This window comes from Megalops cyprinoides, chromosome 19 (assembly GCF_013368585.1).
Source record: "Megalops cyprinoides isolate fMegCyp1 chromosome 19, fMegCyp1.pri, whole genome shotgun sequence".
Taxonomy (NCBI): domain Eukaryota; kingdom Metazoa; phylum Chordata; class Actinopteri; order Elopiformes; family Megalopidae; genus Megalops; species Megalops cyprinoides.
Window position 1 is genome coordinate 4,971,440 of NC_050601.1, and position 55,000 is coordinate 5,026,439.

The following is a 55,000-nucleotide window of genomic DNA, read 5'->3' on the forward strand; positions in this document are numbered from 1 at the left end:
GTACACTATGTGTAAGTGTACACTATGTGCGAGTGTACACTATGTGTAAGTGTACACTATGTGGCGAGTGTGTGAGTGTACACTATGTGTAAGTGTACACTATGTGCGAGTGTGTGAGTGTACACTATGTGCGAGTGTGCGAGTGTACACTATGTGGTGAGTGTGTGAGTGTACACTATGTGCGAGTGTGTGAGTGTACACTATGTGCGAGTGTGTGAGTGTACACTATGTGCGAGTGTGTGAGTGTACACTATGTGTGAGTGTACACTATATGCGAGTGTGTGAGTGTACACTATGTGTGAGTGTACACTATGTGGCGGTGTGCGAGTGTACACTATGTGGCGGTGTGTGGCGGTGTGTGACTGTACACTATGTGGCGGTGTGTGACTGTACACTATGTGGCGGTGTGCGAGTGTACACTATGTGGCGGTGTGTGGCGGTGTGTGACTGTACACTATGTGGCGGTGTGTGAGTGTACACTATGTGGCGGTGTGTGAGTGTACACTATGTGGCGGTGTGTGAGTGTACACTATGTGGCGGTGTGTGAGTGTACACTATGTGGCGGTGTGTGAGTGTACACTATGTGGCGGTGTGCGAGTGTACACTATGTGGCGGTGTGTGAGTGTACACTATGTGGCGGTGTGTGGCGGTGTGTGAGTGTACACTATGTGGCGGTGTGTGAGTGTACACTATGTGGCGGTGTGTGAGTGTACTCACCGCGCCCCCGTTCAGGATCATGGTCATCTCAGTGGGCTGGTACACGTTGCTGCGGAAAGGGGCACTGGGACGAGGGCCTGTGCTGCTGTTCCCATTCCCCCCCGCCCGCAGCCCTGTGGACACAGAGGAGCACACACACACCAGCGGTTACAGGCAGCTCTCTCTCTCTCACACACACACACACACACACACACACGGAGCAGCCACACACACATGCACATGCACAGACACATACACATACACACACACACACACACATACACACAGAAACACACGCAACAACTTTTGCAGTCAGCTCTCTCTCTTTCTCACACACACACACACACACACACACATAGAGCACAGCTACATGCATGTACATGCACAGACGCATACATGTACACATACTTGCATACAAACACACACAAAACACACACACACAGTCACAGTAACATACAAGCTCACAGACACACTCACAAACACACATCACATCCACAAACATAGAGTACACACCAAAACACACTGGAGAAAGCTGATAATTTGGTGGAAAAGAATTCCCAGACAAAGGACTTGCGTTTATGGTACGGTACATAGTGCAGACTGGTTTTAAAAGAAGAGACAGGTGTAGGAACAAGTATCAGGTTATCGTTTGGAGTCCGAGTATGGGATCACACCTGGCCTTTAGGACGAGGTCGTTGACCCCCCCGTGGACGGCATAGAACAGGAGAGTGAAGAAGAGACAGATGAGGAGGAGGAGGAGGGATGCCAGAAACAGCTGATGGGAGAGGGTGCACGTACAGAATGTGGGGGTTCTGTATGAGCAGAGAGAAAGTTTTAGGGAGCTGGCCTTGGCTTGCCTCCTCTCCCCCCATTCTTCATTTCAAGGTCCATCTACCTTTGATATTCCAATAAGCCACCCCCCCCCCACTTTACATTAGAGTGGTACCTGCGCTCTGCTCGTCAAAGGCGAAGGCCTGGTTCTCCACGAACTGCCGGTGCGAGAGGGGGACGTCCTCGTCGAAGCTGGTCTCCCTCATGCGGGGCGGGGCCTGCGAGGTGTCGAAGTAGTCGGGGGCGGAGGGCTGGGGTGGGGGCTGCAGGCAGGAGTGGGCCTCGGGGATGGCGTGGAAGAGCAGCAGCAGCCAGCCCTGAGCCACCAGCGCCACCGCCAGCGCCGGCTCGTCCCAGTCCGGAGAGCGGCCCAGCACCTCGTTGCCGTAGAGATAGAAGCCCAGCCACGCGGCCCACAGCAGGACGGAGGCCAGGCAGGAGAGCAGCAGCCACACCCCGTTACAGCGCCACTGCCTCTCCTTCCCACAGAGCGCCAGGGCGGAGGCCGCCAGGGCCGCCAGCAGCAGCACCAGCACGTAGCTGCAGGCCAGGGCGAAGTCCAGCGGCTGGAACTGGCAGGCCGGCTGGCCCAGGCGCAGCACGGTCAGCAGCAGCCACTCGGCCGCCACGATGCCCTGCACCAGGGTGAGCGCCAGCCCCAGCCCCACCAGGGCGCACCCGCGGGGGCCCCGGCCCCGCCGCGCCAGCCCGCGCAGCCGCCAGCCCTGAGCCAGCAGGCAGGAGAAGCAGAGGGCGAACAGCACCCCCCAGAGGGCGCGGCGCACCACGCAAAGCCGCTCGTCCCGCTCCACCAGGTAGGCGAAGCTGAGGCCGAAGAGGCCGGCCACGCCCAGCAGCAGCAGCAGCAGCGGGCCCACGCCGCTGCGCTTCTCCGCCTCGGTGACGGAGCGCAGACGGCAGAGCAGTGTCAGGCCCAGCAGCAGGGCCGCCAGCACGCCACCGCCCGCAGCCGCCACCACCACCACGCCCCACACCGCCTCCAGGTCGCACAGCTTGGTGTAGGGCCGCTGCAGGCCCAAGGCGCCGCAGCCGAACGGCACCGCCTCCTCCGCCTCTTCCTCCGCCGCTGACACACCCGCCACCAGGGGGAGCAGCGAGATGAGCAAAGGGAACACTGCCATCACTGACTGGAGAGAGGGGGGCGGGGGGGGGGAAGAGAGAAGGAGCAGGAGGGACAGAAAGGAGATGAGGGGGAAAAGGGATGGGGTGGAGAGAGAGGGAGGGGAGAGCAGGAGGGACAGAAAGGAGACGGGGGAGAAGCAATGGGGGGGGGGGAGAGGGGAGAGGGGAGAGGGAAGAGGGGAGAGGGAGGGGGGATAAGGAAAAAGGAGGGCACGGGGAGGTGGGGGAAGGGGGGGAGAGAAATAGAGAAGGGGGGGTGAGAGAAAGTGAAAGGGGGAAGGCAGAGAGAGGGAGAGAAAGAAATGGAGAGGTTCAGTTCAGTTACAAAATGATCTCGTACAGAGAGTCATAGGCCACACTGACACATTGATCAGTTGGATGAGTGTGTGACAGTTTGTGTTTGTGTGTGTGTGTGTGTGTGTGTGTGTGTGTTGGTATGATTTACGGTATATCCCTGACAGCGTAGGGAGCTAGACAGCACATGTTTGTGCGTGCTCAGGCTCAGCGACACTGATATCCCCTCTGGCAGCAGGAACAGGATGGCTCACCCCTTCCATCCTCTGTAAGGTCAGAGGTCATTGGTTTCCCCTGTTCTCACCCCTTCCATCCTCTGTAAGGTCAGAGGTCATTGGTTTCCCCTGTTTTCACACATCGCAACGTCTGTGCGTCATGGAGACGGAACTGGAACAGCAAGATCAACCCCGGAAAACAAACTCAAGCGAGCTTCCGATGTGCAGAGGCAGGGGGAAAAAATCTGTTTTATTTCTTGGACAAATAAAGTCAGATTTTAGAGTTCCAGTTAGTTTTTATGGCGGAAACCCTGCAGCTCCATTCAAACACAGCGCACCCGTTATAGCTGCGCTGTGAGGCAGTAGCAGAGAGTTATGGCAGCCGTTAACTGTTTTTACAGTTTTACACTGTACCTAAAACAATCAACACCAGCACTATAGTCCCTCACTGCCACTACAACGTTACACTGTAGTCCCTCACTGCCACTACAACGTTACACTGTAGTCCCTCACTGCCACTACAACGTTACACTGTAGCCCCTCACTGCCACTACAACGTTACACTGTAGCCCCTCACTGCCACTACAACGTTACACTGTAGCCCCTCACTGCCACTACAACGTTACACTGTAGTCCCTCACTGCCACTACAACGTTACACTATAGCCCCTCACTGCCACTACAACGTTACACTGTAGCCCCTCACTGCCACTACAACGTTACACTGTAGCCCCTCACTGCCACTACAACGTTACACTGTAGCCCCTCACTGCCACTACAACGTTACACTGTAGCCCCTCACTGCCACTACAACGTTACACTGTAGCCCCTCACTGCCACTACAACGTTACACTGTAGCCCCTCACTGCCACTACAACGTTACACTGTAGTCCCTCACTGCCACTACAACGTTACACTGTAGCCCCTCACTGCCACTACAACGTTACACTGTAGCCCCTCACTGCCACTACAACGTTACACTATAGCCCCTCACTGCCACTACAACGTTACACTGTAGCCCCTCACTGGCACTACAACGTTACACTATAGCCCCTCACTGGCACTACAACGTTACACTGTAGCCCCTCACTGGCAGTCCAGCGTTCAGCACCCCGGTCTCTCACTGTCACCTCGGTTTCATTTGCAAATAAATGCCTTCAGGAATGAGGCAGCGTGCTCGTGACCCTGTACTTTACAGCCTGAAATGCAGGATGCTGATACAACATGCTGAGAGAGGGAAAAAGGAGGGCCTCACTGACAGTGCAACAACAAGGGACACAGGACTGCAACACAATAATAATAATAATAATAATAATAATAATAATAATAATAATAATAACTATTATTATTATTATTATTGCAGCATTGAAAGCAAATTTTCCCTTTCTGCTGAGGGACAGAATGCTGTCTGTGGGTAATTGTACAAATTGTTAAAACAGCTGGCGACCCATTTAAATTCACAGGATGCAGTGATGTGATCAGCGCCTTTTCACCCCCCCTCCTCGCCGTGTCTCTGGACTGCGTGTGACAGAGGGATGGAGCATAATGCCCCTGAGAGTGTGGGGGGGGGGGGGGGGGGGGTAGTCCGGCACGCACCCCTCTGCTCGACAACGCTGCAGACCGCTCCCCCTCCCACACCCCGACCCTCGTCTTTCTGCTGTTTGCGTGCAGGGTGCAGGGTGCAGGGTGCGGAATCCCCCCCCCCCCCACCCGGCCAGCCCCACCAGGATCACGGTGAGCCCTGACACACCTGCCTTCTGCTTTCAGCACCTCAGCACAAATCACCACACAGCACTCCACGGGAGAACACGCAAGGGTAGGGATATAGATAGGCGGCGCCACCAACTGCTGACCCTGGATCAGCTTCAGCTTTTCAAACAATACGGCTTGGCTTAGGATTTGGTTTTCGTTAGCTGAACCTGATTCAAATGTATTGTGAAGGCTCACAGGGCTCTGCAACATAAAAACAACCCCCCCCACCCCCCCACTACAGCACAAAGACACTGCAGGCTTAATCACTCTCAAGATTTCACTCAAGGTTTCATCCGCTCTCTCCCTCTCACTCTCACCCTCTCTCTTTTCCTCTCTCTCTCTCCCTCCCTCCCACAAAGCTTCTCTATTCATCCATTTCTCTCTCCTCGTCAGTTTAAATCTCTCATTCATTTTAGATTTAGCCTCAGCCTGTTTCTCTGACAAGATGTACCTCGCCCCCACCTCCCCCTTCCTCCTTCCAGCCTCCTCTCACTCACCCCTACACGGTCCCCCTCTCTCCCCCCCCCCCCCCCCCCCTCTCTCTCTCTCTCTCCCTCTCTCTCTCTGTATCACTCTCTCTTATGTAATAGAGAGATCCAGCTCTCACCAGTTCTGCAGCATCGCTGCTGCTAGGGAATCCTCTATGGAGCCCACTGCTTCTTTATACAGCCTCTCACAGCTACTACACACTGCTACACACTGCTACAGTACACAGCTATTCACAGCTATACAGCAATCAGCTATACACTGCTACAGTACACAACCGCACACCGCTATAACACACGAGTGAACAGTGCTACAGCAAACAGCTGCACACTGCTACTGCTGCAACAACACACAAGTACAGCAACAATACAACAACACATCGGTACAGTACACAACTGCACACTCCTACAGTTCACAAGTATACACTGCTACAATACAACAACACATCGGTACAGTACACAACTGCACACTCCTACAGTTCACAAGTATACACTGGTACAATACAACAACACATCGGTACAGTACACAACTGCACACTCCTACAGTTCACAAGTACACACTGCCACAACACACAGCTACATACTGCTACAGTACACAACCACACACTGCCTCAGCCCACAGCTACACACTGCTACAGTGTACAGCCACACCGTAACAAGACTTGGAGCATCCCTAAGTCTGAAAAATAGACAGCATACTTTTTTCTTGCATTAGTAATACCAGAGAAATGACAGGAGCTCATCAGTGAAGCAGTGGTAGCGTATGGAGTTATGGACCAGTGTCCATCCTGTATAACGGACAATTAATTTACATTCATACGAGTTTTCTTAGGAATGGAATTAAAGCACAGAAAATACCCGTAAGTTGTACTTGTAAGGGAGGTGGGTGTTCATGAGGGCCCTGAGAGTAACTTCCACTACAGTCATAAAAGAGAGACTGTTGACAATTGCTTACTTGCACACGTCTGCCTGCTACTTTATCCATTTATTGTCTTTGTTATTTTGTCTATTTATTGTCTTCTTGTATTTATTGTACCCACTGTTTTGTTATTTATTGTTTTAATGCTGTGCACCTTATGTTGTCTTTGTCCTCCACTGACTGAATGTAGCACCATGGGTCCCAGGGAAACGTTATTTCAACCCTACTGTGTACTTGTACATGGATGGACTGACAATAAAAGCTCTCTTGACTCGACTCTCTTGAGACTCTTCGACCTGAGAAGCGGTTGCTAAGAAAGCCATGTGATGCCCCTGAACACGCATTGAGGGTGTTTTTTTCTGAGCATGGGGCTAGGGTGATCATTAACACATGTTTAACTAATGTTTTTGAGCCCCTCATTACCATACATATGAGAATTCTCCACCAATCAGGGACATTGGACATTCATCCAATCAGGAAGAATGTACATTGTGATGTACAGCTGTCTGCTTTCTGTAGGTCATATCTTAACTCTTTTCCACAGATCCATCCTTCTCTCTGTCCTGTCTTTTGCATCCTTCTTTTCTTTCTTTCTGTGCTTTCCTGTTGTAGACTTACCTATTTGTTTTCATAGTGTGTCACATCACCAATAATTATGCTGGCAGATTAATACTTACCTAAATAAACAACCCTAAACTATATACCATGATATCACCCAATTCAAAGAAATACATTCAGCATAGTCTGAATTACATATTTATGTATTACTCTAACAGCTGGGCTTAGCTTGGATGCTGAATGCATATTTAATGCATTGAGACTACAATGAATTACAGCGTCTGTGACACCAACGTTGCAGGCATAGAGTACAAAGAGTGGCGAGCGCGTATTTGACCAAAGTCCCCGTGAGGGAATGTGACTTAAATCACTTTTATGAAAGTTCCAAAATAAACGTCAGATAATTCATGAGCTGAAATTCGCTGGCACCACGGTGGATCTCTGAGCTAAAAACGTAAATCTAATTGAAGCTTGCTCTCTTGCTGGAAGGAGCGGAAAACATGACAAAGAAGGAGGAAGACTGGGCCAGGGGTGTACTCTAAAATAAACTACTTGAAACGGGGTCTGATATTTTATAGGTTACCACTTCTGTGTATAGTGCAATTCTAGTATTGTTAACTAATTAAAAGTTCACAAATAGTTATTAATATCCCAGTCTGTCCTGGCTGCACAGTTGTTTTTCCCCCCCATTGCCACATGTTAGTAATAACACAGGGTTATCACAGCTATTTATCAGGGAGTTAAACCAGGCAATGACAGACTGCCCCTAAATAAATCTGTGACAAAAACACTACCTGTCTGACGTAACTGGTACCGTCTCAGAAGCTCTCTGTTATTGTTGCTCCTCCAAATATTTTCCCTTTGAAGAATTTAACATTCCTGTTTGTGACCATCTCTAACCATTTCCCACAACTTTAAGTGTATCCTGATCTACGCGTACACTGTAAGTCCAAAATGGTGTTCAATCACTTCCAGACACATTATCACATTTAAGAGGAAGGTAACTACTAGAGGTTTCTCAACTTAAGTGCTTTATGATACTGGGATTAGTCTGAAGGAGGTCATTCACTGGATGTAGTCTATCCCACCTTGCTCTCAAGCTGAATATGATTGCTTCTGGTAATGGAGATCAGTATAAAATAAAAACAGAGACAGAAAAGGTTTCTGTGTGTCTTAGGTTTTTTAGCTAATTGCATTCCTGTTAACTACAAAATGACGATGAATTCAAGTTTGTGGTGGTAGTTTGCTCATCCACCTTCCGGGTAATTAGCTTAATTTAGATTTAATTATGTAGCATGAGCTAACTAGCAAGCTTCACACTCATACTAAATTCACACTAAACTGGAAGATTAGTTGTTAAGTCAGGTGCACAGTTTTTGCTCATTATCTTTATTTTTTGGTGGATTTAATTTCAGATTCATTTTAAGCAGTTATGCAAAAAATATCTATTTACATGTTAAATTATGGTAATGATTGGCTAGCTAACATAACCATCTGAAAACATTTCATTTTATTAGAAACCCTTTCTAGTGTCCAGTGGAGTGCTTATTACAGTCTATGGGCTGTTCACTAGGTATTTTCTGAGAAAATGCTTTAAATATGTGTTGGACAAATAGCCTGCTTAGTCACGTAAGTGTCTTAACTTACAGTCCTTGACAGCTAGTGCATCATTGTATTTCAGCTGATAGCTTGCTTGTTCGGCTTAGTCATGTACTTTGAATTTTGACACCTTGGCAGGAACACTGACTGAGGGTCACAGCAGTCAAGATGACACCTATTTTCATCCAACTAGCCAGATACATGGGGTGGTCTGCTTCATTCATAACACTGCTTCATTAGAGGGACTCAATTGTTTTGTCAATCAGTGAAACGCAAGCTGATGTTGATGTCTGAAAATTGCCCTGTCTCTTGCTCTGCAAAACCAGACGCTAATACAAACTGCTATTGTGCACAAGTATACATCACCACTGCGCACAGCTAAACACTTCCAACACATCGCTACAAGCTGCTACACAAATGCACACAGGGAATGCTCACTCTGTGTTTGTTAGCTGTTTGATCAACCAATCACAAACAAATTCAGGGTCATGTGTGACCTGGGAGTGCCCCCCCCCCCCCCCCCAACCTCTCTGTCCAGATGTGGAAACAGGCAGCTGTCGAGAGTGATGCGTCAGTTTGATCCGCGACCACAGTACAGCATACTGCACCCCCCCCCCCCCAATCAACATCTGCACCAACATCTGTTTACTCTCGCCAACACTGCCACGCCCCCCCCAAACTTCCTGTTAATGCTCTCGGCTCTCTTGGATGAGGCAGGGGGGGCGGGGCAGGGGGATTGGGGGGGGGGGTCACTGCAGCTGGACAGGAAGTTGCCCCCCCCCACAATGTTTATTTGCCATATCCTGTAAGGCTGCAGTCATCTGTTTTTATAGAGTCTTTTCTTCTTCATCTCACAATGATAACATTTTCCCAATGAGGTCACGGTGAGGAGTGACGTAATCCGGACCCCTGTCGGCTCTGCTTGACCCCCGGCTGCCAGTCTGTGTTTTCACAGGCGGCCAGCTCTTACAGAAAAAAAAAAACCCGAGCCGCTTCTGCAGGTTCTGGGTCGACTATGCAGTTATTTCTCCCTATCCCCACGGCCACTCAAGACATGCTTACATCGGGTAATTAGGACTCATTAGCATGTGACTGGTCACTCAGCGTGACCATATGCTAATTGGCTTGGCAATTAACAGTCGGATCGTTTAATCTCCCCTCATCGCTGGACCTGGCTCGGAGGGGAGGAATTTCCCCGCCAGCATGTCCCTCCTGTTGATCTGTTTTTTTTTTTTCAGTTTGCCGTCATTGTTCACAGAGGATTACACAACAGATGCATATACGATCGACACAAAACACCAAAACCCTAATTATGCACATACATTCACACACACACACACACACCACCACACACACACACACGCACACAGAGTTCCCATATCATTTCACTGTGAGACTGTTTCAGACTCTCGTAGCTGGCACTGTTGAGTACAGTTGAGTCGGGCACTGACTGACCCCTTTTTGGGAAAAAAATGACACCCGTCGGCCAGTCTCCAGGGGAATCTCGACTACACACCCAGGGGAGACATCACATGACCCCTCCCTCTCATTTTAATAACGACTGATGCACACAGGTTCTGAGAAAAGTGAATCAGAATATATTGAATACTGTTACTGCTTTATGTGTGATTGAGCTATAAATGTGCATATATAACTCTCACCCCTTAATGCGCTCAGGGGCAGTCTGGACAGAGGCCAGATACTCAGACCTAAAATAACAGCTTTGATATCATCACCATCATCTGACCATAATAGCTTAGTCCTGAAACTAAATATACTATCAAGAAAATGAATTTTTTTTTTTTTCGTCTTTTAAGACAATGCTGACTACGGGAGTGCCAACAGGAGGAATTCAAAGCCCATTGTTTGTTCTGGGACATAAACCATCTCTATTGTCACAGAGGAAGGGGAATGATCTACACACCTAAATAAAGCCCATGGCTTCACCTCTGTTTGTGTGCATGTGTGTGGGGGGGGGGTGTGTGGCTTGGGGGGGGGGGGGGGGGGGGGCTCAGTGTCCAGTCTTTGCTATCTGTTGACCCACCAAATAAGGACATCAGACAAATTATCACCTTCCAAACATAGTGCAGGGTGAGAGAGATAACTCAACTGCAAAGAGGTCATAAAAGTCATACTGTATATAACATCACATTTACAATTCTGTCGACCCATGAATGGTGTGTGAGCGGTTACAAAATGCATGACCTGCACCTCAGTCCTGCTTATAATCACACCAAAGGGGTTACTTTCCGGGCTCTTTGTCAACGACCCCTAAGATCAGGGGTCACGTGCCATTTACTGACTGTAAACTTATGTTTGCCGCTGGAGGATCTCTACCACGTGACATTTCTGCTCCAAGAATACCAGAGTGGCTTACATATTTGGTGCAATTGCACCATGATTCAGTGATGACAGTCATTTGATACTTTTAACTTTAGTGGTGACACGGACACCAGAACATCCAATACAGTTTACTAACTGACACGGGCGGTGCGTCATATACTCAAGGTGGCTAGATGAACATGCAAACGCCTCTATCACACCGACAAACAACGCGTGCATTTCATTATCTCGCTGATCGATACAGGCGTAAAGATCGGAGAACCTACCTTGAGATGTAAACAAATCCTCGATTGCTGGACGCACGTGACACGTGTTTTGGAGAGAAAAATGTCACATTTCGGACTCAGCCCCAGGTGATGAGTTTGCAATTGCACTCTCCGCACACGGCTGGCGTTTACGCTGCACGGAGCCCCAGCCAAATTGGAGTTCAGGGTTCTACGGTACGCCCGAAGCAGGCAATACCCCTTCCTGGGTGAGCGCTCCAAAGAGCAAGAGAGGGGACTTATTTAGGACGGTAGAACAGGGGTTATTGTTCGCGTTGTCTTTCTCCCAAATCCTTTGTTCAATGCTGCATTTAACAAGGAACCCCGTTTTGTCATGAATAATAAAGAATTACTTAAACAAATAAAAGAAATGACGATGGTGTTGCGATCCAGATGTCCACAAAATTGCTTTATGTGTGCTCCGGTTGAAGCTATTATGTTGGGACGCCGAAGACGGAAAGACAGCCGGAATCGAGATTCACTGGCCCCCACTACCTATGTCCCGATGGACCGCATGTGTCAATTCGGTGCTCTGCATAACCCGCAATATGTTAATCCCTTTCCGAAGAGAGCGAAAACATGACAGAATTTAGGATGCAGCTAATGTCCACCCCTCTTTCTGCTCTTCTCTCTGACTGGCGTCTCCTTCTTCGTCCCCAAAAATAGATTCCCGGAGGCGGTTGTCACCCCCGCTCGTCTCCTCGGCTTTTGAGGAGCTCGCCTAGTAACTGGGCGCTCGGACAGCTGTATGCCCAGTCTATTGTCTAGGGGGGGTTCGGTCGCTTTGTTTCACGCTCACTGGTTTTGCACCCCCTGCGTAGATTATAATGAAAACAATAATCCGAGCAGCACTTAATGCCTTCGCAGTGGATCCGTTTACACCCCCACTCTCTCCGGACTGGCTTGCAGGAGCAATCCGAAGCGGTAGCGTTGCGCCGCGATGCTCCTGGTCTCTCCCTCCCGTCGAACGACCGAGTCCTCAGCTGTTCAACTCGATCAATTCACAGAGAGGCGTGCGGTGACTGACAGCTCCCGCCCCGCGCCAGCTCTCCACCGCCTGACGCGAATGTGAAGCGTATCTGAATGCGAGCTGTTGTTTGCTGTAACGATTTCCCGTCCGTCTCTTGTTGTTGTTGTTGTTTTGCCGCTGCAGCAGCAGTGTGCGTTTCGGACAGATTATGGAAGCCTTCTTCTCGGATACGTGCGGACGGGTCTGAATTGAAACGCTTACAAGGCAGCGCGGGTGACAACAGCGGTGACTGCCTCGTGCCTGTGCGACCGCAGTGGCCTAATCCCTACAACATTCTGTGTATTTCAACGGGCAATCAATGGAGACAAAAGTGCCCACGTTTATCCATGCAAAACACCCAGCTGCAACTCAAATGGCCATTCACAGCAGCCGGGGAGGTAGGCTATAATTATCTGGGCTTTGAGCTCTGACACATCCAGCTAAGCTCCCCTTTCCTGCGCAGCCCTCGTGATTTAGTGCTCGCTTGGAGCCACAATAGAGACTATAAGTCTATCTCCTTAAAATATGACAGCACGGTGACACACCTCTCTCTCTCCCTCATGGCTGGAAATTCCGTTATACGCAGATAGAGGCAACAGCGAGACGTTGCCGTTTACCCGAGAGACGGCGCGTTTCTGAGAACGGGGGCGCGGTCTGACAGGTGCAGACTTTTGGAGCGATGGGCGCGCGGATTAACGAGGTGAGCTCGCTCTCCTCTTTCTGTGGCGGTGCAGGGGTGGGGGGCATCACTCAGTTCTCTGTCATCAAACCTTTCTCTGCTTCTCCCGTTGTAACCCCCCCCCCCCCCCCCCCCATTACAGGCACAGCTGCAAGGAGTACTGAAGCATGAAGCACCATTAGCATCAAACCACACACGCACACACACACACACACACACACAAAAAGAAGTGATTACCAAGATGATGATTACCGTCATCATCCTGCAAATGATGCATTATATTTGTTTATTCTCACACCAGACTGCCTTGCTCTGGGCAGCGTGCATTGACAACAATTGTATTTAAAAAAATTCTGTGACCCATTCGAGCAGCTGAGATTTTAACCGGAGCGATGTGGACGAAGCTCCGTGCAGAAAGTGCGTAAAGAGCGCCTGAGCGCGCGGCGCAGTGCTTTTCACCGCCGGTTACAATCACATGCATGTAATCCCGCAGAGTTCAACATCTCCAACGCCTGCTTCCACATGCCATCAAGGGAAGACAAGTTTCTGAATTCCACAGGGAATTTAGAACTCTGGAGGCTGTTTGCAAGCCTTCATCTGCTGATATTCAGCCCTGGACTCCATCCACCACGACTCACTGAGCTGGTGGGGGGGGGGGGGGGTGATGGGGCGTGACCATCACCGAGAGAGTCGTGTAATTGGAGTGAGCAGTGCCTTAATGCCTAAGAGTGTAAACGGTGCTCATCCTTGGAGACTAATCTCCATATGGTGCCATGCATTAAGGGGTGAATTAGTGCATTCCGGTGCGTCAGCGCTGTAACCTCGGCAAGGGACCAATGCACTCCGGTGCTGTGTGGGTCAATCACCTCTGTGGTGGGACAGGACATATAGAAAAAGCTGCATTTGGACTGGCTCGTGGCGGCCATGTTTTTTTTTTTTTTTTTTTTTACAGTTGCAGAGACTGAGAAAAGCCTGGTGAAATCCAAACCTTGCGGCGTTTACTGTCCCCTGTCATCGTCACCGGTGTGTACAGTATCGCATCTGGGACAGGAATAGTCGCCGGTGGGCAGACCGTGAGATCAAAGGAGCTTTAGAGGGTGCTTGGGGTAGCGCACGGTGTATTTATAGAGGTGCCGATTCTTGGGCTGTTTGCTCATACTTGGAGGGGCGCACACAGATTGGAAAGGCACCGATGATGTTTGCAGCAGGAGAAGGGGCTAACCTCACCCTGGCTGCACCTGACCCTGTTCACCCCTCCCTCACCCGCTGTGGGTGCTGCCCTGGGGGGGATGCTGTGGTGACCAAAGAGACACGGCGAAAGAGCTGGGCTTATAATACACAGGTTGCAGGTAAGATTCACAGGTGATGTGCAACCGCTGCAACCAAGCCCAGGACACATTCTGAATCGCTTCAGCAAAAAAAAAAAACAAAATGAAGATCTGCAATGCTTAACTCTATAATTAGCTGTATAATACTTGTAAATTTGGATAATACCAAAAAATGTAAGTCACCCCATACGAGGGCAGAGGAAGAATGCGGCGGAATGTGTGAAGAATGTTGGCTCTTTCTCCCTTACCCTGTAAAGTCCAGAGTACAGCAGAGCTCCCTCAGCTGCAGGGCTGTAAGCCGATTACCTTCCAGCCAGCCACCTGTCGGTCACGGCTCCTCCGATTCTCTGCTCCGTTTAGTTCCAGTCATCTCTCCTCCTCCCACCGCTCACTCTTCTCACATAACGCCCCCCCCCCCCCCCCAGTTCTTGCGCTGGGGATGGGGGCAGGACAGGACATGACCACCCCGACCTTGTCCCCTTGGAGACAGCTGCCGTGTACTCTCGGGGGACAGCTGGCGTGACTGGACGCAGGTGTGAGGGGGCCGGCAGGACAGGAAGTCTTATTCTGAAAGCGAGCTGCAGGTGGACGTCCACAATCGCCAACACGAGGACTCGTTGCTTTGATTCACCCCAAGGTCTTTTTCCGCCACACTTCATTTCCAGGGTCTCCTCAAACTATTGTAAATACACAGTAGTTAACAAACATACGGTCAGAAAACACTGTAATAAATGAGTGATTAACCTGCAGTTTATGATCATTACGAATGTTTTAGTATACATATAAAACATCATTTGAAAACCATTGCTATATTTGTGTAAATGTGTTATTGGTATGTTCAGATGTTGTGTTGAGTAGAGGTCAAGTAGTCACTATTGTCACTTACAGTAAAATGAAGCATAGTGACTTGCTCGGTGGTGGTATTTCCTCAGCCTGAAAGATACTTCCACAGCCAAGGTTTACGTATCTCTTAGAACATGTTTATTAACCTTTTAAAAAGTATATCATTTTTAGTTAATCAGTAGTAATGCATTTATTAAATGTTTTTAGCAACAAAAACAGTGTGTCCTGTCTGTGTTTTTCTGTCTGTAGGTGTGTGCTGTACATCTGTCAGTTATCCTACCTATCCTCAAACACACACACACACACACACACACACACACACACACACACACACACAAACCGCCCATGTGTGGTCTGACAGTGACAGTGAGTCCTGACAGTGACAGTGAGTCCTGTAGATTCCTTCCTTTGGAGAAAACTGCTGACTTGATTACCGCTGTAATTACCCACCTCGCTAAGTAAGTGAAGAGATTATCCCGTCCTCATCTGTCCTGCCGAATTGGATCTCCATGATCGCCACGGTGACTTAAAGAAGGCATATCGTGACCTCTTATAGGGGAGAGACCTGTTTGGGTAAACTCAGTGATTAGATTTGGGGGGGGGGGGGGGGGGGGTGATCCATTTACCCAAAATGGCCTGCTATAAACAACAAGGATTGCAATGCCTGCTCCATGGGACAGGTGTCCAGCTGTTGGACCCCCCCTACAGAGTGTCCCACTGCTATGTTCCAGATGTACTTTTGAGAATATTGTAACTGTAGTGGTGGTTGTTGGGGGGGGGGGGGGGGGGGGGGGATAGCATGGAGGTAAACTGCCTCAGCCTATCAGTGTTCCCGGATTAAGTCACGTGACGTGCAGTTTGGAAGTGGGACCGTACCCTGTGTCGTTCCCCATCAGCCCTGTTTGCATCAGAAAGCCGCAGCACTGACAATTCCCCTGCGCAGGCCTCACTGGTGATCAATTGCTCACTGCACCGTTAACGCCTGCAAACGAGGGCCGACAAACAGCCAATTAAGTAATTAAGGGTTTGGATTAAACAAAAGCCAGACAGCACAGCTCGCCAAAACAATTCACTCCTGCTGCTGCGAAATCCGTATGTTTGGGATGCTGCTGTATACAAACTTACTTACTGGACAAACACAATGTACATATATTGCATATCCGTGTATATGTAATTACAAACACATTGTAGTGAACATGCATATATATTTTAATTTTTAATTTAGGTTTTTTCCTTTCTTCACCTGTTCAGAATCACCAAATGTACAAAAGCTGGGGCACAGGGAATGCGATCCTCTGATATGCTCGCATGCCAACAATGATTATTTTTCAAACTACAAGTCCCACAGTGCACCAGGACAGCAAATGGCAAACAGATAATAATCCCTAATCCCCCTGGCATCATGTGAGTGACTCATAGATGCCGTATGAGGCAATAATGGAACCCTGGCTGACAAAACTCACCTGCACCCTGTTGGAACGAGGCCAGCTGTGCTCCCCCGCTGCGGACGTTGTCGGCAAAAGGCATGGCTCAGGCTCGAACCTGGGTCTGAGCTGTAGTGCTCAGCCTGTGCTCTGACAAGCATCTGAGTGTGTGAACATGTAATGCGTGTCCATATGGATGTTGTATTGTGTGTTCATATACGTTGTGTTGTGCGCATATGTATTATGCAGTATTGTGTACATATGTACAGAATTGTATGCATGTGTATGTTTCAAGTGTGTGTGTGTATATATGTGTGTTGTATAGAAGTGTGTTTGTGTGTTGTATAGAAGTGTGTGGTGTGTGTGTGTGGTATGTGTGTGTGTGTGTGTATGTGTGTGTTGTATAGAAGTGTGTGTGGTGTGTGTGTGTGTGTGTGTGTGTGTGAGCCTCTGACCCAGGCCCAGGTGTTGAGACGTCAGTGCCTCAGGAGCCCCAGCAGCAGCAGCAGCCGGCCCTCCCTCGGCACGGAGAGAGCGCTTGGAGACTGCTGCACCACTGCCGCTGGGTTATGTAAAAGGTGGCGGGTGTGGCGTGGCGGTGGAGGGGGAATCGGCGGCGCTGAGCGGGAAGTGACGGGCGCACCGCACCCCGCGCAGGGAGGGCGCTGGGTCTGCGCTCCTGCACAATTAGCAGCCGGAGCGGAAACTGAGGCTGTCTGGCGAGCGCGCCATGTGACAGAGAGCCCTCAGCCGACACAGCCGTGTAGGGGGCGGGGCCTGGTGTGGGGCGGGGGCTGGGGTCGGGAGCGGGGGGGGTGGGTGTGGCGTGGATGGGCAGCCATACAGGAGGAGGGTGAGACTGCTGGGGATTACAGCCGTTACTGCAGGATACACACGTACGCCCGCACACACGCACGCACCCTCACACACGCATACACACACACACATGTACACTTCCACACACGCATGCACCCGAACACAGGCATGCACACACACACACACACACATACACTTCCACACGCGCATGCACACACACAGGCATGCACACACAGCCAAGCACACATACTCCCACACAAGCACATAAGCACACATGCATACATGCACACACACACACTCAAGCATGCATACACACATGCACACACATATGCAAGAACACACTTGCACATACACACAAACACACACACACTTACTTCCTGCACTGCGCAGTGGGGAGAGGGGATTTGTGGCCGAGCTCTGGATGGGGGGTATTTTATGGTATATGGGGTAAGGGGATTATCCTGATTTTGAGTGCCTGCCAGATGTACTGAGCGGGACAGTGGTCGGCTGCAGAGCCGACACCCCCATCCGTCTCTGCAGGACCCCGCAGAGACACCGTCTGTGTGGCTGCATGCCACGGTGGAGGTGTGACTGCTGGTGGGAGCAGAAGCAGGAGAACCGCTCTGTGGTGAGCCAGTGGAGCAGGCTTTTTATGGAAGAGTATGATGCAGGGAAGATCCACAGGTCTCCCCTCCGCTGGTCCTGGCAGACAGGGCTTGCCCCTGACCAAACACCCACATCCAGGCGCCTATGTAGGCATCCGCACACACAGGGCATCCAACGCGCACATTCACACCCGCACAACACACACACACAGACACACACAGACACACACACGCACATTCATATCCCCACAGACACATACATGCACACAGATACACACCTGCACATCCACACACACACACATTCCATCCTGCCGGTCACAGGGAGAAACAGGCTGCTCTGTGAAGCGGTCTGTGAGACCCGCCATGTGTGTCTGCTGCAAGATGGAGCAGGGTGCATCCGGTGCAACTCTGACCTCCACACACATCCATCTCCTCTCCCTTCCCTCACACCATCCATCTGCGTCTGAGGACAATTTATCATACAGCACCCAGGCTAGTATGCCTCCCATCACAATCCCTTTCCTCTCTCCTTCCTCTCTCCATCTCTCTCCCTCATTTCCTCTCTCCTTCCTCTCTCTCCATCTCTCTCCCTCATTTCCTCTCTCCATCTCTCTCCCTCATTTCCTCTCTCCATCTCTCTCCCTCATTTCCTCTCTCCTTCCTATCTCTCCATCTCTCTCCCTCATTTCCTCTCTCCTTCCTATCTCTCCATCTCTCTCCCTCATTTCCTCTCTCCATCTCTCTCCCTCATTTCCTCTCTCCTTCCTCTCTCTCCATCTCACTCCCTCATTTCCTTTCCCACTCCCTCCATCTTGCCCCTCTTCCCCCCAGTATCGGCCCCCATCCCCGGGCTGAGGGAAGCAAATCGGGGTGGAGAAAGGGCTCGGAGAAACAACCAGGCACAGGAAGCAAGGAGACCAGGGTAGGGGGGTGGTAGCAGGGGTGGTGGGGGTGGGCTAATCTCCTTTTCAAACACAAAAAAAGGAGCTGGAGGATTTTCGGGAGCAAGGAGCAGTCTCCTGGGAGAATGCCATGGCAACAGTCTACGAGGGCCCAAGCACTTGGGTGTCCCTTTCAGGTGCCCGATCAAAAAGTGGCAGGGCAGGTTTTGTTGCTCGCATTTTCTCTCATCTCCCCCCCCTCCCCCCTTCCTCTGACTCAATTGCTCCCCCCGACTGCGCTGTAGACACCGCGGTGGGAGGCTGCGTGAGACCACTGTGAAAGTGGATGCAGTGTGGAGGCGTGCAAGAAAAACATGTTAAAATAACACCGGCAACAAAGTCAGGGGGGTGTGTGTGTCTGTGTGTGTGTGTGCGTGGGGTGTGTGTGGTGTGTGCGTGGTGTGTGCGTGGTGTGTGTGCGTGGTGTGTGCGTGGTGTGTGTGTGGTGTGTGTGTGGTGTGTGCATGGTGTGTGTGTGGTGTGTGTGGTGTGTGTGGTGTGTGTGGGTCGGATTTACACAGAATAGCTTTGATCTTGACCAGAAGGTGCACATATGTAGCTGCAGTTTGCTATTCAAGGTAGAATCTTGACACTCTCAATACTGAATTCATCACCACATCTGGAGATGTAAATAACACCAACGCATGACTCACCTCACTCAGATCTACATTATTTAATTAAGAAACGTGTCTAACATGAGGTTTAATTACAGGTTTAAAGGCAGGCTAAAAACAGCGCACATAAGTGTCGTTAACAGCCAGGCCTAAACAAGTCTACAAAAACATCAAATCAAATGCACCACCAAAATAATACATGCTTTTCTACTTATCAAGCTGATAGTCAACAAAGTGAGGTTACTGCAATGTGTTGATGAAAGAGCGCCACTGTGTGGAAGAAATGGGGAACTACATGAGAGAACCTGCCAGTGCTTGTGATGCTATGCTAACGCGCTACATCTTTTGCATAGAGACACAGCAGAGTGGAAACTTTTAACGGACACAGAAACTGGCACGAGCGTTGAGCAAAAACCGGATGCCTGTTTACAAGACGGAACTAAGAACACGCAAACACCTCTCTGTCTTTCCCTGCTCCCTTCCTGCTCAGTCCTGAGGATGTACACACACGCACACACACACATCTTCCCCTCCACCCCTCCCTTCAGGCGGCGTCCATGAAGGGCTGCAGCCACGGGAGGAAGCGGGACACCTTCTGGAAGACGTAGCCCTGGGCGCAGTCGTGCCCCGGGGGCCGGCTCAGCACCCCCGTGAGGAAGAAGACGTTTCGGTAGAGCGTGAGGGCGGGGCTGCCGGAGACGAAGGCGCAATCAGCCTTGGAGCGGGGCGCGGTGCAGAACATCTTGTTGGTGACGAGGCCGGGGTGGCGGCCAGCGCACTGGCCGAGCGGCTCGTACGCCAGGTGGTTGAGAAGGAGCCCGCCCCGCACCTCGGTGGCGTTGGGCTCGGCCCGCCAGCCCGTGACGACGGCGTCGTGCTCGCCCGACATCAGCACGTTCTCGGCGAAGTCCCGCTCCGGCAGGCAGGCCGCCACCACCGACCTCTTGAACGTGATGCGACTGCGCAGCTCCACCACCGCCAGGTCGTTCTCGGGACGTCCCGGCACGTACAGCGGGTGCGAGGTGACGCCCTTCACGTACAGTGACTGCTCGCCGCTCTCGTAGTCCGTGCCCCTCTTACCTGAAAGTAACGCAGGTTCAGGGAAACGCTGTAGGGGCTTCTCCTCTCCACGTGACACACATCTTAGTAGCCACAGGGATGTCGACGTCCTTGCTGTTTATTTTACGTGTAGTGTTGCAATGTGTTTTGGATTCTGTGATCTAATGATTGACGGATGGTAGTACACTTGGCTTCACTTGTCTGGTCAGGGTGCAGATTAAGGTAGAGCTTGAATAATGTTATGCTCACATTCACTGAACTGGGAGTGCTGTTAGCCTAGTCTGACACTGTTGCTCATTCAGCTTGAAGGGATACACACATGTTCTATTGTGCTGGAAGTCTCTCTGGATAAGAGCAACTGCTAAATGAATGTAATGTAACGTAATGTAATGTAACGTAATGTAATGTAACGTAATGTAATGTAACGTAATGTAATGTAACGTAATGTAACGTAATGTAATGTAACGTAATGTAATGTAATGTAATATCCTCTGGGAATTCAGGTGCGTTTGGTCTGAGCACAGTGAATGCGCTGGAGGGAGGTGCTGTGTAGCTCACCTACAGCCACCTGGAAGCGCGGGTACTTGAAGGCGCACTGTGCCGTGGTCAGCACCAGGTCCTCCTTCAGGATCACCCCGCTGCAGAACCCGGCCGATTCCTCACTGCTGAGCAAGGCCTGGAGCCCGGGAAGCACAATAATACAGGGCAACACAGTGGAGATACAGTGACACAGGGCAACAGGGTGCAGAAACACAGGCAATCTGAACTGTTACGTGTGTGTGTGTGTGTGTGTGTGTGTGTGTGTTTGTGTGTATGTGAGACGTGTGTGTTTGTGTGTGTGTTTGTGTGTATGTGAGACGTGTGTGTGTGTGTGTGAGACGTGTGTGTGTGTGTGTGCATGTGCGACTACCTGCCAGGGACAGTCCCCGGAGCTGCAGCTCACTCCCTCGTATTGACTGCGGATGTTGGAGGATCTCTTGCTGTCAAACTGACTCACACTGTCCACCTTCCCACAGGGGAATGTCACTGAGGGAGAGACAGAGAGACGCGCAGATTCACAAACACAGATCTCTGTCCCGCACAGTGCAAACCTCACACGTTAAACCGCCAGACACCGACCATCTGTGGTGTGCGAAAGAACGGAGACGAAAGAGACAGAGAGAATAACCCGAGAGAGGAGAGTAAATATAAATGAATAATTTACATAAAACCAAGTGTACTTTACAGCAGTGCATCTTGATTAGCGTGTATGATTTTAGGAAGTGTGATCTGTTTTGGTATCAAAACTGTACATTTTATGCATATTGTGTTTTGTTTGTGTGTTTAATAAAAAGCACTTGATTAAAATGGTCAATTATGTGCTGTATAACACGTCAGAAAATTCAGCACACAATGATGTTTACATCAAGAACATGGTTAAGAATTATGATTCTGCCATTCACCACTTCCACATGCCACCACCGTTTCCATGGTTACATGCAGGGCTGCCGTGCAGTTTCTTTTTTTGTGTTGCTTACAGTCATTTCTGTTCCATCACCAACAAAGCAAAGGTGCTGGAATTACAAGAGTAGAGTCTGTCCCAAATGCAGACAGCTCCGCCAGGTAGCACATGACACAGGTAAAACACCAGGAGAAGTGCGGACTCCATCACTTGTGTTTCGCTGGTAGGCAAAGATTGGGGCACAGCCATATTCTCACAGGGGGGGGGGGTCAGGGGGGAGGAGCCAGAGTGAGTGACGCCCACCTGCAGGAACGCATTTCTCCTTCTCCTGCAGCTTCCAGCCCCGGGCGCAGGAGCACTCGTAGGACAGGTATCCCGGCTTGCAGAACTGGCTGCAGCCCTTGGTCTTGTCCAGGACGCAGAGAGTCTGATCTGTGGGGCGGGGCAGGGTGGGGCAGGCCGGGGTGGAGGGGTTGGAGACAGAGGCAACAAAAGCTGGCGGTTAAGGTGACTGAGGTGCGCTCATCTCACCCCTCCCAGGCACCCTGTGATTTGTCAGGTGCCTATAGGTTGCTAGGATACGCCAGCAGAGTAGCACCTATGAGCACCCACCCAGCTGTAGTGCACTGTGTGAACTGCGCTATGAAAAACAGCCACTGGCTACATGCGAGTGTATCAGGGGATCAGCGTTCGTCTCGTCTCAGGGTGTCGCGGTGAGACGTGACCCGGTATACAGCCGGCAATTCAATTCCAGAACAAGGGAAGAGAGCATAAAAAAAATCTAAAGGAAAGTCTTGTCAAACAAACAGGATGAGCCCTCATACTGAGCAACACAAGCACCGCTGCAGATGAAGGGGGGCCGCTGCAGCGCTGATGCGGTGACAGTGGGTAAGTCCGCTGGCGTCTGCAGCAGCGGCTGGGTCGGTCTCTCACCCTTCTCGCAGTGGACCCCGGAGAAGCCCGACTTGCAGACGCAGTCATAGCCGCCCACGCTGTCCGAGCACATGGCCCCGTTTTTGCACGGATTCCCCGCACACTGGTCTCCGTCTGCGCAGGGGAAGCAGAGAGGGCAAGGAGGTCAGGGGTCAGGGGTCAGGGGTCAGGTGCAGCTGGTTACATGTACTGGAGGTGTGGGACATGCCGCTTCAGCACAGACACTACCACAAATGTTCAATATAGTTTATGGACCAAATATTCATCTTCACACTGAAAGTTCTGTCTCAGGCAAAGCAGACAGCGCCTGAACCTTCTAGATTAAGACGCAAGGAAGACAGCAGGAACACAGGAGCAACATATCTGGTCATAATACAGAATATCTGTGGTACTTCTATTGCACCATCTCCCATTTTCAACACAAACAGGTAAAGGGTTTAGGTTCATGGTTCACAAAGTGGGCAGCATTAAAAAAGTCTGCATACAGGGTCTCAGGATCTGATTTTAAAAAGCATTTGCTTGCTCATGTGTGCTTAATAATCATTTACCATGCTATACTTACCGATGTACACAGACCAGAAAATGTCCTGAAAAGACAAAAACAAAGTCAGTTCATTTAAAATCTCTACAACTACTTTCTTTCAAACCATTATTTTACACACAGCTTAACACTAACATTCAATATTATAAGTCACAAATATATATTTATATATATGTATATATATATATATATATAAGTGTTAAAATAAGGATGGAAAAAAGACAAAGTGAAAGAAGATGAGAAGAAAAGTAAAAAGGAGGAGGAGAGTAAAAAAATTAGGATGGGGAGAGAGAGAGCAAGGCGGAAGAAAGGCAGGAGAGAGGAGATGGAAGGAGAGGAAAGAAAGGAAGAGATGATGGCAGAACCATGGAACGGGGAGGAGAGAGAGGGAGAGACAACAGAAAAGAAACGACAGTCAAGGGGAAAGAAGAGGAGAGAGAGGAAAGGATGATGGGATGGAGATGAACAGAGCGACGAGGAATAGGAGGGGGAGGGAGAGAGATGGAGAGAATCAAGAGGAGAAGAGGGGGGGAGGCAGGAAGCAGAGACTCACGGTACGGTACGTATCCTTGAAGATCTCGTGAGCCTCCTGGTAGTTGCACACTTCCTCCACACACTCCCTCTCCAGATTGGGGGGCATCACCTTCTCCTCGTTGCCACTGTTGTCCCTCTTTTGCCGGGACATGACCGCACTGGCGACTTTCTTGTCCAGGAAAACTGAGAGACAGGGATGCAAAGGTCATGGGGACAGCATCTCACAGCAGGGTCCATGGATCAGAATGGCCCGCACTCTGCCTGGCCTTCCCTTGGGGAAGGGGGCCCTGTCCTGGGGGCTCTGGGGAGAGCTCCAGGTAAAGTATGAAGCTACCACAAGCTATCCCAGCTATCCCAGTGAGCAAGCTAACCCAGTGAGCAAGTGATCCCAGCGAGTAAGCTATCCAAACAAGTAAGCTATCCCAGCAAGTAAGCTATCCCAGCGGGAAAGCTATCCCAGCGGGAAAGCTATCCCAGTGAGTAAGCTATCCAAACAAGTAAGCTATCCCAGCGAGTAAGCTATCCAAGCGACTAACATACCCCAGCGAGTATGCTATCCCAGTGAGTAAGTTATCCCAGCGAGTAAGCTATCCAAGCGACTAACATACCCCAGCGAGTATGCTATCCCAGTGAGTAAGTTATCCCAGCGAGTAAGCTATCCAAGCGACTAACATACCCCAGCGAGTATGCTATCCCAGTGAGTAAGTTATCCCAGCGAGTAAGCTATCCCAGCGAGTAAGCTATCCCAGCGAGTAAGCTATCCCAGCGAGTAAGCTATCCCAGCGAGTAAGCTATCCCAGCGAGTAAGCTATCCCAGTGAGTAAGTTATCCCAGCGAGTAAGCTATCCCAATGAGCAAGTGCCAGAATAAGCATGGCAGTGCATGCAGTGTAACGGATTCAGTAATTGGTTTAGGATGATTTAGCATTACTTTGGAGAGGTGGGTTGTCATTACATAAGCAAGGGATGGGCTGAGGCTTAGATGTCCTATTTTGGGCCTGATAAAAATCCTATTTGCACAGGAGAACTGTTCTCCAAGTGAAAATGGTTTCAGTAAATCACGTACAAATCACGGTTTATGATTAACAGAGGGTATGGTTACGCACACAAGCCTAAAAATCTATTTTTGTCTTAATCGGTTCAGTTCAGTTTTAACTTTATTATCCCACACCGGGAAATTATCTTTGCCTCCTAGTGCATTAGGAAGGCAAATGACAATATGCACTCAGTATAATATAATAAATACAAACAGTGCAAAAACGGATAAAAATGATAAGATACAAATAATTCACTGAGTACAACAGGCTGCAACACCTGACTGAGACACTGTCAGTGAGTGTCTTTTACATTCATTAAATGTAGCACTTTTTCTTTGTGCTGGTACTGTTCACCTCCATCACAGTGTTAACAACTGTGTAACATACGGCTGAAACACATTTACATATCAGGTCTGCAATTACAACATAAAAGACTACACTTGGGTGGCACAATGGGGGGAAAGCATTCTTCCGTCACACACTTGTTAGTGGTTTTTTTTTCCACCATCATAATACCATATTCCTGAAGTCTCTATAGCAACACTTAATCACATGAACAGCACCTTGATGTCATTTTTATTGTGAACGCAGTTCAGAGCTAACACAAAGTGGTCCCATAACAGCCACGTAGCGCTCTCTCTAAATCCGCAAAATATTGTTGCAGGAATGTTGAATCAACATTGGGACAACGTTACGGAAACGCTGCAAGATGATTACAAATTCATTGCAAAGGTTTCTGTGCTAAAAACAATATATCTGTAAATGGAATCAGGGAAGCACAATCTGGATATGGAGCGAGGTTTGAGATGCCACTTATTAACCTGCAGCTGGCTTCCTCCCAGACGAAAGCAACACTGAACAAACACTCAACACACATGACCTCTGACCCCCTGGCACACAAACCAACAGCAACAAGGCTTCTCATTCCCATAATCCTCCTGCTGTCTGGATGTGCCATTCGGGACACATAGCCCACTTCTACCATTCAAGAGCTGGTACTTTGTAAACACTGGATCCACATTGCAGGCTCCGCACAGGGAGAATGTCGTTGCATCTTTTAACATGACACTACGACACAACATCAATCGATACAAAGTCAAAGTCAACGCTCACCTGTAAATCTTTGGTGGCACCCAGTCTGTTAGTGTCAGTTAAATCACTGCGGCGATGAAGACTATTGGCTGTTACTCTGAACTCAATGTGACCGAAGAGGTCGCAGGTCCGAGACACACACTGAAACAACAGCCCAGGTGTACCAGCCCAGGTGTACCAGCCCAGGTGTAACCAGCCCAGGTGTAATCAGCCCAGGTGTAAGCAGCCCAGGTGTAACCAGCCCAGGTGTAAGCAGCCCAGGTGTAAGCAGCCCAGGTGTTGGCGTACCTTTCCAGGAGTCCTGCCAGGCAGCAGCAGTTGCCAGCAGCAGGCTGAGGCTGACAATGAAGGCCAGGGCTCCCATGGTGCCGGAGCTGCTGTCTGTCCCTCTGACTCAGAGACACCGGGCCCAGTCTCTACAGCAGCCTCCCAGGGTTTGAAGGTCACCCTGTAAACGGGGACACGCTTACAGGCTAATGCTCCCCTCCTCTGACCCGTGAGACTCCGCCCCACTGCCCCAAACCCCGCCCACTGGAGACACTGAACACAACCACTAAACACTGTCACAACATTGTGGAGTAACAGTTAGAGAGCCAGAAGGTTGCATGTTCAATTTCCAGGTGGAACACTGCTCTTGCGCCCTTGACTGGTGATCTGAACCTTGTGAGCTTTCAACTAGGTGTGCGAATTGTTGATGATAACTTCATAAATGCAAGCCGTGCTTTGGATGGACAGTGGAGTCCAGTGAGACATTACATAATACATTTGGTTATTTAGAGATAGAATAATTGTTCCCAATTCTGGATCTTTTAAAAAAATCTTTAAAATCTCCGAGGATATCATGCACAGGGTAGGTCAGGTAGAGGCTCAAAACAAGTTTAAACGAACTTTATATCATTACAAACTTAAATACGTATATGACATTCTTAGTTTGCACAGTCATCCGCACTAGTCAGACGTATGTTGCAATGCTGACACCCTGTGGTCTTCAGTGTGATAACATGCCGTACAATGCCGTACAATGTGTCCACAAAAGACACAAAGGCAACCTTATTATCAAACAACAAACGCGATGACCGTAACTGTGATATCTAAATAAGGCCTACTTTAAATGCAAAACAGACACAGCTTCGGTTGCAGGTTATTGATCCTCAAATACAGTTATTAACCCTCCGAATCGAAGGTTTAATATTTTAATGCTGTTGTTATCAGCGTAATAAATCGTTAAATGGCTACGTTAGAAGTAACAGCGCGCATCAATAATAACAATGAACAACAAAACAACAGGCCTATTCCTCTGTGCGTAGCTGGCTACATTACCCATATCAGCACGCCGATCTAACGATACGTGTGACCTGCTATTGTAAAGATGAAAGACGGGACATCTTACGAGCTCCGTTAAATCGGCGTTTTGTGTCGCAGCAGACCTCTGGTAATGCGTCTGGATCCTGTTGCCGCTCCGCAGAGACGCCTTGGTATTGGGACGCGGATCACAGCGGCCACGTTTGATGTGCCTCCGACCCTGGCACTGTCTCGCACGCCCTTTCAGTGCTTCTCTCGAGATCTAAGGTCCTGGACAGTCTGTGCCGATGGATGCAGCTAGTACCCTGTGCTCTATTCGCAGGCCGTTGCAATTTCACGGTTCAGACGTAGGGGGGAACCATGTTGATTTAATGCGCACATATGGCTACGATTTAAAGGGACTGAGAAAATTCGGCGTGAAATTGTTGCGTGTTTTAGCAGAACGGCGTGTACCTGTTAGATTATTGTTAGCGACGGGGCGTGGAGAGGAGTAAGAATAGACATAGATGTTGAGCCTTTGCAAGTATCTTTCGCTTCCCAGCAGAAGTGTTCTGAGATGTGTAGTTTGCGCATTTGTGTGTCAGGGAGAACACCCATCATGGCAGTTGTTTCCGTTGCTGAAAGACCTTTGTGCTCTGTCCACATGCCTCCTGTTTTGTGCCAGTAAAATAAACTTAAAACACGTCATCCATTTCTTACTGACAGTAAAGCAGTTTTAAAAAAAAAAACAGGGAAATGTGTTCAGTGTTTTTCAATATGAACTCTTTGTATGAACCACAATTATTACATAATTAATAATAGTAACCATTACATAAAACGGGAGAAACAGATGTGTAAAAAAAAAAGTCATGCCAGTTTCCAGTGAGACCTCAACTAACCAGGTAACTGAACAGAAGAGGGGCAGTTCACATAGCAGTTACCTACCTCAGCTGTTAGCAGAACGAGCAGCACGGATCAACCTGCTGCTGCTGCCCGGCCTGGCTCACTGTCCCTCCTTATTCACTGCCTCCAGGCTGATGGACACAGTAATATTCCTTAATTTTTACCATAACCGGTAACAACTGGTCTTTCAAAGTAGGCTGAGGTCCATCGGTATTAGTTTCAAACGAAACAAATATATAGGACCAGACAAAAGATAAAGTATAGTAAAGATAAAAGTATACATGTGCATATACACCTACAAAAACACTGACATAAATGCAGAAGAACATATGGATAAGAAATCTGTAAGAAAATAGGCAAGGGTGGTTTGTTCTCACCACAGAGACCTTCATTCATAAGGAGGTCAAAAAAAAAATACAGGCATCTACTACAAAGGGTACAACTATCAATATATTTATATGTTATACATAAACACCTTTACATATGAGGGGTACTTTCATATATGTATACATTAGAGATTTTGAGAAAGCAACACAGCCTAAATGGTAAAAAAAAAAAAAAAAAAGTTTCAAATATACTTTCACATACACACACTCACTAATGGGAGAGCAATCCAATCTCCTGACCAGTGTCTAGAGGGGTTAAAAATTAAATGGTAAGGTGAAAGAGTGTGCACCAATTTAAAAACTTGTTAAACTCAAACTGGAAAGATAATCACGTACGCCCATGAAAAGACAGGAGGTTAAATAGCTGATTTTAGTTGAATGAAGACTCACAACTCCTTAAACTCTCACAGATTTTTAATTGAGAGCATCACAAGACTTTGGACCAATACTCCACATTAGTCGGGGTGGTTTACTCCTTGTTTAAATATCAGTGAATTTCCTTCTTGCTTTGTACATCAGTTCAGCAAACACATCATGACACAAGCCAAGTGCAAACCCTGTGAGCTTCTGAAATGGCCTTTGCAGGGGCACCATACACCATCCCTCAGGGCATGTACTGCACCCCTCCTGGGCCCCTGTGTGAGGACATGCCACCCTCAGTCCCCATGGGACACCCCCTCCTGTAACGTATTCTGTCTCCCAGAATTCCCTTCTCATGCTGTACTCTGTCTCCCAGAATTCCCTTCTCATGCTGTACTCTGTCTCCCAGAATTCCCTTCCCACACTGTACTCTGTCTCCCAGAATTCCCTTCTCATGCTGTACTCTGTCTCCCAGAATTCCCTTCTCACACTGTACTCTGTCTCCCAGTATTCCCTTCTCACGCTGTACTCTGTCTCCCAGAATTCCCTTCCCACACTGTACTCTGTCTCCCAGAATTCCCTTCTCACGCTGTACTCTGTCTCCCAGAATTCCCTTCTCACGCTGTACTCTGTCTCCCAGAATTCCTTTCTCACGCTGTACTCTGTCTCCCAGAATTCCTTTCTCACGCTGTACTCTGTCTCCCAGAATTCCCCTCCCACGCTGTACTCTGTCTCCCTATCCAGATCAGTCTGCAGCTGTGTCTGAGTCCCCCTCTCAGCCCTTGCCAAATCTGCATCTGCACAGATTTATGAATTTAGATTGTGCCAGAGGATTAGGCTGTGGATTGACTTGGGCAATGGCTAGTCCTGTTCTAGGGCAGCACAATCAGTGGGCAGAAACTGGGCTGAACAATACAGGCAAGCGGACAGACAGACAGATGGACAGACAGACAGACAGGCAGACAGACAGACAGACAGGCGGATATGCAATACAGCTGATGAGGCCTGCTTTGCATCTCCATTGAGACAGCGCATTTTTAAAACCAGTACTCCATCTTAAATGAAATCCATCAAATGAATTGCGGGTATATACAGTGATAATGGATTCTCCCTACAACTGATACACTCTGGCTGAAAACAATTAATGAATAGTAATTGAATCGAAACCAACAGCTTCCCCTTTAGCTGAATGATGGGTATCACTGATACATGTGACTGATATCAGTGTGCTAGGGAGTGCATCTCAGAAGTGTTATCTATTTTTTCAGTATACCGTACTCCACATCTAACTGTCAGTCCATGATGTGTTCTACAACCCTGAGAAGCTGCTCAGTCAAGTCATTCGTACATTCTGTTATTTGTAGGCTGTTTCTTTTTAATTGTACAGCATTGTGAATGATCAAGGCCACAGAAATGAGCAAACACACAGATCGGAGAATAACTGCAAAATTCCCAGGACTAAATTTAATGTCAACTGTGATGCATCAGCAGCGGATTAAATATCTTAAAACTGTTGGGGCAGCATGGTTGTGATATGATGAGGAGGGTGTTCCACCAGGCAATGAGTGTGAGGCTGGAGACTGTTTTTTTAGGGGATGCCTGGAATTGAAGGACACCTCACATCAATGTTAACCCCGACTCACACAATCACACAATATTAAATCACACAATCACAACATTACACAACATAATTGAGGCTGTTTGTGCCTCCCCAGGCCCATCATGGTGCACAAGGCTCTCTCTTTCTTTCTGTCTTTTTTTTCTGTCTCTCCTTCAAGTATCAGTATGTAATGTTTTATCTACAGGAAATACAGTACAGTCAGTGTCACCATAGGACAGAAACTTGCAGTGGAACATAATAATAAAATAAAATGCACAAGATGTTCTGAACTCAAACAAACAAACAAAGGAATAATAAAGCATATCGAATGAAAAAACTGTCACCTAGACAGTGCAGTGAGTATTATCTTCTTATTGCAGGAATTATTTGGCTGGTGCATTGGTGGCCACTGTCCCTCGGGCAATTACAGACATCTGTGCTCTCTATCTCTCTGTCCATGCCTCTTTTTCTCTCTCCCCGACTCCTAACCACCCCCTGGTGTATGTAGGAGGTACTGCAACCCAATCGCATGGTCCTGACAGACTATTCACAGGCCTGTCCTCAGCCTTGTTCAGCTGGCCCCGCCCTGCCACCCAGCCAACGCTCAACTGCGGAACAAGAGGAAGACAAGGATGCAGAACAAGACTGGTCCCTGTTGACAGCACAACAGGGAGGGGGGGAGGGGGGGGGGGGGGGGGGGGGGGACAGTGGCCTCAGGAGGAAGTGCAGACGAGCCTGCCGCTGCTGTCGTGCTGGTACACCAGCATCCTGATGCAGTGGGAGCTGGCGGGCGAGATCCAGGGGCTGCTGGTGACGGAGAGGTTGCGGGCGGCGTAGAAAGGGGGCGGCTGCCCCCTGCAGCGGAGGGCGGCCCTCAGCGTGGCGTCGGCGGCGCGGCGGAAACGGCGGCTGATGAAGCAGTACAGGAAGAGGTTGACGGCGGTGTTGAGCAGCGCCAACATGTTGGCCACGTCGGCCAGCAGGTGGAGAGTACGGGGGGGGACGGGCCCGGGACCGGCGGGCGGGGCCGTGTGGAGGCGGTAGAGGATAACGGCGGTGCGGGGGGCCCACAGGGCGGCGAAGACGGAGGTGATGGCCAGCAGGATGGCAGTGGTCTTGCCCGTGGGGCAGCCCCCGAGTTGGAAGCCGCTGCGGCGGCCGCGGAGTTGGCGCACAATGGCGGAGTTCAGGGCGAAGAAGATGGCGCAGGGCACCAGGTAGACGGTGATGCAGTGTGTCCACACCAGCGCGTGCTGCCCGGGGGTGACGGCTGCGCCCGGCGGCTCCCGCCGCAGGTCCGGCCACCAGTAGTAGGGGGCGCTAGAGAGCAGAGCACCCAAGTAGACGGCCAGGATGATGCGCCGAGCGCGGGTTGGGTAGGAGAGGGTGTGGTAGCGCAGCGGGTGGCAGACAGCGACGTAGCGGTCCACCGTCAGCGGCACGGTGATCCAGATGGAGGTGTGGATGGAGGAGAACTCCAGCACCTGCACCGCCTTGTTGAGGGTCGGGGGCAGAGGCGCTCCCAGGATGAAGTCCTCCAGCAGGAAGTCCACGAACACAACCAGGAGCAGCACCAGGATGTCGGCGGCCGCCAGGGCCAGGAGGTAGCTGTAGGAGGACTTCTGGCATCGGAGCACCAGCTGGGACAGGACAGTCACTGTCAGGATGTTTGCTGGGGAGGGAAGGAGACAGGGGGAGTGGAAGCATGGATGTAGGTGGAGAGGGGGGAGGAGGAAGGGGTGAAAGTGACCAAAAAACAGGCGATGGGTTGGGATGAGCAGAGAGAGGGAGCAGAGAAATTAGAGACAGGCATTTCACTGGGCTGAACATGCAGCACACAGAACATTCAGCGGACTGAAATTAAAAATAACAGAAACACTGGGGGCAGAAAACTTATCAGTGTTGGAATCCCTCATAACCGCAGTTACATGACTGTAGAGGTGGGCACCGCAACGGCTGCAAACATACATACACACACACACACACACACACACACACACACACACTCTCAGAAAGAAGAATACAGCTGCATCACGCTGTACACACACACTACACACTGACTGCAGTTGGAGACGGGGACAGCATCAGGACCATGGAGAGCGACAGGCAGCCATGGAGCATCAGCTGCCTCTTGCTGTAGGGACATCAGATGGAGAGGGAGGAGCCTCAGAATGTACAGCATGATTACCTTCAGTACAGGCAAAGTCACTTTGGCTGCACCAGTCTAATAATTTCATAAGTGGCAGACATTTCCATCTGCTCAGACCCCTCAAAAATATAATAACCAAAATGCTCATTAAAGACACCTCAAGAAGATTGAAGGAGAGTAGGGCGTGGGGGGCGAGGGAAAGGGGAGTGATGAAGGGGGAGAAAAACAGAGGTATCTAATAGGGATATTTCTGAATTCAAGCCAGGGATTCACACACACACGCGTGCACGCACACACACACACACACACATGCACACATGCAATGCACGCACACACATCACCTGTGCCCGTCTCCAAGCTGCTTCCCTCCTCCTACCTCTGGACCCCTTCCCTCATCAACACTCTTCATCCCTCTCTCTCTCTCTGTTTCTCTCTCCCTCCCTCTCCCCATCAACATTTACTTTATCCTTACACTTCTGCTCTTTGCTCCCCGATCCTCGCTGCTGGTTTACAGCGTGATTGGCCAGTTTGTTATCTATAAAAACAACGGGAATCTAACCAGATGCAATGACCAGTGAGGCACCGCAGCAGGGTTGTGCCGGCCACAAAAGGTGAGGGCGCACACAGAGAAGACCAAAAAATTATTTTGACTGCTGTTGTCATGGCAAATGCCAGTCCCATTTCGGTCTAACCCGTATGTGACTTGGATCTGAAGGCTAAAGCAAGAGCAAGACCTTTTTTTTTCTTTTCTGTTTTTTTTTTTTTAAATCGTTCTTCCAGCACGGCATTGTGTATTATTCTGAATGTACCACCTGGTGAAAATGTGCTTTATACTGACCAAAGGGATAAGCTCTGGGCCCAAAGAGCCTGCTGTCTGCTGGCTTCATTTAGCGGCTGTCAGACTCAACTAGATGAAGCTGTTCTGTCTCCGGCTTTTAGACTTGGCTTGAGAATCTCAGGGAGTAAAGCGTATTTTGAAAAAAAAAACAAAAAAAACAATGCTCTCTTGGGTTGGAGCGCTAGAGATTCATCTCCTCTTTGAAAAGGAGAGTTTAGGGGTTTGGGGTGTCTCTCTGCATGCATGTGTGTGTGTATGTAGTTGTGTAGATATGCCTATGTGTGTTTGTTAGCGTAGGGCTCTTGGTGCACATACATGTATATGTATATATGCTTGTGCATGCAGATGTACATGGGCTAAATGGTTCTGCAAGCGTCCATGTTAATTCATGAAAATATGATCCAGCACAGGTCTGGGTGGGGGAGCAGCTCACGAGCAGCAGTCTCACTACCGGTCACTGCGCCCAGTGAATTAAATCCCCGCTCCTGTGGCCTCTCTGTCCATCCTGTTAGATGTGACCCCCAAACCCCACCGTGACCCCCATTCTCTGATTTCACCTCATGCCAATCTGCATCCACTGGTGAAGACCCACCCAAAAGCGTGACCCCATCCCCCTCCCCCCACCAGGTGGGCTATTAAAACGCTGCAGTTCACACTCCACTCCGAGTCCTCAGCTCAGCCTCTCGCCTCAGCCCCGGCAGAGGAGCTCAGTTTAGACTGTGTGAAATGTGAAACTGTGTGGTGTTACAGTGCAGTGGGGTGAAGGACCCTCATCACAGAGGTGCCATTAGCTCTCAGCTCTGAACTCATTTTCCAGGTAAAAGTGCTCTCTCTCTCTCTCTCTCTCTCTCTCTCTCTCTCTCTCTCTCTCTCTCTCTCTCTCTCTCTCTCTCTCTCTCTCTCTCTCTCCCCCCCTCACACACATACGCCTATGGATACACACACACACCCCTACCCCCAAGCAAGCACACACACACACACACACACACACACACACACACACACACACACACACACACACACACACAAACACACAAACACACTCCCTCTGTCTCTCCCCCCTCTATCTCTCTTTCTGATTTAGTATGATCCTCCCAGCGATTCCTAATCTTTCCATCTCTGAGGATAACTGCCACTAAGAGGTTGCCAAGAGCGACCAAGAGATGGGCTAGTTTGTTCCTTATTTATTTTTGTTTGCCCTTTATTTGACCAGGAAGGTCAACTGAGAACTCCATTCTCTTTTGCGGTGTTGACCTGGGGAATCAGGGCTGGTATGGAATGCAACAGATTACATCATCAGTCAGCTGTAAGAGGTATAGGGGATTAGATGGTCTCATATGGAGAGCTAGTTTAGAAATATGACCAGGACATCACCTGAACACTCCTACTCTTTCAATAAGCACCTGGGGATCTTTGATGACCACAATGAGTTGGGACCATTGGTTTAATGTTCAGATCTAAAGAAAGCATGCCCTACAGCACAGGGCATTAGATTTACATGGCCTGTTTTGAAGAGCACCCCCTACTGCCCTCAAACATCACTTCCAGCAGCAACTTGCCTTTCTCAGTAGGTACCCCCATCCAAGTACTGCCCCAGCACTGTCCCATGTAGCTCCAACTGTTTTCATGAGGAGGTTAGAGGGTGGTCCCAGACTAATCATAAACATCAAGCAGGCGCAGGTAGAACTCAAATAAAACATTATTTTAAAGTTGCAGAAGTCTGCACTGCACTTGATTCTGAATTTACCAGTGTCTGTTCAAACGGGACACATAATGTGCCCTACCACAACATTTCTGCCCAAGAAGCTGTCAGATAAACATGACTTGGATTTCTCTGAACAAATCAAACATGTCTGTCTGAAACATGTTAGCTTTGGTTCTGGATATTCACGTCATATCAAAATTTGGGTTGCGCATCATTCACGTTTGTCCTGGACCGTGAGTCATGCTTGTAACTTCCTGCCATTGTTAATCTCTGTTCTATTTATCAATTTATCTCAGCAGTCTTTTAAATTGTCATCAACGCAGTCCTCGTCATTACAGAAGGAATGAAAGAAAGGAAGCAAGCAACTGGTAGAAATGAAAGAGAATGACAGAACGACTTTGTGTTTTGTGGAAATGGCATTCATAAAATACGATGGGCATCACTCCTGCATACGTTCACACTCACACACACACACACACACACACACACACACACTCCCATTACAGAGACGTAACATCGCTGAAGCCCTATGGCTGAATTTTGATCGTCCCGCTTTGTTTTTTTTGAGCCGAGAGGTCCTCAGGACTGAATACCTGCAGTCAGATAAAACTTATTTACATTCGGTTTACCTGTGAAGGTGTTCTTCATGCCGGCACAGGTGTGAATGTAATCTCGACATAAATGCAGTTTCAGCGCAGTTTGATTTATATTCTGTACAAAGAAACGTACATCGCATTGGCCACCATTATATGGTGGGTGAAAAAAAGAATTAACAGTACTTAAGCACCTTCCATGTAAAGACTTCGCCACAATGAGGGAAATGACTGACTGATTTATTAAGATTAATGAGATATTACGTAAAGTAAAAATGGCTCAACTTGCTGTTAAGAGAGCGTAATGTGATTAAAAACAAGTACCGAATAAAAATTAATTTCAGGGAGGAAAAAGAAACCGTTGATGTAGATCGTGACCAGTATTTTCAATTAGAATTAGCATTTAGACTCATTTGATATTTGAATAGGCTATTCTCCCAAGTCCCAATAATTAAACAATTGATGTAGCCGCTGAAGGAGAGTCCAGTTCTCTCTGTGTAACGTGCATGGATGACTCAGATCTGCATAAAACCCCGTGCTTGATTGTGAGCTAGCTAGCTAATTATCTAGCAGATGATTGGCTAGCTAGCGTTATGGGTTATTGATTTATGCTGTCTCTTTTTCTTTTTTTATATTAGCATGATTACTTTAATTTCCGAACTGGATGGTGCTCTTGTTTGACACTTTGCTAATTAGTTGCCTTAGCTAATGTCCTAGTTAGCTAAGTTGGCTAGCTCATTCAACTAACTGAAAGTTCTGGCAAAAGGAAATATTACTAGCTAGATAAAAGGTCTCAGGACTTTGTTCAGCTGTTCTACACCGATCAGGTGGCTATCATGGAGCTGAATAAGCACATCACTGATTTTTATCAGTAAAATGTCAGGACAGGTATACGCAAGAGACCAAGCCACTCAACAGTTTAAGCATTGATTAAACCTAGCAGAGAATCGTGACGAATATAATGTATACTATGGGTTGGCATTCAAGTTCGTTTTGATCAACACATATAAACCCGCAGAGAAATACGCATTACTTTCTGGTAAAGGGGAACTTGTAGTAAAGGATTGGGTTTATGGTAACAGTTTCCCCATGTTTCCCCAAGTTATGTGATTACGGTCACTTGACATCAAATTTTGAGAGGAGGAGAGGCTATCTGAAATGAAATTAATCTTATTTGCTTAGCAGGTGCTCTTACAGATCCGGAGAAACTTAACACAGATTCTACATTTTGGAAGTAGAAGGGTACAACAGCAGTGACCAGGCAGGGAATTGAACCAGCAACCTTTATGAGCCCTGCTCCTTAACACTATTACTGCTATTAGAAGACATATTGCATCAACTGAATGGCATGCATTTTCTACTGAAAATTTACGCAAGCATAGCATTAAACGCACACACGCACACACGCGCACACACACACACACACACACACACCCAAGCACGCATGCTTGCGCATACACATGCACACACACATGCACCTACGGACACACACACACACACATACACACACACACTCCTACACCCAAGCATGCATGCATGCACAAACACACACGTATCTATGCCTACACACACACACACGCACACACTTTTACCGGGCAGGCCAAGGCAGAGCAGGGTGCTGTAGTAGATGACAGGCAGTGGTCCCAGGGGGCAGTGCTGGAGGCTGGGGGCCGGCTGCCCTGGGCTCCACACACTGCTGTTGGGTGGCAGAGTGGAGAAGATGTGGCTTCGCTCCATGACCCAGGATCAGAGCTGCTTCTTCCTCCTCTTCCTCCTCAATGCCAGACAGCAGGAGCCGAAAGCCAGGCAAGGCAGGCAAGCCGGGCAGCCACGCTCAGAGAAAGGGTGCACTGTCCTTGGGTGTCAGTCACCATGAGTGTGTGTGTGTGTTGTGTGTCTGTGTCTGTGTCTGTGTCTGTGTCTGCTTGCGTGTGTGCATGCGTGTGTCCGTCTGTCTGTGTGTGTGAGAGAGAGAGAGTAGTGATGATTGTGTTTTTGTGAGGTTCAGAGAGAGGTTGTGAGAGAGGAGGAGTGTTTAAGATGGAGAGAGAAATAGCAAGAGAGGTGAGGAGAGATGCCGCTCTGTGTGTGTGTGTGTGTGTGTGTGTGTGTGTGTGTGTGCGGCTGAGAGAAAACAGGAATGAACAACAGAGAGAGAGCGAGAGAGAAAAAGGAAAGAGAGAAAAGGAGAGGGCTCTGGAAGTGCGACTGAGGAGAAACGAGAAAAAGAGGGAGGGAGACGGGGAGCCGGGATGTGTGTCTGAGAGAACAGGGCTGAGAGTGAGGAGGAGAGAAGAAGAAAGGATGGGAGACAAAGGAGAACGGAGGAGTGTGACCCTGCCGAAGAAGGGGAGAAACAGAAGGGGGAGAAAATGCGGGAGCGAGGGAGCGAGAACGGGACTCAGAGGATGAATGCACGAGTGAAGCCATCGGAAGGAGAGACAGATAAAGGAGAAGGCATACAACACCTGAAAGGAGGAGGAGGTGGAGATGGGATGTGTGTGTGAGTCCGGGAAGGAGAGGTGCAGTGCTTGTGTGTATGTGTGCGTGTGTGTGCGTGTGTATGTGATTGTGTGTCTGAATGTGCAAACTTGCTATGTGCTTGTGCGTGCCTGCATGTACTTCTCACAAATGAATGAAAACATGCCACGACATTGTCATGTGAGCAATTAGTCTGCTGCCACAGTCTGCTCTACTTACCTAATTAATGGAACTTAATTCTCAAAATCTGGGATCTGACAGGATGTTTTGAGTAGCACATCAGAAGGAATATCATTTTTCTCTTTCATGCTTACAGCATGACCTTTCCCTTTCATCAACATGGCAACAAAGTGAAATTTCAGTGCTTCCCTACGGCTGCACACCTGCTTCAACAAATCACCTTGTTCAATACGCAAACAGATTTCACTGAAAATGCTTTTGTAAGCGCAGAATGAATGTGTAACACAATTTAAATTTGTATTCTCGCTTTCATGTAAATGTTGTTTGTCTGTAACACTACAAATTGTTAATACTGAGTGGATGAAATAAAATCACACTTAATCTGGTAATCACATCATTCGTAAAACTGTCTTCTAACTCTGAGAGGGAGGGAGGGAGGCAGAGAAAATGAGCTGTATTTCCTCTTTCTGAATATTGACTATTATGTTATTACTGTTGCAAAATTTTTGTTTTGACTACTTTCCTGCCTTGTCAATACTTTATAATGTACAGAGAAGGGGGTCAGAGGAATGTGAGAGGGATTAGTAGATGAGAGAGGGATGAATAGAGGGGTGAATGGAGAAGTACGTGGTTAAGAAAAGTGTGAGTGCACATACACGCACATTCACACAACAGTAGACACAGACACAAATATGTGCAAGTTCACGTTCTCTTCCCGATTAAAAAATGTGTCCTGGACACAAAAAAAAGAATGAAGGACAAGGCTGAGATTCAATCATAAAAAAATGAGTCGCTGAGCGCTGTGATGTTTTTGTAAACCGTAAGCAGAAATAAGCTACTTTTGAAATATTCTGCGTGTGGGTGTGTGCCTGTATGTGTGTGTCGGTGTGTGCGTTATGTGTGGGTGTGTGTGTGTGGGTGTGTGTGTATGAGTCTCACTGTTACTGAATTCCTCTGTGCACCGGAGTGTGCAGTAATGAAGATAGATGAGCCAGACTGTTGCAGGAGCGATTAGAAAAAGTTTTTGAGTGTGTGTACGTGACAGTTAGTGAGAGAGTGAGTCACAGTCAGCTCCAGACTGACACCCGAATGATGTCAGTGTATGCTCTCTCACGCTCACCCCTTTCCCCAGTGCGTGATCACCTGGCCTGGGTTCCTGTGCTGTTCTCTCCCCACTGTGAAGCAGGTAAGGATACTTCCGTTTGGCTTCCGTTGCCTAGTCAAATTGTACAAGTTAACTTGTGGTAGGGCTCGAATGGTGTTATGCTCACACTCACTGGTCTGGGAGTGTTGTTAGCCTGGTCTGCTCATTCACCTTGAATGGATACACTTACATATGTTCTGTTGTGCTGGAAGTCACACTGGATAAGAGCATCTGCTAAATGCATGTAATGTAATGTAACGTAATGTAACGTAATGAGCAGGGCAATCAGTGTGATCACAGAGGTCACCCATTCTTTGTGTTTTTGCCGGACAGACAGGCAAACAGACCGTCGGACAGACAGACAGATCGCCAGACGGATGGACAAAAATGAAACAGAGAAGTAAAAGAAGTGAACTGCCATGCTACTATCTCCGTTTCTGCAGCTAAGGCTACTGTCTCTCTCTCTTTCTCTCTCTCTCTTTTTCCATCTTTCCATTGCCTTCATCTGTCACATCTTTTTGCTCTTGTTTCCCTACACTGTGGTGTGCAGAACAGGGACTCATCAGATATACATAATTCAGCAAGTTTTGGTTATTAGATTCAGAATTTAATTCAGTGCGTTAGCACAATGGATGTGGGCAGTGCACGTGTGTGTGTGTGTGTGTGTGTGTGCACAGACACACCCAGGTACCTTTGCATACCAAACCTGGGTTTGCTTAGATGTCCAAGTGTGTGTGTCTGTGTTTCGTTCTGCTCTTCACTTATGATTTCTGTGAATTCAAAGTCTCAGCTCAGAACTACAAAGATGCTCTCCTGTGAATTTCTGGGTGTCTCTTTCCATCCTTTCTTTCCATATATAGATTCAATAGCTGTTCATGACCGAATGAAAATGAATTCAAGACATTGTTTTGGAGGCACACACAAACACCAAGATATCACATTCAATTCAACCTATACTCATGCTCTCTCACAGCTCTGAGTGGTTAAAATGATGTGTATGTGTGTGGTCCTCCCAGCTGCCTAGAGGTCTCCTGCTCTCCTACATCCTCATTTTCAGAACCAGCATAGGCTCCACAACCACCTAGGCTTCTAGAATGGCCACAGCTTCAACACTCACACCAGCCACTAAGAATTGTCCCACTCTTTGAAGAATCACACCAGCTTCTAGAATTGCCACACATTCAAGAACAGCTTCTAGAACTGCCACAGCTTCAACAACCACCACAGCTTCTAGAATGGCCACATATTTAAGAACTACACCAGGGTCTAGAATTGCCACAGCTTCAGGAAGCACCCTAGCCTCTAGAAACACTATGCCTTTGGGAACATCCCCAGATCTGCCATAGCTTTTAAACCACTTCAGCTTCTAGAACCCCAGCTTTAGAAACCACCCCAGCTTTTAGAAATGCCACAGCTTCCACAGAAATGCCACAGACCTGTCATGACAGTTGGTGTTAATCAACATTCTCTCAGGCGCAGAAAGAGATAATAATAAAATACCCATAACAAATGGAAAGGTACTGATAGAAAAAATGATAGTGCCACTGCTTTATGCAGTTGCACTAGAGCCCCTTGCTGGAAGAATCTGTTTCTATCCTAACATTCATGGCCATAACACTGATACTTCCACTAACAAGATGGGTTAGATATGGCTGTGCACCGATGATATTTTGCTACACATTACCCCCCCACAGGGAGTCTGCCTGTTTTTTCAGATCAGGTTTCTGTGTTTGGGAGTTTTGCTGGGTATAAAATAAACCGAAACAAAAGTGAATTAATACCAATTGGAATGAGTACTATTCTTCCACTATAGGAACTCAGCAGTCTCACCCTCCCCCTGGAGCTGAAATCTGACTGCACCCAGCTGCCCTGCGCCCCCTTCCAAACCTTTCCATCAGCACCCATTCCGAACACTTGAACTGCAACTGAAAATGAGGAGGTAAACTGAACTATTTGCCTGTAAGTAAATAAATAAATAAATAAATACCACAATGGAGTTTTGCTTTGATGAATAATGGAGCAGCGCTGGCACAGAAGACTGTGTCATCAGCGGCTCTTGGAAGGCCACGGGACCCCAGCCTGATGACAAAAGTCAAACGGTCAGAGGACACCAACAGCATCAAGCACGGGCTGGAATGAGATCAGACTCATCTGGACCATCTGAGCTGATGTGTGATGTGAAGCAGGCCATCTGTCCACTCTCGCTGGCTCTGTGTGGCTATGCTGGGCTTGAGCCAGCAGGCAACAGGTGACAGGTGACAGGTGAGCTTCTATCAGACTGGACTCCGCAACAAAGAACTTGTCGCCAAACCAGTCACTGAGGGATTTTTTTTTTCCTTTTCTGCATTCATGTCTCCTGAGTGATAGACTCAGCTGAGTGTTTTTTTTTTTTTTTTTTTTTGCTGACAGCCCGTCAACCAAATAGTCTCCCTAGTGGTGTGATCACACACAATTTCACACATCTCTCTTTCACAATTGCCCAGCCCCGGGGTCTTGAATAAAATAAGCTGTCAGACACTTAATTTTGCAGTAAAAACACTGACACACATCATTCACTGTCAGTCTCCGCTGACAGACGGCAGGGGGAGTGGGGGGTGTCTGAGCATGAAGGAAAAGAAAGGAAGCCCTACACAACAGGAGGAGGGGGAAGTGAGGGATGTAAGGGAGAGAGGGAGAGAAAAAGCAGGCATATGCTGTGTAGGGGAGGTGGCCACATTGTTCTGATACACTTGCTGTGAGGCTAAACATGGTAAAAAAAAGAGACCTGACATAGTTGCTTCGGCAAATTGTGTAAAAAAAAAAGAAGAGTCTTTCTCACCTTCTTTGTTCTCGCAGCTCTGCCAGTTCACGCAGTGATTTACAGAGAGGGTTTCTCACTTCCTCCCAGACTTCACGCTGCTTGTGCTAATGCAGAGTGCAGGTGTGTAATATGTCATTGCAAACTGCCTGTACTGGAATGATCTGCAGTAACCTTCCCCACCCCTTTTAACAACGTTTTTAATGTAACAAATTCCTGTAGTGATTATATTTTTTAAAAAGTAGATATTGAGTGTATTGTTAATGGGATAAAATGACGTAATTGTTATATTGTCTGAGAACAGTATCACAGAGTAAAAATCTTTCAAAATGGGGGGGGGGGATTTGGGAGTGAACAGCAAAGACTAAACTGCCCTCTGCTGACAAGCGGTGGAACTGCAAGTTGAATGTTTTCAGTGCAAATTGGACAGGTTGAAGCGTTTTTCTAGGCCTGCTACAAACACATCGCAAGTATCCTGAGGCCTTTATCATAGATCAGGTGTGTCTGCCCAAGATGCTGAAATGTCAGTTGACCACCATGTTCCTCTTCCTTGAGGTTGTACAGCCTCTATAGATTGTTTCAGTTCAGGCTTTGAGGGATTTGGTTGCTTCCCCTCATTTAGATGAGCTTTCATTTCAGATTGTGGACCATTTTGTATCTCAAAAGGCAATGAATATCTTTCCTGTTATTCTTTGCTTCTGTTATTATTATTATTTTTTGGCTGTTCCAGCTGTCAAATGCCCTCGGATTAACATGTGACAAGCTGACTGACACCCATGGACAGTGACTTCACTTTGTGTCAAATTAACAAGTCAGAAAACAGAAAATAACATTCTGTCAAGATCAAGTGAAACTAGATCTGAAGCATGAAAAGCTGGAATCTCAGGTGATGTTTCAGAATGTCAGAGTACTTTGAGATTAAAAGGAAAAACAAAAACGACTTCCCACAAGGTGTACAACTATAGTAACTGTATAAAGTGTTCCTGTCTAGCGTGGACACATCCATGTCTCTCTGGTTAAATGACATTTTTGATACAAACTCGCTGCACAAACAAACAATTTCATTGTTGTGTGAGTCTGATGGTGAATTTTGAGATGTGACAAATAAGTAAAAACCTTCCCACAATGACCACAAACTGAACAGACTCTGTGAGAAACCTTTCATACAACCAAAACCGTATGGTTTCTCCCACGCGAGAGCATTGTTGTATGATGGTCTGCCGGATGAGCTTTCTGAGAGCTTCCCTTCACAAGGTTCAGGACCACTAGTGTATGCATGTACAGCTGATGATCAAAAAATCACACGTCCCAATAGCAGCCATGCAAAGAACAAGATCATTTTACCCTCTGGAACCTTAGTACATTAAGGAAAGGCATGGCAGCAAAATTAATAAAAAGACAGGAAAAGTTTTATGCATTTTTTGTTATGAGATTAAATAATCAACACTGATACAAGCAATTTATCTGGTTGTGTTCGCAATAAAATGCCTTAAACCTGTAAATATTTAAACATTTTTAAAGTGCTGTTTTAAAATAAATGTTTTGCCGATGTCTGATGTGCAATCTGCAAAACTGACATGACGTGTGCATGAAAAAAAAGACACGAGTCTCAATTTCTAGAATAAATCAGCGCTGCAAGGTCTCACCGAGTTCTTCCGGGAGGTAAAAAAAAAAAAAAAAAATTCTGGAAATTCCAAAGAGTCCAGCTTCTTCACTTCTTCACCGCATGCTGCCTGCTCCAAAGCTACTCTGCCGCAGAATCCAAGGCTCACATCTGCCCTAATGATCTCTGAGCGCGTTACGGACTGGTGACTGATCTCTCCGCCTGTCAGTCTGCGTTTGCACTGGAGTCTGCGCAGCTGAGCGGCTCAGAGGCGCCTGTACACGTAAATGAGGGCTTTGCAGTTGGGGCAGTGGTGCTCCACGTCCATGCTGCAGTGTGTACAGAGAGGGATGAAGCAGCAGGGCCAGCACCTGTGAGGGAAATGCACACAACGTCTCAGACCCGTCAATCACGCGCTCATGCGGGGAACCACGGAGAGGCACAGAGAGGATGCTACATTTCATTACTGTCATTTTGCAGACACTCTTATCCGGAGTGGCTTACATAGGTAACAGGTTATGCATGGTATCCATTTATATACAACTGGATATTTACTGAGGCAACTCTGGGTTAAGTATTTTGCCCAAGGGGTACAGCAGCAGTGCCCCAGCTGGGAATTCATCCAGCAACCTTTTGGTTTTGAGCCCTGCTCCTTACCACTATGCAATGGGTATGTGTGAAACCATTCACCAGCTAGCTGCTCTGAAGATTTACGTCCCAAGACATGAACCGATCATACTCTTGTCTTGACACTAGAGGGCACTGTGCCTTGTATCACACACAATGCGTCTCTGAGCCCTGCTACACTGGGTAATCACAGACATGTAGGGTGCTGGCAATGGGTGTTGCATTTTAGTATCTTTTGCTCCATTCTCTGTTCAATTAATTTTTAGTAGTGTGCATAGTCTAGGCTTTCATATAACCTGCCATTTTTAGTGTGGTCCTGTTTCTGAGGATGCCCTGCATCTCCTAGCAACAGATCTCTAGCCACATGTGGTACCCAGGGGGCACATACCCTGTCACACTGTAAAACACGGGTGCCAATTTGTTTGGTGTATCTCTCTGCACGTACTACCTAGCTTTAAATGAATTGCTAATTGTATGTCCAGTTGCGCTGTATCTGCAAATATTTCAGGGAAACTTGCATCATAAGTAAAGGACATACATTTCTGACTTGTCTTGCATGTTTTCCTTACATTAGAGTTATTCATTTCATTTTTGGAAGGTTTGGATGATGTAAAAGCTCTTATTCAACATTTTTAAATAACTTCATCCTCCTATCTGGGCACAATCTGAGGGATATTATGATGGGAACTGTACATAGCACAGCTTTAACAAACAGTACTGTAAATCTGGCTGGGCTCCTATAGCCACTACTGACATGAATATGTAATGAAGTTGTTGGTAGTTAAAATCGCTCCTAGATTTATTTACCCGACAACAGCCAGGGAGCCACAGATGATCCAGGAGAGCAGACCAGTGATGTCTCTGGTTTGGGACAGGACCAGCTGCTGACAGTGGGGGCACAGGGTCTGGCTCGGTACATCTGACAGGCTCGGCGTCACCATCACCTGGGTCACTGCAGGGGACAATCGGTAATGTACTGCACAGAACAGGTAACACTGTCATAAAGACACATGGATTTGTAATGTAATGTACAGAACTGATATCACCTTCACTGAGACATACCCAGACATCAGGTTGTGCTGGTACTGTGTATAGAACTAGCCATGAAAGCTGAACTGACATATGTCTCCTTTTGGACTGGTATTCATTTTCGTTTATGCAGTTTAGCAGTGTAGTTACCCCGTGGTTAAACAGGTCAGTGATGTGTAACTGTAAGCGAGTCCAGATCAGCAGACCGAGACAGCAGGCTTACAGTTTTGGGCAGGGCAAGAGTTATATATAATTACATAAACAAATACAGAACACTCAAAATAACAAGATGCAGATTAGTTTGACAACCATGCACAGACACACACACACACACACACACACACACACACACAGCACAGGCCTACACACTCACACTCACAGTAAAATTTTGGGGGGCGGGGGCAGGGAGTGGAAGCCCTGACTCACCTCCTGTCATGATGGTTGGAGCTGATGGGGCTGGAGCTGGTGGGGGGTACATATAAAGAACATCTGAGAAATGTTTTAGTCACCATCACATTTTCCAGGGTTGACATCCCAACAGGGGACATATCACCAATTCATTCACATAGTCCAAACATCATAATGCGAAACAGTAGCAGAATAGTGTAGCTTAAGGTGTCATTGGACATAGAGGGGTTACCCTGGGACAAAGGGGGAAGTGACACATACTGACCTCCCTGGTAAGAGACCCCCGTGGGGGGGCCCTGGTAGGGCACTGGCTGGGGGCCCGAGTCTGTGCCCCCGTAGTAGGGAGGTGGGGCTGTGTTGGGCGTATACTGGGGGAGTTCCTGGCCCTTCTCCATGTTGTGTAGTCCCTCGAGGAGCCTTGAGGCTTCAGTGGCGTAGGATGCAGCACTGTCAGTAGCGCTGTTTAAGGAGCAATCCGAGAGAAAGGGGTCACTGTTGTCATGGCAACATACCTGTTCGGACATCCTGTGAGAGGGCAGGGAGGCAGGTGCCCCTCACCTGGCCGGCCCACATTCCTCTGCTGCCACACCTTGCATCCTGGAGACACAGGTGCTGCGTCTCCACTGCGTACTCCACTGCGTACCCCACTGCGTACCCTACTGCGTCTCAGTAACAACAGGTTGTGAGCTCAGTCATCCCGGCCTAGACTATGAGCCTGGAGGGAGCATTATTCACTCCCCTGACACACACACACACACACACACCAACCATCTAGTGACAGTGTATCTCTCAGTTTATCAATGAAACCTACACCGCTGCCACAGCTCAAAACTCCCTCACATTTTCAGAGCGTTACGTCTGTAGGAGGAAGCACCGGAACAATATGAGATTCCTCTTTTTTAATGGGAACTGGAAATCAATCACTGAACTCAGACTTCCCATTTGAGAAATTGCTGAATGATGTGAAATTGTAAAATCGGGTTTTCCCCTGTCCCACATTAAGCTCGTGAAGCAGGGAGAGGCAGGCACGGAGAGAGGAGAGAATGTATGTATTAATTCCAGATAGGACCCTGTCATCCCATAATACACTGAGCCCTCCAGTCATTATTCGGGTGAGGTAATAAATCTGAGGTGTGCCTCACTGTCTGTGTGAAGGGGACATACTCACACATACACTCATGCCCACACACAGCCACAAGCCAAACAGACACAGACTAGTAAAAAAAAAAAAAACACAAGAGCTAACCCTGTAATAACACAATCATCCTTTGCAATTTGCTTTCAGTCTGGTTGCAGCTTTGTTTCAATTACCATGCTACAGCATATGAACAAACAGATTTTATACTAAAAGCAGAAACAGATCTAATACTACAGTATATAAACAAACAGACATAACTCTTCAAGCCATCACTGATAACAGTAAAAAGTTGTAGTATTCACCCAGTAAGTGGCACCAAACGGAGCAGTCATCTGGCATACAATGCTTATAAAATGCACCTGCATTCTCTCAGGGACAAATTTAGACCCCACAAAGTACAGAATCATATGGAAGACTGCCAAGCCTGACATTACGAACACAGATTGCAGAATAATTTTAAATAATGTGTATAGTATATATTTTAAAATATGTAACACCCAAATAAATGATGATAGAGTGCAAGCCAGTGACTCCCCCACCTCCTGCTCTTCCGTCTCACCAGCACCGATTCACCACAGACCAACCCCCCCCCCGCCATTAACCTGGCACCTCACCCACCTGTGTGCTTCTGAGGAGGAGAGGAAGATCAGTGGAGTCCTGAAGGAGTCAGCAGGGTCGTGGAGCACTGAGGCAGTGATGGAGGAGAGGAGGAGTAGCGGGGAGGGTAGCAGGAGGCAGCTGGGCCGACCGTGACCTCCTGTTAAGTAAGCGGAAGCTGGAGCCGCTTATGGGAGGGCAAAGATGGCTGGGGCAGTCGCGCGTCACAGTCTCATTTCCTCTTATGCTTCCTTGGTGTGTTGTGCTGCTGTTAGAGACTTTCTGTCCGTATCGTTGTTTTTCAGCTTGACGCTTGATGGTTGATGCGTTGCTTGCTATGCTTGCTTGCTCAGGTATGAAGTGCAAGCATGAACACACACAGTTTCATCAAACACACACACACACACACACACACACATACACACACACACACACACACACACACACACATACGCACACACAAACACACACACACACACACACACACACAAACACACACAAACACACACACACACACACACACACACAAACACACACAAACACACACACACACACACACACACACACACACACACACACATAAACACACGCGCGCACACACACACACACACACACACACACACACACACACACACGCATACACACACACATGCATACACACACACATGCATACACACACACATGCATACACACACACACACACACACACACACACACACACACACACACACACACGCATACACACACACGCATACACACAGACAAACACACACAGACGTACAGGCATGCATACGCACACAGACATCCCAAGACTTTAGCTAGACTTTGTCTAGCCTGCATTCAGATGTCTGGAGTGGCTGTGGAACAGACCCCATTCAGCTCTGCCTCCTGAGAGAAGGAGAATGGACAAAAGGAGGGAAGAGACTGGAAAAAAAGGCTGATTAAAGTGCACCTCTCAAAAGCTAGGCTATGGTAAGCCACTCTCAAAAAAGAGCCTAACCTGTTCTCTCAAACACACCTAAAATATAATATAGTATATATTATATAATATAAATATAAAATTACATTACAACACGTGCATTTAGCAGATGCTCTTATCCAGAGCGACTTCCAGAACAATAGAACATGCATGTATCCATTCAAGTTAGAAGAGTAACAGCGTCAGACCAGGCTAATGACATTCACAGAGCAGTGAGTGTGAGCACACCATTCAAGCCCTACCATGAGTTAACCTGTGGAACCTGACTAGGCAACGGAAGCCAAGTGTACTAGAACACAGAATCCAAAATAAATCGCAATACCACACATAAAATGAATATCAATCCTAGAGGTAGCAGGTGTTAGGGGGTGGGGGATTGACGTGGAACCGAGATGCAGTCTGAAGAGGTGGGTCTTTAGTCTGCAGCGGAAGATGGCCAGGGACTCCACTGTTCTGACCTCCAAGGGGAGTTTATTCCACCACCGGCTCAAAACCGAAAGGTTGCTGGTTCGGTCCCCTGTTGGGGTTCTGCCGCCGTTCTGTTGGGCAAAGTACTTGGAATTTCCTGAGTAAATATCTACCTGTATAAATGGATAAGATGTGAAAATTATAACCAATGTAAGTCCAACTGGGTAAGAGTGTCCGCTAAATGACAATAATGTAATGTAAAAAAGTTGTTTATCGCTGTAGTTTTGAAGTTTTCTGTTTTGATCATTAAAACCCTTTTTAGGAGCACCCTTCAGTGTTCCCCTGCCCATTATTTCACTCCAGGGACACGTAAATAAGCCGTGCGATTGATCCGGGAACGGGGAAACGAGGCTGAAAACCACAATATCACGTGCGAACACACTGATGACTTTCATGTGACCTTTGTGTTTAAGTAGGCCTCATTCTGTGACTGTTTATGTTGAGGGAGAGCTAGATTTATGCTCCGAACTTGTAACCAATCACATCAAACCTCAGCGTGCATCTGTCGCACGCAAAACAGTTCGTGGAAATGGAGCCTTGAGCAGCGGAGATCAGTCACACAACCTCTGGGTCACATTGTTTACCTGCTCTGGCTGCTCAGCGGATCACAATAAATTCACACTTTTTTCCACTAGAGGGCAGAAGAGGACTGAGTGAACGCAGGAATGCCTCTACGCCTGTCACAGTTCTTCAGCTACTTCATAAGGAGGGCTGAATTTTAAAGAAGTCTGCAAGTGTACCAAATATTTTCAACTTCTGATTTCTAAAATTATATATGAGTAAGTAGCATGTATATGTATATAAAAAAACATTAATATAGTTATCGTATTCTGAACATCAGAAATAGGTTCTCACATGTGGTAAAAGATCGATTTGCCACAAGTAAGTTATTATTAAACAGAAAATACAATACTGAAAAACAAAATATTTCAGGTCCACAACCAATCCCAATTAGACAAAAAAATAAGAATATTAGTGCATGTTATTTTTTAAAAAGTGTGAATGGATTCAGTCACAGCATCTTTTTAGTAATGATAAAAAATAGTTGTTGCAGTAGTCACAGGTATTATTATTAATATGCTTCCCTGTTAATATGGTAAGTTTTTTTAGGTTTCTCAGTGATCAAAGCACCAACAGGAAGTCCATGATGGGCCACATCTTGATGTACAGTGTGCTGACAGCAGCTCATATTCTCTTAGTTATACTCCTCCTTCCTCCCACTTCCCCCTGTCCTTCCACCCTGTCATGCCTGATCGTTCTCTCGTTTCACATCTGCAAGCTCAGCTCTTTTCAGCCAGCAGAAAATGACATTATTGTCCATCCCAAAACAAACACACAAATTACACAATTGCATAAGTGTACAAATCGTAAAATCCACTGACAGACTTTTCCTGCACAGTAACTCGCTGCTGGAGAGGGCGGGGGTGGGGGGTGGCTGGCATCTCATTACTCTTTTGGTAAAAAATCCTGAGCCTTGTTGCTGGGGGAAGACATCACAAACAGCGCCTGAAACCGGGGGACTCAGAAGCTGCTGATGGGAATCTTTTGATTAGTTTAGATGAGTCAGTGATCGCGTGGCGCCTCCTCCAGTTTTGGCTTTAACGGGGGATGCTCGATGGCACAGCTCACAGCAGGGCCTGGCCTTTGTAAACGCCTGAAAATACCTGAACAGTGAAAATGAAACTAAAAGCTACACAGGTTCTAATGTTGAGGTTTCAGCACGTACGATCTTTCTAGCTCATTAGGCCAGCCGAAACATGCTGCCCCATAAAATATAACAACAATAAATCCCCCCCCAAACAATACAGAGAACTTCAGTTCTACCAGCAGAAGTAAAAGCCATGACTTCTCCTGACCCGGTTTTTCCTGGAACGCTGGCCCCGTGCGTGAGTAACAAAAACAGCTTCAAGGAAGAAAGACAGGTGCACATTTACAGGTTAAGCACCTCGCGGTCGACCCCGACGTTCAGGCCAAACGAAGGCAGACTCACCTGCGTTCACCTGGGTGGACGCAAAAAGTCGCCGTGCGGAAGGGGAAGCTAAGCCATCCTCCAGCATCTCAAACACAGGTATTTGTTGCTGCTTTAATTGTCTCTGTGTGCCTTGATTTGAGGGATTCTCCTCTCATGCACAGATTCTGTTTTTCTCCCTCTCTGTTGGGGTGTCACCCTTGAAATTTCAAAGCACAGTACTTACATGTCATCACCACCAAATGCGGGGAGCAGCTGGAAAAATGACAGGATGCACACTTAATTGCACACATCTACAGAGGTGTTCAGGTAAGGTGCACTCTCTCTCTCACACACACGCACATGCACACGCACACACGCGCACACACACACACACACACACACACATTAATGTTTGTTCCTCTATTCGGTGGGAAACCTGGATACTTCCTCTTGCTCCAGACAAATTAAAAAAGGGAGAGGCCAGAGAAGGTGAACATGATGTGAAATAGTTTGCAGTGTAATGCATTTTGAGGATGTGCTTATGTGAATGAGGGTACATACATAAACAGTACATGTGGATATTTTCACAGACTTTTCCCAACTTTTCCTGACATAATAACTCTAACTTCCCTCCTCTCCACCTACACACACACACACCCCCACACACACACATACGTGTACCCACAAACATGTACGCACGCAAAAACACACACATTTTTACCAGCCGGGTGCAGGCAGGTGGCCTAGCCATCAGGTTTAAGTGCAATGTGTATGATCTCTACAGCAGGGAGAAAACCAGCCAAAAGTAGACCAACCCAGGAGGTGCAGTAATGATAGAGTCACAGCACTCACTCAGGTAAAAGTACTTTTTCCCTGTTTCATATTCTCCTGTATCCACCCATACTTCTCATATTATAATATATCCTAGCAAAGGAAGTGCAAAGTACGAATGCGAACAAAAAACCCATTCTGACTAAGGAGCCGAAAGCAACTGCCATGAACTGCCATGAAGTTTTTCTCAAAGATGACTTATGAAGGGGAGTTTCTCCTGTCAGAACCCTGAGAAACAAGCAAGAGATAAAGAGAGACCTAAAGTTTCTCAGAACGGAGAAGTGAAAGTGATATTTACATTTCCCTTGTGCCCCCCTTCTCTGTTTTGCATTAAGCGTTTCATCCTGTTTTTTTTTTTTCCATCGCAGATTTGCCTCTCCTCTCAGCGTGATCGCAAACCTCATTACCATTCTCTGTGGCCATCGTTCCCGCTGCTGCTCGGCTGATTATAAATAGCAGCTCAGAGATGACTGGCAGAGGTGGGAAGAAAAAAGAGCTGCAAGTCTGTAAAGGAGAAGAAGCAAAAAAAAAAAGAAGAAAAAGAAGAAGATAAATGGTTGCCACATAACAGGACGAGAACAAAAAGTTTGTTAACCCTGAGCTGGTGACCGGGGGGGGGGGGGGGGGGGCTTCTCAATTGTGCGTAATTGAGATTGAGCGAGTCGCACAAGCATTGCAGAGCTCATTCATTAGCCGTTAGCGGTCTCCTTAGACGCCTATTATACCAAAATTTATCTAACAAGCCCCACACATTTAAAACGACAGCTGCCTGGGGGATGAACACAGGAAAGAAAGGTAAACGCAGATCAAATAGCTGGTTGCTGTACAAAATAAACACAGACACGGCAATTCAGATTCAACACAGCTGATTAGACTTAGCGCTCACACGCTAAATCTACCTCGCCCCCACGCTCCTCTCACAAAAGCATCCCATGGTATTTATGCTATCATAAAGAGCACATCAAGTTGCAGTGGCTTCCTGTTGCACAATTCTTTTTTTCCACCCTAGAGATATGACATTGTTCCATAAGAGCGCGAGTCCCTTGTGGAGATTCTCAGCCTGGTCAGTGTGTCCATGTCCAGCGTAAATTTAGGTTCTATTTTATCTTTTTACGTTATTTTTATCTTTCTGTTTACTTTCTACGCACTTGAACAAGTGGGTCTTCCCCAGGCAGAGTCATAGAAAGCAGTAAACAAGTACAAGTTGATTTAAAAGGAAATTGGTATTTCAAGATTTTTGGTGCTGTTGAAATTTGTCGCTGTTTGAGCACTTGAGAGATCTCAGTGTGCCTTACCTAGGGGACAGAAAAGGGCCTGACATGATAAATTCACACCTTTCTTGTCTGTTCTCTCCTCAGTAGGAACGAGTGCTCCTGGTCCATTATACCACACAATGTGCGGCAGGAGAAGAGCTGATTCTTAATGCCTTTCAGCGGTTCCTGTCAGCCTGGCCCTGCTCTGGTCTGGCTGCAATCAGAAAGTGAACCGCCCAAGCAGGCAGCAGTCACAGATCAATCTCGCAAGGAGAACAGACCAATCTCAAGTGGCAGGGTCTGTCATGTGACCTGGGCTTGGACCAAAAGCCAAGGTGCACCAATCAGAATCCCCTTGTGAGTAGTGATGGGAGAGTGAGGCCTCATGGCCCCCAAAGATGGCCCAATCATATGGTATCAGCTATCACATGTTGCTGCTGACTCCACTGATTTGAACCAATCAACCAATCAACCAACCAATTTGAGTCCTTTGCTGTGTCATTAGATACATAATCTTGAGATCGAACACGTCAATGATAGACAGCACTTGGTAGGTCCACTCATTCGGGGATTCATGAAGCCTCACTCTTCTCTTGCTATCAGTTAAAGGGAGCAACTAGACCAGTCAGGCTTACTCTGAAATGGGAAATGTCTGGCCTGTGCTGTCTTGCTTAATGTAGTGCGTTCACGTATTTCATGCCTGTTTTCTCCTTAGTAGGACTAAATGCTTCTATGGTTCCTGTCTCAGCTTTAAAAATTTAATTTTCAAGACTTTAAGAGTGATATTAATTCCCCATTATTATTCATGAGCTGAAAGGCCTTGAACATATTGCCTCTAAATATTACATATTGCTTCTAATATTGCCTCTGTATATGCTTCTAAATGATTGGCTGTGATAGCAATTAATGCATGTGAGTACAAATTTGAATTAGAGCCAGAGGAGTAATTTTACCACAGCTAATGAATATTTAGAAGAGCTCTCAAAGTTTAGCCCCTGTGTCAGTTTTATTTTTTTCATATGCTGTGCTAAATAATGTACAACAGCAGGCAAAGCCCTGCCTGGGATTCACACCTGCAACTCTATAATTTCAAGCCCTGTATCACTGGCAAGGCCTCGGTGAAGTAATGATTGATGGGGTTGTTATGATTGACAGATGGTTCACTAGCAGTAAGCAGGTGGCACAGAGAGTCCACAAAGCAAGTAAGCACCACAACAGCAATTCATTGTGGGTAACTTTGGGCTTGCTCATTTTGTGTGTTTGTGTGTATATGAGGTCATTTTACCCACAACTACTGTAATAAAGTTTGCAGAAACAGGTGCTCATTACAGTCTCCCTCTGCACCAAACCCCTGAATGTAACATCACAGCTCCCAGCTGCAATGCTCTACTGCTGGCAGGACCAACAGCGCATAGCGATAAATCTAACAGCCTCTTTCTTTGTACATGAAGCCATTTATCCGGGGAGTGAAGGAGAGTTTTCAGAGAACTGTTGGAGAAGAGGACATTTCAGCGTTCCTCCTTGCTGTCCTCCTGGGCAGCTTTTCCTGTGAGCTGCGATTTTGCTCCTTTGAATCATAAACACAGACGAGTCTCTGAAGAGGCATGCCTGGGAGTCTTCCAGTCTCGTTCTGCTCCCTGCTCTCAAAACCTTCTTTCCCAGCACTGAAGCTTTGAGGGGAGAGAGATGCAGAGACTGGACCACACG

At 47.7% G+C, this 55,000-nt stretch overlaps 4 protein-coding genes across 4 annotated transcripts in view; all 4 read right to left on the reverse strand.

The window, feature by feature from the left end:
- The window catches only part of gprc5ba (G protein-coupled receptor, class C, group 5, member Ba), a 15,376-nt gene extending 2,820 nt beyond the window's left edge, over positions 1-12,556 (reverse strand). The window contains exons 1-3 of the mRNA XM_036553043.1: positions 11,101-12,556; positions 1,643-2,675; positions 718-830 (exon numbers count right to left, since the gene is read on the reverse strand). Coding sequence (XP_036408936.1) covers positions 718-830; positions 1,643-2,669 — 1,140 coding nt within the window. The 5' untranslated portion in view covers positions 2,670-2,675; positions 11,101-12,556. The remainder of the gene's footprint in view (positions 1-717; positions 831-1,642; positions 2,676-11,100) is intronic.
- A 6,840-nt stretch (positions 12,557-19,396) lies between these two features.
- proza (protein Z, vitamin K-dependent plasma glycoprotein a) lies at positions 19,397-27,602 on the reverse strand. Its single transcript, XM_036552032.1, has 9 exons — positions 27,383-27,602; positions 26,281-26,440; positions 23,884-24,047; positions 23,352-23,376; positions 22,790-22,903; positions 22,160-22,288; positions 21,326-21,441; positions 20,974-21,091; positions 19,397-20,436 (listed from the first exon to the last, which is right to left on the reverse strand). The coding sequence occupies exons 2-9, from the start codon at positions 26,354-26,356 to the stop codon at positions 19,901-19,903; spliced, it is 1,278 nt and encodes a 425-aa protein (XP_036407925.1). The 5' UTR covers positions 26,357-26,440; positions 27,383-27,602; the 3' UTR covers positions 19,397-19,900.
- A 3,633-nt stretch (positions 27,603-31,235) lies between these two features.
- LOC118795192 (probable G-protein coupled receptor 139) lies at positions 31,236-37,544 on the reverse strand. Its single transcript, XM_036553589.1, has 2 exons — positions 37,400-37,544; positions 31,236-32,194 (listed from the first exon to the last, which is right to left on the reverse strand). The coding sequence occupies exons 1-2, from the start codon at positions 37,542-37,544 to the stop codon at positions 31,236-31,238; spliced, it is 1,104 nt and encodes a 367-aa protein (XP_036409482.1).
- Positions 37,545-44,143: 6,599 nt separating this feature from the next.
- On the reverse strand, positions 44,144-46,123 carry LOC118793993 (lipopolysaccharide-induced tumor necrosis factor-alpha factor homolog). Its single transcript, XM_036552126.1, has 3 exons — positions 46,095-46,123; positions 45,447-45,591; positions 44,144-44,383 (listed from the first exon to the last, which is right to left on the reverse strand). Exons 1-3 carry the CDS (start codon positions 46,102-46,104, stop codon positions 44,278-44,280), a joined length of 261 nt encoding a protein of 86 aa, XP_036408019.1. The 5' UTR covers positions 46,105-46,123; the 3' UTR covers positions 44,144-44,277.
- Positions 46,124-55,000: the final 8,877 nt, after the last annotated feature.

What these genes read in the sequence shown, in the direction of transcription:
- LOC118793993 (XM_036552126.1), bottom strand. An exon ending in GGCTCCCTGGCTGTTGTCGG is followed by an intron (nt 44,384 to 45,446) that starts GTAAATAAATCT and finishes TTTCCCTCACAG; the next exon opens with GTGCTGGCCCTGCTGCTTCA.
- proza (XM_036552032.1), bottom strand. Translation starts at nt 26,356, where the DNA reads ATGGGAGCCCTGGCCTTCATTGTCAGCCTCAGCCTGCTGCTGGCAACT. An exon ending in TTTCTGGTCTGTGTACATCG is followed by an intron (nt 22,904 to 23,351) that starts GTAAGTATAGCA and finishes TCCCCTGCGCAG; the next exon opens with ACGGAGACCAGTGTGCGGGG. An exon ending in GGAGAAATGCGTTCCTGCAG is followed by an intron (nt 21,442 to 22,159) that starts GTGGGCGTCACT and finishes TCTCTCCCTCAG; the next exon opens with TGACATTCCCCTGTGGGAAG.
- LOC118795192 (XM_036553589.1), bottom strand. Translation starts at nt 37,544, where the DNA reads ATGGAGCGAAGCCACATCTTCTCCACTCTGCCACCCAACAGCAGTGTG. An exon ending in GCTCTGCCTTGGCCTGCCCG is followed by an intron (nt 32,195 to 37,399) that starts GTAAAAGTGTGT and finishes TTCCCTCCCCAG; the next exon opens with CAAACATCCTGACAGTGACT.